The following is a 72,089-nucleotide window of genomic DNA, read 5'->3' as shown; positions in this document are numbered from 1 at the left end:
TAACCGATCCGACTTCATCTAATTTACTATGGACTTGCCTTAGGAATAATAATAGCTCCATTCAAAACATCATGAACCCAAATCCGCACTCACACTGAGTGACCTTATTCCATGAGACCACGTTGTCTCAAAACCCACGAATCATCTCATACCCTCTTTGTGCGCATATTCACATCTTCAACTAGTACACCATTCTGATAATTTCTCTATGATTCCTTTTCCATAATCCGCTGCCAAAACTCGATACTTAACCATACCACGGACTCGAAATCCTTAGGCACCGCACTTTGAATTTTTGAACCTACTAGAACCATTGTTGAGAGTCACCCACTCTGACTTGTCCCCGAATATAATCAAACTCTAAGGCTCTGCTAGCACATGAACACCCTCTCAAATAAGCAACCGGTTGAATTCATTTGCTTATACATCACATCCATACGAAGCATAGACTCTAAGTCTACCCAAAATTGAACATGAACCGATAAGGCCAAAAATAGCATATATTCCTCAAATCCTTTACTCAAGTTACCACTGATGTTTTCTTTCCTTAGTCGTAATAACCCATCAATACACCGATAACCAGAAACCTCACAAGTTGACAACTACGCAATCCAATCATAGACGTTAGGGCTCTCCCACTTAGCTTGAAGCTACAATTACATAACCCTGGGACCCGCCAAGGTTCCTCCTTCCCCCATTGACATCAACTAAAAGTCTAACAACGCATTCCAAACTCGAAGTCATGTTGCATCCAAATAAAATCCATGGTCCTAGTCACTGTCCATCACGGTTCCCAAATTGCTCTAAGCTTCCCTCAAGGCGTGTGGCTATCCTACCACAGAACCCATATGCCACTCTGCCACTCTCCCACTTTGGTCAAACCCTCTCCCTTAGGCAACTCCTCGACTTCTACTTTTCATACTTGACCTCCTAACAATTCAACCACTGCAAGACACCTCCCACATGTCCTTCCTCGTCCTTCGCTGCCCAATTGTTGCTCCACACCCGAATCCATTTCTGTAACATTTGATCACATAAGTCGCCACCAACTCTAAACCTCTTAGAAGATCATCTTTCTCGAGCCATCAATACTAGAAGTACCCGTTCGATTTCGAAATCGCTACACTCCATTATCTCTAACAACTGCATCTCCGGCACGATTTCACAACACCCTTCCCCGAAGGCAAATTGAAGAAGACCATAACATCGGCAAACCTAACACATTCAATCTAGGGCGACGACACCACATCACAGATGAAAACTCCACCATGCTCGAAATACCATGTTTCGTTACTCCGTCAACCCAAACTTGAACATTCTCATTCTGATTTTCTTTTCTCCGCTGGAAATAAAATACTGAATCTCTGAATCATGCACTGAGTAAAACCTCCTTTCAAGTTATTCACTGTCTCGACGCATAGGTAAGCGTCCTACCATTACACAAACATTGTGCGATAGCAACACACGAATTGTCACAACAATCAATGCCGAATCTCAAAACCTTAGATAATACTAATACTGAGCTGAAATGACAGAACGACCTTCCGCAAGGTGACGACTCTAGCCCAATCAAATACGCAGGGAGAAACATCCTGCACCACATCTGTAATACCATTACAATTCCTCGATTCCCAATTTATGACAAGCGCTTCACGTCGCATAAGATTGAATAGGAAGGAGATGTAGGCATAAGCCTCAAAGGAATCAAATCGCACGTTGAGGAATCAAGAAGGGAAGTGTTCATAACAGCCATGTAGCCTCTCGAAGATAAGTACATGCGTCTCTGTACCGATCCGCAAGACTCTACTAGACTTGCTCATGACTCGTGAGACCTAAGTGAACCTAGTGCTCTGATAACATGTTGTCACGACCCAAAATTCATTAAAGGTCATGATGGCACCGAACACCGCTGTCAGGCAAGCCAACACTAAATACTTAATTTAGTTCTCATTTAATATTTTGAAATGATAATTTCCTTCAATTAAATAATAAAAGATGAACTTTACCGAGTAAATAATAATGTTTTTAACAATTTCAATACTGAAAAATCCATAATCACCCCAAAACCCGATGTCATAAGTGCATGAGCATCAACCAGGAATGTAAAATAAAATATAGCCTCTATCCGGATTATAAATTTGGACAGGAGAAATATAAATATACTGAAGAAGACTCTGCCGGTTGCGGGTCGTAATGTGGAATACAACTCACGTAGGTCCCCGCATACATACACGCCTCTGCTCTCACAAGGTCACTAGTCACATATGTACCTGCACAAAAAATGTGCAGCAAGTGTAGCATGAGTACGTAATCAACGTGTACCCAGTAAGTATCTAGCCTAACCCCGGAGGAGTAGTGACAAGGGGTCGACATATACACTCACTAGTGGTCCAATAACATCAGGTACAGTAAAGTGATAAGTAAATATGAGGCAGAGTAAATAAATGAGGTAAACAAGTAATAAATCACGTGATACAAATCCCCCCTCTTTACGAGGAACTCAAGCTCTCCATTAGAAATTCCCTCCTTAACCGGAGCATATATAAACATATATAGTGGATCTCATCAGATTGATTGTCATAACTCAAATCGGGAAAACTCACAGATACACTGGCTTTTTGCCTAAAATTACGCACGAATCCATGAGGATATGATATAGGAAATGCCAAGGCGTACGACCCGATCCAACATAAAAATTTAAATTGTGCACCACCGAGGGTAGAACGGCCCGAACTATAGATATATCTATTAAACTGCCGAGATGAATGGCCCGCTCCCATGAGAGTATGGTACATAAATCCTGTCGAGGCGAATGACCCGATCCCATAAGAGCAAAATACAAATTCCTGCCAAGGAGAACGGCTCGATCCCATAAGAGTAAGAAGCTTTGACGGGTCCTTGACCCCACTCACGAATAAACGTGTGAGTTGTAATTTCTTTAACAAAAACTTTTCCATGAAACATATATACCACAGAAACATGCCGTAAGAGGAGTAAAATTATTCGGTGACTAATCATGAACTTGTATAGTCTCTACAATAGCAAGTCTAGTCTCAAGTAGTAATGTAAAACAGAGAAATTTAATAGGCGAGAGGTTGCTCAAATAGTACAGCTATAGCATGATGTGAACCTAAGTCTACCCGAACAATAACATGAATGTAGTTACGTACGGGCTCTCGTCACCTCGCGCGTATGTAGCCCCCCACAATGAGTAGCACACATTAATATACAACACCTAGGGGTAAGTTCCCCCTCACAGAGTTAGACATGAGACTTACCTCATTGTGACGTTCCAAAACCAGCTCCAACACCGCCCTAACACTGTCACGACCCCAAATTCCCACCTTCGGACCGTGATGGGACCTAACATTTCACTTGCTAGGCAAGCCAAACGTTAGAATGATATTAACCAATTTTTAAACAATCTTTAGATTTATTAATAACAAAGAAATAAACGCGGAAGTAAGGTCTGAAATATAGTGATTAATCCATAAAAACAACGGTGTCTAAATACCATCCCAGAATTGGTGTCATAAGTGCACGAGCTTCTAGAATAAATACAAATAAAGGTCTGAATAAAATAAAGTTGTCTGGAAACAAACACACAACTAAAGTAAAGTAGACGGGGACTTCAGAACTGCGAACGCCGTGCAGTTATACCTCAAGTCTCCTCTGTGTAGATGAAATCTGAGCAAGTCTATGGTACGCCGCTGGGACCAACTCCAAAATCTGCACAAGAAGTGCAGAGTGTAGTATCAGTACAACCGACCCCATGTACTGGTAAGTGCTGAGCCTAACCTCGACGAAGTAGTGACGAGGCTAAGGCGGGTCACTTACATTACTTGTACGCAATATTAGTAATAACAACAATAACATAAATAAATCAGGTAACTTGTTTATAATAATTGAATCCAACTCAGTAGTCATAACCAATTATTATTTCCATCAATTCTGTTGCAGCGTGCAAACCGCTCTCACAATATATTCACATTCAATTTTGTTACAGCGTGCAACCCGCTCTCACAATATATTCACATTTGGTTCTGTTGCAACGTGCAACCCGCTCTCACAATATATTCACATTCGATTCTGTTGCAGCGTACAATCCGCTCTCACAATATATTCCTTTTAATCAAGTCTGTTGCGGCGTGCAATCCGATTCCCCAATATATATATATATATATATATATGTGTGTGTGTGTGTGTGTGTGTGTGTGTGTGTGTGTGTGTGTATGTGTATGTCGACTTTTAAACAAGTCTGTTGCGGCGTGCAACCCGATCCTCCAATATGAACTTTAATATGTCTGTTGCGGCGTGCAACCCGATCCTCCAATATAGACTTTTTAATAAGTCTGTTGCGGCGTACAATCCGATCCTCCAATATGGACTTTTTAATAAGTCTGTTGCGACGTGCAACCCGATCCTCCAATATATTCATTATAATTAATTCTACTGCGGCGTGCAACCCGATCCTCCGATATATTCATTATAATCAATTCTTTTGCGGCATGCAACCCGATCCTCCAACATATTCATTATAATCAATTATGTTGCGGCGTGTAACCCGATCCTCCAACATATTTATTTACCAATTCTTATAGAAGCAATTTCCCCAATAAATACAATAATTAATATAAAATTATAAGACAACAAGCATACAATAATTATGATTTAATTATGAAACAAACAAGGCAAATAGCAAATTATTATGGAAATCAGAGAGAAAATATGCAGTTTAATATTTAATATGCTAAATATCAAATAACAATTAAGGCACATAATTTAAATAGCATGTAACAATTAATGCAGGAATTCAAGAATTAATATTTGACAAAGAATAGGAGAGAAATAATTATTATAACAATTAATTCATGATTTATAACAATTTATGATTTTTCAAGTAAATACGCAAACAATTAATTTGACGACGTATAGACACTCGTCACCTCGCCTATACATCGTTCACATGCATTTCACATAACAAATAATTTAAGGGTTCTATTCTCTCAAGTCAAGGTTAACCATGACACTTACCTCGCTTTGCAAATTCCAATCAACCACAACTTTTCCTTTTAAATTTGTCTCTGAAAGCTTTAAATCTATTCACAAACAATTCAATATACTCAATACGGATCATAGAAATTAATTCCATATGAATTTACTAATTTTTCGGATAAAATCCGAAATTTATTAAAATATTCGGCAGTGGGACCCACGTCTCAAATCTCGGAAAAACTTACGAAATCCGAACACCCATTCTGAGACGAATCCGAAAATGTAATTAGTTTTGGAATCCGACCTCAAATTGAGGTCTAAATCCTCAAATTTCAAAATTTCTAAGTTCTACCCAAAAATCCTAATTTCAGCATAAAAATTCTATATTCTAGGTTGAAATCTTGTTATAAGATGTAAAAGATTGAAAGAAAAGAGTTAGGAATCACTTGCCTCTTAAGGTTTAGGGTTTTGAAAATATGAAGAATGAATGAAAAATCCCGTCTAAGCCCCTTTTACTCAGCTGCAGGTGTCGCAATTGCGAAGGAACAATCGCAATTGCGATGCCCTTCACAATCTCGTTGCCTTCGTAAATGTGAGGAAAGTGTCGCATTTGCGACCACTGAACCTCGCAAATGTGAGGTAAATGTGAGGAAAATGTTCGCATTTACGAACCTGCCCTTCCCAGACTCCCTTCGCAATTGCGAAGGTAAACTCGCAAATGCGAGAACTGCTGGCCCAGGCTTCTGATTGCAATTGCGATGAAAGCCTCGTAATTGCAAACCCTGTTATGTTCGCATTTGCGATGCCTGATCTCGCAATTGCGAGATCAGAGGCCTGCAACATGTTCAGTTATACCAGCAAAATTTCTAAGTTCAAAACATCCCGTGGCCTATCCGAAACTCACTCGAACCTCGGGGCTCCAAACCAAACATGCACACAATTCTAAAAACATCATACAAACTTGCTCGCACGATCAAATCACCAAAATAACACTTAGAACTATGAATTTAGCACCAAATCAAATAAAATTCTCAAGAACACATTAAAATTCATATCTTCTCAATTGGACGTCCGAATCACGTCAAATCAACTTCGTTTCTCACCAAATTTCACAGACAAGTCTTAAATATCATAATGAACCTGTATCGGGCTCCGGAACCAAAATACGGATCCAATACTAACAATGCCAAATATCAATCAATTCTTAAAAACAAATAATTTTCAGACTTTTAATTTTCATAAAAAAAATTATAACTCAAGTTAGGGACCTCCGAATTCAATTCCGGGCATACGCCCAGGTCCCATAATTCGATATGGACCTACCGAGACCGTCAAAGCATGGATCCAGGCCCGTTTACCAAAAATATTGACCGAAGTCAACAAAAATCAATATTTAAGGCAAAAATTCTTATTTTTATTAGTTTTCAACGTAAACACTTTCCGAAAACCTCCCCGGACTGCGCATACAAATCGAAGTGGGTACAAATGAGATTTGTAAGGCTTAAGAGCTCAGATTCGAGTTCTAAAATATAAGATGACCTTTTGGGTCATCACAAACACCTCAAACCAGTGACCGCTGATCCAAAACTAATCAAATAAGATGCAACCCAATTAAAATATACTCTAATACTCATAATAAATAAATTTAAAATAATTTTCAACTCCGCTCGAAAAATCGATAAAGCAACCCTCAGGCCCACGTGCCCGGATTTCGAAAATTTTTGAAGACAAACACTACCCATAGCACTACGAACTCAAATTTATAATTTATTCTCAATTTCATGCCCAAATTCGTGATCAAAATCCAAGAATACCAATTTTTAAGTTTTTCTTCAAAGTCCCAAATTTCTACTAATTTCCATATTTAAATCCATATACAAACCATGTATTTAACCCAAAATGAGAAAAAGTCACTTACCCCATAATAGAGGATGAAGATTGTTGTCACGACCCAATTTCACCTATAGGTCATGATGGCGCCCAACACTACAGCTAGGCAAGCCAACTAATAAGTCAATCGTACATTGGTTAAACTTTTATTCCAAAAAAATAATAAAATATTAACTTCTACCAATGTGTGTGCCAAGACCCGGTGTCACAAGTGTATGAGCATCTAGTAGATTATACAAAACTCCAAATACTGTCTGAAATGAAATAGACAGAATATAAATATAAGAAGAGACACTGGTAACTGCAGAATGGCTCAAAAAGGCAGCTCACCACTATGCATCGGGATGACGTGGGTATGTGATGATAGGTTCTCCACTAGTACCTGTCTCAAATCCTGCACAAAAAGTGCAGCAAGTGTAGTATGAGTACGTAAACAACGTGTACCTAGTAAGTATCAAGTCTAATCTCGAAGTGGTAGAAACGAGATGACCGACTTTGACACTCACTATGGGTCAATAATAATTGAAATAAAACTAGGATATTTAAATCATCATGATTTACAGAATTTACAATAATTTATTTAATCAGCGAAAATAATCAAATTCCTTCAAATGTAACAATTCTCAATATATTAATTAAATTCCTTCAATTCAAATAATTTCTAATTTATCAATTAAATCTCTTTTACAGGAGTAACAATTAATTCCTTAACAAGAAAGAATAATAATTCATTAAATTCCAAAGATTTTTTAATTTACTAATTAGCTTCACAAGCTGAAATAAATTATTAAAGCATCGTGTAATTATTATTATTATTATTATTAAGCACGATTTCTGCCGAGGACGTATGACCCGATCCAGAGTGTTGTGTACACTGCCGAGGGACGTACGATGCGATCCATAGATGCATCTATCCTGCCGAGGCGTTCAGCCCGCTCCACAAGAAAGTAGGACATTTTCTTATGTGCCTCCGGAAGGAGCGTATATTTATTATAAGGTAAATTCGGGAGGAGAACAATTTCTTTTAACAATTAATTGATTTAAACATACAATCAAGCCTATGAGATTTCCATCCTTTAAACATCTTTATCTAACAATTCACAATAAATTCATATAGATATCAATTAATATAAATAAATCAAAGAAAATAATTTACACAAGTAAGGCATGCTTTGAGTCCTAAACTACCCGGACTTTAGTATTAATAGTAGCTACGCACGGACTCTCGTCACCTCGTGCGTACGTAGCCCCCGCAATTAGCAACAATTATTTAATTTTAATCACCTATGAGGTAATTTCCCCCTCACAAGATTAGACAAGAGACTTATCTCGTCTTGCTCCAATTTAATCCACTATAGGGCCTTTTCCACGATTATCCAACTTCGTCTGACTCGAATCTAGCCAAAATAATTCGATAAAATCACTAAATATTGTAGAAATCAATTCTATAAGAAAATACTACATTTTTAAGAAAAGATCCCGAAATTAATTAAAAATTTGCCTGCGGGGCCCACATCTCGGAATCTGGCGAAAGTTATGAAATCCTATAACCCATTCAATTACGAGTCCAACCATACCAGTTTCACTCAAATCCGACTCCGAATCGATACCGAAATCTCAAAATTTCGTTTCTATGAGATTTCTAAACTTTTCCAAATTTCAATCTCAAAACACTAATTAAATTGTGAAAACAATGATATACTTGTATATGTAGACCAAATCCGAGTTAGAATCACTTACCCTAATATTTTTCCCTTGAAAATCTGCCAAAAGTCGTCTCTGCTCAAGCTCAAGTTCGTCAAAAATGGCAAATGGAACGAATGCCCTCTTTTAATAAAACAGTCCAACAGCCTTCGGAACTGGTCCTCGAATTGGGCCTCGATCGCGGCTTCGATCACAGGCTCGAGCCTGGACCTCGGTCATGGCCTCGATCAGGTCATCGAAGTTGGGCCTTCGATCATAGCCTCAATCATGGCATCGAGCTTGAGCCTTCGATTGTGACCTTCGATCTTGGGTCTCGATCCTGGCCCTCGAGCCTTGCCTTCGATCATGGCCCTCGAGCTGAACCTTCGATCATGGCCCTCGAGTTGGACCTTCGATCATGGCTTCGATACACTAGCTCGAGCATGTACCTCGTCAACCCTGGGCTCGATACTTGGGCTCGATATCTGGCTCGATATCTGGGCTCGATCACAGCCCAGAATGTCCAACAGAAGAGGAAAAATTGCAGCAGCTTTTTAACAAACTCACCCGAGGCCCTTGGGACCTCAACCAAATATACCAACAAGTCCTAAAACATCATACGAACTTAATCGAATCTCTAAATCACATCAAATAACGCTAAAACCATGAATCATACCCCAATTCAAGCTTAATGAAACTAAGAGTTTTCAACTTTTACATTCAATGTCGGAACCTATCAAATCAACTCCGATTGACCTCAAATTTTACACACAAGTCATAAATTATATAACGGAGCTATGGAAATTTTCGTAACTGGATTCCGACTCCGGTATCAAAAAGTCAACTCATCGGTCAAACTTCCAAACTTAAATTCTTATTTTTAGCCATTTTATGCCTAATTTAACTACGGACTTCCAAATAAAATTTCAAACACGCTCCTAAGTCCAAAATCACCATACGGAGCTGTTGGAATCATCAAAATTCTATTCCGGGGTCGTTTTCTCAAAATGTTGACCGAAGTCAAACTTAGCACTTTAAGGCCAACTTAAGGAACCAAGTGTTCTGGTTTCACCCTCAAACACTTCAAAATCTCGAACCAACCATCCCCGCAAGTCATAAATCATTACAAGTACCTACAGAAAGTTTTATTTTAGAGAACGGGGATCTAAAAGTTAAAATGACCGGTTGGGTCATTACAATGGTACTCCAAACCTGCTCCAAAATTGGCTCCCATGGATAAAATAAAGTGAAATTGAACCCAACTCTCGTTTTAAAGAAAACACTGCCCAACAACGATCTTCGCACCTACAGTCTAATAGCCGCTTCTGCGACTCCGCACCTGCGGAAATTCCATCGTAGGTGCGGTTCAAGCTCAGCCCAACATTTCCCGCATCTGCGGCCCGGCAGCGCTTCTGCGCCTCCACTTTTGCGGCTCTTCGTGCGCAGGTGCGGTCCCACTTCTGCGGAACTTGACTGCATCTGCGGTCCCAGCCTTCCCAAGCCAAAACCGCTTCTGCAACCCTCTTGACCGCTTTTGCGGCTCCGTACCTGCAGCCAAAACCTCGCAGGTGCGGTTACACCAGATATCAGCTGGCTTAACATTTTCCTTAGACCAAAAATCGATCTGTTAAGCATCTGAAACTCACCTGAGGCTCCCGGGACGCCAACTAAACATTATAACAAGTCCTAAAATATCATGCGAACTTAGTCGAGCCTTTAGGTCACATCAAATAACGCTAAAAACACAAATCACCCTCCAATTCAAACTTAATGAGCTTTAGAACTTCAAACTTCTATATTCGATGCCGAAATCTATCAAATCACGTCCGATTGACCTCAAATTTTGCACACAAGTCACATTCGATATTACGGACCTACTCCAACTTTCAAAATCAGAATTCGACCCCGATATAAAAAATTCCACTCCCGGTCAAACTTCTCAAAAACCTTCAAATTTTTAGCTTTCGCCAAATGATCCCAAAATGACCTACGGACCTCCAAATCCACATCCGGATGCGCTTCCAATACCAGAATCGCCTTACGGAGCTATTCCCAGACTCGGAATCCCAAACAGATATCGATAACATTGAAATGTACTTCAACCCAAATTTATGAATTTATTCCAAAATGCCAACTTCCACAATAGGCGCCGAAATGCTCCCGGATCATCCAAAACCCGATCCGGACATACACTCAGGTCCAAAATTATCATACGAACCTGTTGAAATCGTCAAATCCCGATTCTGAGGTCGTTTACTCCAAAGTCGAATCCTCCAACTTAAGACTTCCGAAATTAGAATTTTCTTTCCAAATCAACTCCGAACTTCCCGAAATTCAATTCCGACCACACGTACAAGTCATAATACCCGAAGTGAAGCTACTCATGGTCTCAAATCACCGAACGACATGCTAGATCTCAAAACAACCGGTCGGATCGCTACACAATATATAATTTCCTACATATAAGGAAAATTTTGTGTGAGAAATTCTTGTGACATTTCCGGTGGTTAAGGACCAAAACATGTCCCTATGACATAAGTATGAGGTAGACATGATAAAAACATTTATTGTATTTATGTTTTCTGGATATCTTAATGATTTAATCTATATTTTATTAATAATGATTATTTTCTAGGCTCACAGTAAACAATATTGACCTCTGTAATTATTCCTTTTGATCCAATAAATTCAGTATGAAAATGAGCCAATATAGGGAAGAGAGAGTTCATCTCTTTGGGATCCACGATTTAAATACTATAGAGTTTAGTCGACACATATATTCTTTATGGTTCAACCTATAAGGTTTTTAATATTGAATCTATTTTTTTTTTTCAAAATTATTATTGAATTAGTATAAATTTATATATCACGTTGAAGAAGTTGAAATTAGATGAATCCGGTACTATAATGCTACATCCTCCACTTCAAAGGATGGCCATGTTTCGTAGACACTCGCGCATTCCTTTCTTTTATGAATGACTCTCACAAGTATCACTAAATCGAATGCTCGTTTGTTAAAATTTACTCCCTCCGTTTACTTTTACTTGTCCACTATACTATAAAATTATTTTCACTTTTACTTGTCCCCTATACTAAATCAAGAGAAAGACAATCTTTTTTTTTTCTTCTTGTTTTACCCTAATCATTAACTACTCATTCCCCAAATCATTTCCCAGGACTTATGAAAATGATATTACTATTATGGGTAAAATTATAAAATATATAATTCATTTATTTTTTCTTAAAGAAAGTAAAAAAGCCAAAAGCGGACAACTAAAAGTGAATGGCTGGAGTAGTTTATTGTATTTCAACCTTAGATTCTTTTAAGAAATATAATAAATTTCCCCAAAAATACAAATTAAATAACAACGAATTGTAACTGCAATTAAATAAAGTTGAATCAATATATCTCCTTTTAGGGAAAACGAATCTGCTTCTCCCGTCCTCCCCATTCAAGCCACAAAAGAATACAAAATATATATTAAAATAAAATGGCGCTAGAAAGTATAAAAAATCACAAAAATAGCCAAAAAGAAAAAACAATAAGCGAATAAATTGTATTGTACTCCTATATTTTCTCATTATATATAATCTAATTTTACTGTGGAGGGCCTTCAAGTCGAAGATAGTCATACATGACCCCATTAAAAGGACTACCACCTTTAGCTTGCTTCAAATAAATGATATTTTCTCCATTTTGTAGTTCATATCCTGGAATTTGAAAACTGAAAAGACTGTATAATCCATGAATTCCATGTCTTGCTATTGCATTACTCCTCCCAATTCCTGGGGTTTCAAAGTTTGGCCTTCGTCTATCAGGGTTGTTTATTCTTCCCTATAATAATTCAAAGATGAAAAACAATTATAATTTTATCCAAAATACTTTTAATTGAGGAGAAACAAAGAGATAAGTAATGCACTAAACCATTTTTTAATAGGATTTAACTTAAAAAGACGGATAATGTAAATGAATGTTACCACAGTCAGTGCAGCTTAACTTGCTATAGAAGGTATACTTGCATTATTTCAGGTTATTAATTTCATTTATTACGAACAATTAGCTCTAATTATCTTTTATATGCTTTGATAGCATTAGACAGTTCTGCATTGTCAGCGGACAAAAATTAAATTTACGTTGTAAGTGTAATAATTCCATTGGTTTGAAAAAAAAAAAGGACCTTTACATAAATAGCCGGTCGGATTCACTGTTTACTTTTTCTAATCGGTATAATATAGATTATATATTAATTATATACGATTATATACATATTATACATAAATTATATATATTGTACTTCAACCAGCTATTTTTAGTTTAAGTGAAATAGTGAACGGCTATTTTGATTAATTCTTTTAAAATAATGTTAGTGAGAGAGGGTTTGGCTACATACTTGCAAATGGGAATAAGTAGCAGAAGCCAATGCCACGTGGAGTGTGTAAGTTCCCATTGGATCCACAGTTGGAAGTTCAAATGAAATTTGCCATGTTGTTGGTATATATTCCTTGTCTTCAGTTCTCCTGCAATGGAAAAATTCCATAAAAAATATTTTTAAAATGCCAATAATTATATGGCTATTACTACAAAAATATTACTGTTGTAAACAATATACTACTTCTAATTACTTACCTGGTTACATGGGCGTAGAACCAATCGTTACGATAATCACTAACACCAACTTTGTATACTAAATCTTCCTTAGGATATAAATCTGTGTAACGATCCCATAAACCGTATTGTCTAAACCTTCAAATAATAAAAGATAACCAAATCGAGTTATCAGTGAGATGATAAAAGTTTTTTTGTACATACTAATTATACTATCAGTACATAGAACTTAAACTCGTAATTTTTATGTCTAATAGAAGCTTACTTTTGTGTACTATTACTGAGGACACGGTTAGTAAAGTCAGGGAATGGATCAGGGACAAAGAATTCAGCAGCAGTTCTATCAGGGATGCCTATTTCCCATAGAGTTGGACCATTTCTTGGAGGATTATAAATTAAATGACCAAGATTAATATCAATTCCTGCACACATAAAGGTTATTTTTGCAAAAAAATATTTTGAGTCTTAAGCAGGTAATTTTGTAGTTGGAAAAAGGGGAAAGGGGAGAACAAAAAAAGAACCTTGGGTAATGGACAAGGTTTGGTTGTATTTGTAATCTCCAATAACTCCAGGGACCCATGAGTACAAGTTATAAGTTCCGGGTATAATTCCAGTAATCTTAAAATATCCGGTCTCATTTGCTTGAGTCCAAAATTGATAACCCTGAGAGCAAATAAAAAAAAAGTTAAAAAAAGAGAATAAATCATTAAAAAAACTTTAATCTTAACATTTATATAAAGAGTTTAAGTTATATATACTGTCAGTATAAAAAAAAAATTACACATAAATATTACTTATTAAATAGGGGCTTACCTTGGTCTCTTTTTGCCATGATCCAATATCTCCGGGCAAAGCCAATCCAATATATGCAGATTTAGCAAAGATAGGATCATTGCTTATGTACCTAAAACGAAGTTACAGAAACCTTCATTTTTTTTTTCTAAAACACTTTATTATCACCAAATCTACATCTGAGCTTACTAATAAATTAATTAAACGATAAAATGATTTATTAATCAATAGATAATAGAAACTGAGGAAATTCAGTACCTGTCATCGACCAATAATCGCCCGCTAATTGTGCCTCGTTCATTGGCTTTGGGGTAGTCTTTTGATTCTGGGAAATCATATGGCCATTTTGCAGTTTCTTCAAACATCTGCAAATTAAAGAATAAAATTCCATGTTATATGTTAGTTTATTGTTATTATTTTGTAAGAAAATCCAACTAACTAGTAAAATTATCAGGACGGAGCTAGAGTTAAGGCTATGGGTTAGGCTTATCCTAGCAGTTTTAGGCCAAACAAATAGTATTGGTAGTCAGTTTTTGGATTGGTAATTGTAAAATAGCCAGCGTTTGCAAATTCATTGAAAAATAGCTACTATTTTAGCTAAAACACAGAAAGTTCCAGCATAATATGCTGGATTTTGGAGTTCCCGTATATAAACTTCCAGCATATTATGTTGAAACTCCAGCACATCAAAATTCGAACTCCAGTATAATATGCTGGAATTTTTCAGGATTTTTAAAGATGTTTTGTTCAGATTTTATCTTTATATAAAATAAATAGCTAAATTTCGATTACTTTTGAAATTATGACTATATTTTAATTATCACTTGTAAATTAGCTTATTTCTAGTTTTTTTTCCTTTTTATTTTTTAAAAATTCCCAGGATACCCGCAACCGCTACCCTTTAGCTGTGCACTGGTAACCTACTCATTGTGCAAAAGGGCACAAATCCTGTATTTGTCTTAAGTAATCCATTAACTATATATAAATTGTTGATTTAGATCTCATTAACTAAGATTCAAATACCTCTAAAATTTATTGTCTATTTACCTGTGTTTTCGCATCCTCCCAAAGTGTACGATGGTTGTTACCAGAATCTGAGTTGAGATAAAAGAAAACAGGACCAAATACTTTTTTCCATGGCTCTCCTTCTTTGAGATTGACTCCTAATTCTGGACCTGCATAATGTCCACTGAAAAATGTCTGCAAAAAACATAAAACAAAATGCATTAATATTATTATACAAGTTCTTCAAATTATTGTATTACTTATTGTTTGTGCCATCAAATACTTTCACGGTCCAAAAATTTCAGAGCAGAGGTGGATTCACGATTTGAAGTTTATAAGTTCCTACAATAACCTCAAGTAAATATACAATAAGTAACTGGTTTCACAATCAAATATTTATGGATTGTGACATGGGCCAATCTCTCAATTACAATATAATTTCTGTAATAAAGGCTATAGGTTCATCGATTGTGACGTTTACAAAGGGTTAACCCTCGAAATTTGTAGTTCTAGCGTCTCCTCTATTAGAACTTAAACATCATATCCTTTGCAACTTATATAATTAAAGCGAAACATATAAAGAAAAAACTGTTTGACTCCTCAAATAGTAATACAGACGGAATAAAATCGCGCTTACGGCCAAGGATGTTGCACCGGCATGAGAAGTAAGATCTTGCTTCATTGGTCCACCACTACGATATTCATTAGTTGGTGTAATCACCCAAAACCCTACGTGAGGACGATTGCAAATCCATCCATGTACCTTGATATCTTTATCATCGGACGAATATTGGTACTTGTCATCAACCTAAATCATAATAATATTCAATATTAATTATTAATTGCATTTTTTTTAATTAAGTTTAACAAATGCAGTTAATTATGGAGAAAATCACTTAATTGCAATTACCTCATTCTTGAGTTTAGGATTGGATGGATGTGTTATTTTAACAGCTTCTCTGAAGCCAAGGACTTTGCCAGTTGAACGATCTTGATCTGTTGGCATTACCCTTTGCCTATCGTCTGATACAGCCATATATAGGAACCTAAATATAGGACATTAATTCACCAAAATAACAGTTTAAAATACAACAACAACAACAACAACAACAACAATCCAGTATAATCTCACTAGTAGAGTCTGGGGAGGGTAGTGTGTACGCAGACCTTACCCCTACCCTGGAGTGGGATATAGACCCTCGACTCCTTCCCTCCAAGAACTCTCCACCTTGCTTTTGGGTGACTCGAACTCACAACCTCTTGGTTGGAAGTGGAGGGTGCTCACCACTAGAGCAACCCACTCTTGTCACCAGTTTAAAATACTAAATGTAATTTTTCTTCACATTGTTAACAAAGAATAATAGAAGGGGAGTCTTGGCGTAATTGGTAAAGTTAATGTCATGTGACCAGGAGGTCACGGGTTCAAGCCGTGAAAATAGTCTCTTTCAAAAATGATGGGTAAGCATACGTACAATAGACCCTTCCCCGAACCCCGCACAGGAGTATATTGCACCGCACTGCCCTTTTATAACCAAAGAATAATGGAATGCTTAAGTGGACAATGATGGTATTAATGAGGTCACTAACATCTAAACTCGTTTATTGCCGTTTGAATTGTGACTTCTTGACCATTAAAGTATGCCCTTTCAACTGAGTACAATTCGAGCTTAAAGAGCAAGCAGAAACTATACAATTGACGAATTGGTGGTTATTGGACACCTTTCGATAATAATTTATACTAGGTGTATAGGTCAAATAAATCTTAAAACACCTTTAACGACATATTCCTGATTTCCACTCGATTATAGAGAATGTTCTTTTTTGTGCAAAGTACACAAACTCAATTTCATATTGCATGGTTCATTAAAATGTTGAAAGCATGATTTTAAGTTAAAGAAAAATATAAACTATATAAAATAGTAAATTAGGTAAATAGGGCTAATTAGGATTGAATCTTACAAATTTTGTCTGAGCTTAATTGCAATCCTGGCTTCATCTAACCTAAGTGCAGGCATTCCTTCTGGACGTTCAAATATTCCATATGAATAGAATCCAGAACTTCCTCGCAGCATCACAAACCTGTAATTTTTCATGCAAAATTTACCTTTAAATTTTAAATTATGATTGTAAAATCAGGAACAATTTACTTATGGTATTTAGTTGGCATTTATAAACTCACATTATTGATAAGATAATATTAATCATGTAAAAAACTCACCTTTTGTCGATGTTTAGAGGAAGATCATGGTCAGCATTGGAATTCCATGTTTTTGTAAAAGAAACTTCGACTTTATTATCATCTTTTGCTATAACTTGGAAATTTGTCATGAAAAACCTGAGAGAAGTTTTGCATATATAGCATAAAACGTCATGCATATGTTTATGTATATAACATAATTATAAAGCTAAACTATATGGTCTTAATTATTATTAACGTAAAACTCAAGTAACTTACGTATCAAAAGTGCTATCCTTGTCTTCTGGAAGCTTCCACATGGTATCCCAGTATCTGCATTTAAAAAAGAATCATCCAAATATGATAACTAATTGAAGGTGGTAATACTGAACTTATTGTATTATTAAAAAATTGAAGACTTAACCTAAATATATAACCGCATATCCAACCGCTTAAACTAAAAATAGTCAGTAGATGTATAATATGTGTGTAACCCTGTATAATTAGCATATAATTTACGTATACCGGCTAAAAAAGTAAACAGTAAATCCGGCTAGCTTTTTGTGTAAAGATCTAATATGGGTTCAGAATAATATTAGTTAAATGTTTGGTATTATTTCATGTATATATTCATGATCCGTGTCAAAATACTGTATTTGATTGAATGTGCATTCGCCACTGGTAGCCAAAATTCTCCTACCCTAAATTCTACTGTAATTGTAATGGTGAAAAGCTAAGTATGAAAAGGAAAAACCAAATATAACTTACCCTCTCCTTGATTCTGGAAACCTTTTCTCCAAGAGATTATCAATGCCTTTGTAACTTACCCCAGCAATATGTCCAGTTGGATTTGATAGGGTAAGTTGGACGATTCCATTATCTATTATCACCTGATAAATACACAAATATAAGCCTTTCGATCACATAGGAGCACTAATAACCGTCTATCTAATAGTTTAAATTAAAAATAATCGTTGAATATGTAATTCACGTATTATATGTATATAACCATATATAATTAGTGTATAATCTCTATTCACCGACTAGAAAAATAAAAAGTAAATCTAATCAGCTATTTGTGTAAAGATCCCGACTAATTAGTCCATGAAAAAAGTCAATAAGTCATTATGAGATTTTACATGGTGATGTGAGATGTGCAATTTGACTGGAGGATCGTTCTCTGGAGTATACCTGTACGTAATTAGGAGATAGAAACAAAAGAAAAAAAGAAGAAAAAAAAAGTCATGAGATATATGAGTCATACATTAAACTCAACATAGCAACAATGTAAGTTTAATTAACGGATAATTTCACAGACCTCTCTTCAGGTTTTGCCCTATCACACTAACATTCTTTGTGGTTTACAATATTAGCGCATACCTCCCTTATTTTGATTTTCTTGTAACCATTCTTTAAACTCATTTAAAATAAATATAAATAAAATATAATTTGACAGATCTGCCCTTTTAAATATTAATTTCTTTCAATTAGAGAAATTACTTTAAATTTAATTACTCGAGTACTAGAGAAAGTTTGATTTTTCTTGTCATTAAAATGGTCCTTGAAAACAACATAAGAACTAATGAAACTGACCGCTATTTTGTTTGGATATTTTTGGAATATTTCTGAAAAATAAAATAAATAAAATGGGAAGAGACTAATGTCGAATATTAATAACCTAGCTTCGTAAATGTTGTCACCAACTTTGGCCTTTTGTCATGAGCATATTATATATTTGCAAGTTAAGCTACTGGGATACTGTGACTATCTCATTCCATATACATTTTACAAATTGGATAACCTTCTTCAGTAATAACAATAAAATATATTTTAGTAGTTTTGTTACATAGAATAAATTAAAAGCTTAACAATTATACTCTATTTGTAGTTTAAAATATCATCTCGTTACCAGAAGGAAATACACAGGTAGGGGTATATATATGTTGGGTTGATTCGTATTTTTTAACATTAAAAAGGGCAAATCTGTCAAATTGTATTTTATTTAAAGAATATTTATATTTATTTTAAATGATTTTAAAAAATGGTTACAAGAAAATTAAAATAAGGGAGGTGGGCGTAATATTGTAAACCACAAGCAAGGTCAGTGTGATAGGGTGAAACCTAGAGGGAGGTCTCTGAAATTATCCGTTTAATTAATGATCATGTTATAATTAACATCCATTCAACAATGTATAACAAATTGGAGAAATTACAATATCCAGTGTTTTTGTTTTTTGGTTTTCTTTATAAATACTTCTTCTTGTTGTTTTATGCGGATAAAAGAAGGAAAAAACTAAAAGAAACTCTCGATATAGCTAAGTGTTTGAGCTTAAAATTTCACACTGGAAAAAGAAAAAAGAAAAAACAGAAAGTTATTAGTATCTCAGTTTATTTATATATACCTAGCATGCAGCATCCTCGAACTTGTGAAAATCGAGAAAAGCTGGATAATAATTATAAACCATAATAATGTTTGTCGTTGTAGCCTCTTTCCAACCATCTCTCCTATCATAAAACACTGCAAAAGAACAACCATCAACGTTAAAAATATAATTAAGTGAATAAAAACGTATACAATCTTTAATATGCACACAATTACAACTCAATAAGGTATCAAAATATGCAGAGATCTTGACGGTTTAGTTCACACTTGCATCCATTATTAACACTAACAGCTTAAGCTTTTAATCTTAGATGAAGTGGTTGAACAATTTGACGAAGGAACATAGATGAATATTATCACAAACCATGCAAGAAGTATCAACGACAGTTGGCAGAGTCAGGAATTATATATATATATATATATATATAACATATGAAGAAAATAAGTGTAGTCAACATATATATAGTAATATACACCAAAATAAATTTTTAATCTTGCTAAACAGTATAATTTTCCGGCAAAATTTTTATCAACGACATAAAAGAAAGAAAAAAAAAGAGGAAGAGAACTTCATATGTACCATAGAGAAAGCCAAAATTGCTTTGAACTTTGAAGTTCTTGAGGATATTTGCGTATATAAAAGTTGAATGGAGCTTCTGAACCTTTTAGGTTTAAAAGATAATAGTTGAAACTTGAAACCAATAAGATAAACGTAGTTGAACTTCTTATTACAAGTGGTTAGTGTTTCTGTATATATAAAGGATTTAATTACATGCGTACGCACCCATATTTATAAATAAATAAAAATTGTCAAATAAGTAGTACTATTTCATTAAGATTAGAACCTTGACTTCCAGTTTGTATTAGGTATTTACCTTTGACGGTACAAGTACGTCTTTGGACAAAAACGCAGACAAATTAGGATTTCTTCCACTAATATATATATATATATATATATATATATATATATATAGAGCTAGATAAAAATTAATCTATGAATTTTCCGTCCGATCGAAAGAGTTTGGTTTTTAGAGAATTAGGCTTTGGAAATATCTTTAGAAAAATCTTTGTCGGATATGTAAAGTGTCACATTACGTATTCATAAAATGTTATTGAATTACGATGTATTATCGGATATATCTTAAAATATAGTAATATGATCTGTTAAAGCAAAAAACAATATTTACTTTGTATACGGCTATACGCCTAGGTTCTTGAAAAAGATTTTTCGTATTGTAAAGCGGAATTCTCCTTTGACTCAATCTTTAATTGAAGTATAGCATTATAAAAACTCATTTAGAAATTCAATAAGTTTCTCGAAAATTTTGAGAAAATCCGACATAAGACTCGACTTTGATTTTTTCTTTTTATATTTCTTTTCTCGTTTTTTTATTGGTTTACATGAGTAAACCATCCATATCTTTCTTATTCCACTAGCTAGAAGATAATTTGAAAACGTCCCCTTCGTTATTACTTATTTCTTTATGTCAAAGACCAGAAGTTTAGGTTTTATACAAGCCTTTATTTTTTCGATTCCGAAAGCATTAACAACAACAAACTCAGTATAATTTCACAAATGGGCATGGAGAAATTAAAAAATTCTGTTTTCAAAACAAATGGAGTAATACTCTCGAAACTTTTTCCAAAAACTTCTCTAATCATGGGACGTCGTTTCTTTCATGTGCAATATTAAAATTACTGTGGGCAAACATATTAAATTACACTAATTGTAATTTATATAAATTAAATTCTGATCGAAAACCAACAATTGGGTCATGTGTAGTCGCCACGGATTTTTTTCAAAGTCCGTTTTGGTGGTTGAGCCAAACTTTGGCAAAATTCCAATTATTATTGTAACGGAAAATGTCCAAATATGCCCTTATATTATATGAAATTGAGCACATTTGTCCTTCGTTAATATTTTAGTTCAAATATGCCCTTACCGTCACATAGTTGATCCATATATGCCCTTAGAGTTACACAGTAGACTCATATATACCCTTTTCGAAACGGAATTCACCCAAACTAATTAGCTCTTTCATTAATTGTATTAAAGTGTATTATAAATACTATTTTCTTTTTATTAGTACTTTTTTCTTTACCTTTCTCTTTTCTTTCATCTTTTTTCTTTTCTTCTCTTTATTTTTTCCTTTTTCTTTCTCCCTTATCCGATTTCCTCCATTACTGATGTCTTCTCTATTTTCATCACCAATTTCACTTGACAAAACTCATATATTCCAATTACTAAGAAAATTCTCCCATAAAAATATTTTTATAGATCATATGTTTTTAAATTTTTAAATTTTTAAATTTTTACTGAACATATATTTAGTTCTAAAAAATTTAACAAAGTAAGATTGAAATAATATTTATGTAACAAAAAACCCGAAAATCCAACAAAATCGAACAATCCAAACCGATATAATTGGTTTGGTTTGATTTTGATAAAAAAATATCGAACCAACTCGTTCCATGTACACCCCTAATTTACATAGTTAAAAAAAATAGAAAATGTCCAGCTGAAAAAAGACTAACAACTCAAATTTATAACACTACAACTTGAACTCTAGGCTTTTAATCATTAAATTATCTTTTTGGAAATAATTTAAATATTTTGGTCTTTTGAGTATTGTTAAAGGTTGAGATGTTTTTATTATTTTAAATTTTAAATCATAATTTTTGAAATAATTTAATTTTATTTATTTAAAGGGCCAGTGAAATTGGAACTTGATTACCTTATGGGAGAATTTTTTTAGTAATTGGACTTTATGAGTTTTGTCAAGTGAAATTGGTAATGAAAATGGAGAAGACATCAGTAACGAAGGAAATCGGATAAGGGAGAAAGAAAAAGGAAAAAAAAGAGAAGAAAAGAAAAAAGATGAAAGAAAAGAGAAAGGTAAAGAAAAAAAAAGTACTAATAAAAAGTAAATAGTGTTTGTAATACACTTTAATACAATTAAAGAAAGAGCTAATGAGTTTGGGTGAATTCCGTTTCGAAAAGGGCATATATGGGCCAACTGTGTAACTCTAAGGGCATATATGGACCAATTATGTGACGATAAGGGCATATTTGAATTAAAGTATTAACGAAGGACAAATGTGCTCAATTTCGTATAGTATAAGGGCATATTTGGACTTTTGCCCTTCTTGTAATCTAGGCTTAAGCTAAATTGAATTGGGACACCATCCCTATACTACAGACGTTAAGCTAGTAAAATAAGAAACTAAATAATAAAATTTCAATTTTAATACTTTAAGTTATAGTAATAGGGAAGTCAAACAAAATGTCTATGTTTGTTAAAATAAAAATAATATATTCCCTGGTTTGCCAACCCCAACATGCTTTGTAATTTGTACAAATTCAACGACCTTCATTTCTTGTGAAGGCATAAAAATAGAATGTTGGGTAAAAAACACTGCTATCATACCAAATAAGTTAGAAACTTTGAACAATATTTGGTCATATGATTTAGGCATATATAGTCCTGATCATCCTGAATACTTAACATTAAAAATTTATTTTGTGACCAGTGAATTAGATTTCGATTTATCTAGTTCACTTATAAGATTAAATTGTATGTAAATGTATTTATTTTCTCTGCATTGACACGATCAATACTACTATCGGAGTGAAACAAGGGATCTAAAGAAGAAGAGAGGCTAGACTATATTAGTAACAATCAAACCTTGTATGTGTATCTTCAAATATTTTGGAGATAAATACCAATTAGAAGGTCTGAGACGACCCAGAAAGCACTTGATCATATCATGATCTGATTTGTAAGCCTACTTGGGTCTTGAGTATTTACTTGTAAGAACGGAATTCTTTATTTTGTAATAGATAGTTGCAACTCCGTAAAAAAAGATCCAGTCAAATTTTTCTTACATTGAACAATTCCCATATCATATATGTCTATGTGTAAATACTGGTACCATATATATATATATATATATATATATATATATATATATATATATATATATATATATATATATATATAAAATATGGAGATATGGATTCATTTGGTTCTTTTTATTCTTGCTAGAACTGAATGATTAAAAATTATCATGTCCAGTTCCATCGAGGGATGGATCTATAAGAATTCACCTATCCCAATAACAAAAAAAGCCTGACTTGGATGATCGTGTATGGGTCATAATTATTATGGAGAGCCCACGTAGCCCAATGATCTTTTATATATTTTTCGAGTGAATTGTAATCTATAGTAACGAGTTAGCAACTTTTTTTGACTAGATTACCAATTAATGGTTATCCGGAGATTTATGTACGTAATTCCTAATAAGCAACCTATTTGTGTAGTATTTTTTATGCCGTCTACATTCTCAACAGAGTTAAAGTGAAATGAGAGTAGTGTGAAAAAAAGTCAAATATTAGTTAACTAGATAAATTTAAAAAAAATTCTCGTTGGTTAAATAAATAGAGAAAGAAAGAGAGTTTACTTTCAAGCAAACGTGCGACAAGGTGTTTGAATCATAGCATGACAAAAGTTCCACACTTAAGATTTCCAAAGTCATTTATAGAAATTTTGAGTTTTTGTTGCTTTTTGAACTTCTAATTGTATCAGCATCCCCCAATTTCCCCTTTATATTATATCCACCAAAGAAAAAGTTATGTAGTTATATCATCTGTTCTATCCGATCGAGTTTTGCTTTTTTAAAAAAGACGGGAGATTAAAAAAGAATCCACACCATTTAAGAAGAATAGTAGCAATTCCCCAATCCTAACAAAGTAATTCCTCCGGAATCCAATGAATAACAACGATTACTTAGAATCAGCTTGCGAATTTGTTCAATCATTTGCAGGAGGGCCTTCAAGTCGAATATAATCATACATGAGTCCACTCCAGGGGCTTGAACCTCTACTTTGCTTAAGAAATATAACATTTTTTCCAGTAGCAAAAAGAAATCCAGGGACATTTATACTATACAACCAATACAATCCATGAATTCCATGTCTTGCAATCACGTTATCTTTGCCTATCAACCCTGTCGTAAAGTGAGGTACATGATCTGCATCTTGATCGTTTACTCGAATCTAAACAATTAAAACACAGAGTGAGTCGAAAAAATACAATAGATACAAGAGAAATTTTGCAGATATACAAAGAATGTGAAAATATGTTAGTCCATACTTGTAATTCAGCTTCATTTATTGAAGCCAATGCTAGCTGAAGTGTATAATTTGAAGACTTCTCCACTTCTTGAAGATCAAACACAATTTGCCATGTTGTTGGTATATATGTTTTGTTCCCTTCATCGCTGTTTGGCAAAAATATTACAATCAAGATTAAAACAATAGAATAGGACAGACAACGAACGTGCAAATTACAACATACAACCTGCTATAACAGATTAAATTACACCGATATTTTAAGAATTATTTACTATATGTCGTCAATGTAAATAAGTTAATTTTATCCTTTTTTAGGTCTATAGGTTAGGAACTTGAAGACATTACTCTTATTCTCATTACCACTGCAATAATATTTGTGAATAATAAACAAGCTAAAGGGAAAAGGATGTTTTCGGACATACTTGAAAGTACATCTATTTACATGAGCAAAGAACCAATCTGTTTGATAGTTGCTTGATCCAACAGTGTAGATTAAATCATCATTAGGGTATAGTTGTGTGTAACTATCCCATAGTCCATATTGCCTAAACCTGAAAAAACGAACAGAACAAGTTCTGATTGAGTCAAGAAAAAACTTGAGAAAAAAATTAGACGCATAATTTAAACGAAGTTGACTCACTTTTCTGCGTAATGTTCGATGTATAACTGGTTTTGGAGTCTTGGTTGTGGATTAGGAATGAAAAATTCTGCAGCAGTTCTTTCAGGAATGCCTATTTCCCACAATGTTGGCCCATTCCTTGGAGGGTTATACACTAGAGTTTGCAGCCTAGTTCTTGATCCTGTTTTTACGTAGCTATGTTCAGTGGCGAAGCCGAGAATTTCATTTAGGGTGTTCAAACTTGAAATAAGTAAAAAAAAATTCCGGGTGTTCAATATATGTTATATACTATTAAAAATTTAATATTTTACTTATATATACAGTATAATTTTTCGACGAAGGGTGGTCAGTTGACCACCCTGAGAGCTATGTACCTTCGCCCCCGGATATGTTAGATATGTACTGAACATTATTAGTACTATCATGTTAACAAAAATGTGAAAATCAAGGAAATTCTACCCCGTAAGTGTAGTTTAACGTTTTATAGCAAGCTACTTGCGGTATATTCTAGTTAACTAGTTTCACTTACTATCAACAGTTACATATAGTTATCTTTGAGGTGATCGAACAGTATAAAAGTTGAGTATATAAAAACTAAATGCGTCAACTTTATCAAACATTGACTTGACTTTACGAGTTAACATGGTATTTCATTTTTAACCCTAGCCCCACTTCAAGAGGACTAAGAGTCGTATTATCTTATTTATTTCATGTGACTCGAACTCTTGACCTATCGGTTAAAAGTAAAAGTATTGTTTCACAATTCGAGCCTAAATTTCATCGGTCAGTATGGTACCGGATTTTAAGTGGATGGAGCAACTAAAAGTGTTTTATGCAAACCTGGGGTAATGTTGATGTAGTTCTTGAATTTGTAATCACCAATAAATCCAGGAACCCAAGCATACAGGCTATAATTGCCTGGGATGATATTTTTAATCAAAAAATATCCTTCATTATCTGTTTGAGTCCAAAATTGATAACCCTGAAGAACATTAAACAAAAATCATGTATTGGTGGAAAAAAATTCTAATGCAGCTAAAAAATAAAAGATAAAAATGGTGCTAAAAATACTTAAATATAAACCTTATTTTCAGTTTGCCATGACCCTACATCTCCAGGTGCAGCCAACCCAATGAAAGCAGAATTTGCAGTGATAAATCTTTTACTTACATAGCTGCAATAAGAAACTTGTAGTTTGATAATAATCAATAAAAAAATAATCGTTCGATTTCGTATAAACTAGCTAGTAGAGAAATAGTAAGTTAATATACCTGTCGCTAATGAGTAATCTGCCACTTACAGTACCCCGTTGATCAGCTGTAACGAAATCTTGCGAAAGAGGGAAATCGTATGGCCAATTTTCGGTTTCTATTAACATCTGTTTGTATTAAAGTCGAGTCAGATTGATAATTAAGAAAAGACCTTGTACTATACTTAAATTGGATTGTAACATAGATCAGTACCTGTTCTTTTGCATCTGTCCATAGTGTGAGAATATCTTCATCATCAGATGAGACAGAATTTAGGTAGATATAAACAGGGCCAAAAACCTTTTTCCAGGGCTCTCCATTTCGAAATCTTAGTGCTAGAATATCTCCAGCATAATGTGTACTAAACAACATCTGTTACATCAATTGTATGGACATATATGTTTATATTTGCTTTCACAATTCATAGTTTTTACCTAACACTTGTGATGGGAGCCTCGGAGCAATTGTCAAGTTGTCTTCGTATGACGTATAAGTCACGGGTTCGAGCCGTGGAATCAGTCATTGACGTTTGCATCAGGGTAGACTGCCCTTCCCCAGACCTTGCGTGGATGCAGAATACTTTGTGTATAGGACTACCCTTTACTTAAAACTTATGTTAGGTGGATCCTTCATTTTTCTTGACGTACCCCCGACTTATATTATACTTTTAAAATTATGAGTTCAAATATAATATTTATTTAAATTATAATATATATATATATATATATATATATATATATATATATATATATATATATATATAAACTATATATTGAAAATACTAGATTCGATTGAATTCACAACACAGAGGCTACATATGTCACTGACAGTGCGGATTCTAGGTGTTTTCCATGTAACATATGGTAAAACCAAAATTATGTTGTTCTTATTTTTTTCAAGAAATGGTATGATTTTTATTCATAGAAATTTCTGGCATCATTATAAAATATGGATTAAGAAATAAAGGATATGTAATCTTATAAGAAAAATAAGAACACTTATGCAGCTAACATATGATATACTCACAGATAAAGTTATTGGGCCGGTGTGAGAAGTGAGATCTTGTTTAACAGGCCCACCTGTTCTGAACTCATTACTAGGTGTAATCATCCAAAATCCAGTTCTTGGGTTTGGGCTGATCCACCCATGGACCCGATTATCCTTGTCTTCAACAGAGTACTGATACTTATCGTCCACCTAGATACAAAAAAATATATGGCATAATTAACCTAAATAGTCGCTTATCCAATCACTAAAATTAAAAATATCCAGATAATATACCAACAACAACAACAACCCAGTATAATCTCACTAGAGGGTCTGGGGAGGGTAGTGTGTACGCAGACCTTACCCCTACCCTGGGGTAGAGAGGCTGTTTCCGATAGACCTTCGGCTGGGCTCTCCAAGAACTCCCCACCTTGCTCTTGGGGTGACTCAAACTCACAACCTCTTGGTTGGAAGTGGAGGATGTTTATCACTAGAGCAACCCACTCTTGTTAGCCGGATAATATACCATATATGTATAATCATATACAATCAATATATATTTTATATATACTGGCTAGAAAAAGTAATATAGTAAATGATTATTTGTGTAAATATCTAAAAATATATTAGCAGCGATAAAATCAAATGTCAAAGGAAATAAAAGGATAAAAGATAGGGGGAAAAGCACGGTCTAGTCTGTTTTCGGACTGGTAATTAAAATATAGCTAGCGTTTGCAAAGTCATTGAAAAATAGCCTATGTTTTGTTGAAACACAAAAAGTTCCAGTATAATATGCTGGATTATGGAGCTCCTGCATATAAACTTCCAGCTTATTATGTTGGAATTCCAGCACACAGAAAGCTCCAGCATAATATGTTGGATTATGGAGCTCTTGTGTATTAACTTCCAGCTTATTATGTTGGAACTCCAGCACATTATGCTAGAATCTCATATGTAAAAAATTCGAACTCCAGCATATTATGCTGGAATTTTTTCAGATTTTTAAGGGTGTTTTTGTTCAAATTTTATGTTTGCATGAAAAATTGGCTAAATTTTCGGTTACTTTTGAAACTTTGGATATTTTTTTAGTTACCAATTGTAAATCTGGTTATTTCTGATTTTTTTTCCCTACACAGTAGTAGTAGTAGTAGTAGTAGTAGTAGTAGTAGTTAAGAAGTGTATGAAGAATTTAAATTCAGAATAATCAAGAAATCTACCTCTCCTTTGAGGAAAGAATTAGTTGGGCTTGTAAGAAGTACAGCTTCTGGGTAATCAAGTTCTCGGCCCATTTCTCGATCTTTAGCTGTGGGCATTATCCTCTGCCTTTCATCTGAAATAGCCATATATGGGAACCTGCCCAAAAAGTTAGCAAACTATTTGTTTTACAACCATGGCCAAAACTAAGGCAGTGATACTAAAATTAGTTTGAAAAACTTTCTTGTTACAAAAAAAAAAAAAATTAGTTAATTTTGGAGCAATAAAGTAAAAGTTAAGCAATAAACTCGAACCCGACTAATCCAAATTCTCTCTCTCTCTCTCTCTCTCTCTCTCTCTCTCTCTCTCTCTCTCTCTCTCTCTCTCTCACACACACACACACACACACACACACATATATATATATATATATATATATATATATATATATATATATATATATATATATTATTTATTATTATTATTTTTTATTTTTTTACTTGTTACATACAATTTTTCATTAAGCTTGAAAGCCATTCTTCCTTGGTAGACGTCTATGTCTGGCCATCCTTCCAAGCGTTCCAAAATTGCATAGGAGTAAAAGCCATTATTACCCCGGAGAATTATAAACCTAGAAGAATTAAACAAAATATTAGTGAAGGAAAAACATTAATTTCACATAATCTTTCTTGATTTTGGCATTTCAAAGGCAGGAAATTGCTTTCCGCGAAAATATGTTATCTGTTATTATTTTGAGAAATCATTTTCTAGCATATTGTTAGATTTAAAATCACGTATATATGATATTTAAAAGGTTGACAACAGTCGGGATATTATTCGAATCAAGTGATCTGTAATAAAAATTGCTCTACTAGTAGAGCAAAATGCCTATAGATGATATGATTTGGTTAATTTAACGTGACCAAACACAAAAATGTAAATTCATCAATTTTTTTAAATCTTTTTTGCATCATACCCGAATACACTTTCTGTGATCATCCAATATTTGGCATTTAAAATTTCTGAGTGAGTAAATAAGACTCAAAACGGTTAAATTAATGGTAATTAATATTTATGGCAAAGATTAAAAGACTTACACTGCACCTTTTGTCAACGTTCATTGAAAGACTTGAGGAATTTAAAGGCTTCCAAGTCCTTGTGAATGAAATCTCTACTTGATTTTCATCTTGCAGTATAACCTCAAAGTTTGTTCCTTCAAGTCTACAATCATAAAATTTAAAATTCTTTTCAGTTTCGAGTAAAGTTCAAAACTATTCATTTTTCGTATTTTTAATTAAAAAATAGTCACATATTCAAAAGTTATTGAAGTAATAACCAACTTTGGAAATTCATGACAATATAATGGATTTTGAACTTGAAAAAAGAGACTCCATGATAGTATGCTAGACGAAATTCAGGACATTGCCATGGAATTTTAATTTTTTTATGTTCGAAATCCATGACACTATCATGAATTTCAAAAATCGGAACAGTATTATGAATTTTTTCACTTGTTTGAATTTGAAATTCTTGACAATGTCATGGTATTTCATCATTAAAATGATTATTTTTCAACCAAACACTGGCTATTATAAAAAAAACTAGTATGAAAAGTGACTAGCCCGTAAAATTTTTACTTCAGTTTCTCATATTCAATAAATGAGTCTAATTTTTTTTTATAAAAAAATCCAAAAATTAAAACTTCAGAAAGGAAAAAAAACAAACTTACTTGTCATAGATGATTCCTGGTTTTTCTGCTTTATTCCAAACAATATCCCAATACCTATAATTTTTTGTATCATTATTTCAACATTATGTGAAAACCTAAAAAGGAGCAAATATATAGACGGCTTATAAGACTTAACATACCCTCTATTGTTTAGTTTATTTTCATTTTCCAATAAATTATCAATGCCATTGTATTGTATAGCAATAACCATTCCCCCAGGAACAGAAAATGTGATGTTGAACAGGCCATTATCCACCAACACCTGCAAATGGGAAAATAAATATTCGTATTAATTTACAAGTAAATGCATTTACTACTAATTAAAAGCTCTATGATCATTTAATTTATTTGAGTAATGTGAAGAAAAAAAACAGTAGAATAAGGTTGTAAGAATTATTGTAGAGGTTATTACATGATTATTCAGTTTATGTAATTGTACTGGAGGGTATAAGGATTGCAAGTCCAAATGGCTGTTCTTCTTGGTAATTCTCCTGAAAAACAAATACAGAAAACCCAAAAAAAAAATGATGTGATAAGAAGAGGCGGATCTAGAATTTCTTGAACATGAGTGTACTACTAAAAATATATTTTTAAAAAAAGTATTAAGTGAGAATTGATCTATATTCCTCTGGGTAAATAACTCAATATTCAATCAAGTGCATCGGGTGCCAATAGATAATATTAGACTAATTCTAGAAAATACATACATAAAATACCTAATTTGACAAAGAGACCATCAGTTCACGTACCCTTGATTTGGGCTATAAATCTGCCCATGGTGATAAGAGTTTTGATAACTTAATTTTAAATTACCCTAAAAGTTTAACCACAAATAGAGATGTTACCACATTAATACTGCAACTTTATAGCCCGTTTGACCAAGTTTGAAAAATCAGCTTATTTTGAGATATTTTTTTTTTCAAAAGTATTTTTTTCAAAAGTACTTTTGGAGAGAAACAGTTTGTGTTTGACTAATTAATTTAAAAAGTACTTCTAAGCAGCAATTAGTATTTGACCAAATTTTTAAAAAGTGTTTCTAAAAGTATTTTTCTCAAAACTGCTTATCAAAAAAGTGTTTTTGCGAAAAACTACATTTTTCTGCTTCTGCTTCTTCTCAGAAGCACTTTCACTTTTTTTTCTCCAAAAACCTTGGCCAAACACTTCAAATTTAAAAAAAAAAACTTTTTTTAAATAAAAAAAAATACTTTTGAGCTTTAAGAAATTTGGCCAAATATGCTATTAATCCCATCTATCCTAAGTTATTGAGCTTGAGTAACTTTTTTAAAACCACTAAACATTTTACGTTTAGACTCCTAATATCGAACCACTAAACATTTTTGTTTGTTTTTCTATATGTTCTTTTCTTGGAAAAAGGTAGGGGACCCATATATTAATAGGTTAATTATGGTAGAGCATAATCACTTTAAAGCTAAAAAGCATTATTCACTAAGCACTTAGTGAATAAAATAGCATATAGCACTAACATTATTTCGAAAAGAAAGACATACCTTTCCCTCAGCAGAAGAAAACTAAGTCATGCGCCCATCAATGACGGTACTAAAAGGGGGAAAAAGAAGAAAAACAAAACAAAAGACAACTTGTGTGCCTTGAACTTAGAATGTTCTAAAGTGAGAGGTGCACATGTAAATGGTAACTGGTTGGAGACCACTAACGGTTTGTTGTGAGAATGCCGTCATTTTTAATCGGAGGTTTTAGATTGATTTATGCTATATGAATTGAGTCGCCTTTAGTAAAAAGTATTTTTTCTTCAAAGTGAGATTTCGTGGCGGGATTATTGGAGCTCCAAAACGAATATGTGGGGAGAAATTGGTTGGAGAGGAAAAATATTTTGGATCAAACCCTCTTTTTTCTTTCTTTTTGTCACTTCTCATTTTTTATATAGCTAGTTTGCCATCTCACTCATTATGTGGTTAAATAGTTTATAAAAACTCCTTTTTTAAGTTTGTTAAAAAAAGGAAAGATAAAAAGAAACAAGAACAAGAAAACAGAAAGCCAAAAGCAAAGATATGTGAACATTGTCCTTCCCATGACCCTTCAACTATAAGTTCAATAGGTACCACAAAGTATATTTTGGAATTGTTGAGATATCTCCACCTTAATTGGATTTCTTGGGTTAAAGTACTGGAATTTCATAAGAATATTTTAATTTTTTTTAGTAGATGGTGCGAATCTGAATTAGTCGGGTGTATGGGTTTAGCATACACAATAGTTAAACCAAAAGGAAAAACAAGATGCACTACCTGAAAACAAACTAGCAGACAAAAAGCAACAAACCAAACGAAAAAATAAAAGTTCCAGTTCTCTATATTCTCATTCATCATCTCAAACAAAATTCAAGAATTCCATTTCCTATAATATGTTAAGCAACTAAGAAAGCATAAGTTGACAGAACAGAGAAGATAACAAGACAACCATAGTATTATATATTTTGCTGATAGTGGAGATAAAAATTTAAACTAAAAGCAAAAGAAAGATAAAGAACTGAATTATACCTTGTTGCTGCACATTCAATTAGCAAGAATAGCTGAAGTAAAATGCCCAACAATCCAAGAACAGACCTCCATTCTCTATTCCTCCCAACTTTCTTCATTTTTCCAACTCTTTTGCAGTTTTCACTCTCCCTGCAAAGACACCTTAGTATGTCATATATGTATATAGCTTACTTTGAAGTATAATCTTTTGAATGTTTCTTAGAGTTTAATATTCTTTGCATTTACGTAATCAGATTACTTATTATGTAATTACAGATAAATCTCTTGATAAGTATTAATAATATATACAAATGGTAACTAACTTGGTATCACAAGTTAAAATACTCTAATAGTGCGAAAAATAATTATACTGTCAGTATATATAACTTAAATTCATTTTTTTTTTACCATTGCCATTTATTCTTGAAGGCATATAGAAGAATATAAACGCCAAGATAAAACAAGAAGAACTTAAAGAAGAAAATATGCATACCTCTGCAGAGACAAGAAGCAAATGTTGTATGTATGTTTTTTTAAGGTGTGAATTCAAAGGAGGAAAAAGCGTTACAAGGTTATTATAAGAAGTAAAGTTTCAATTCATTTTTCTTTCAAACAGTACTAGACATATGCTTTCAACAATGCCCTCTCTCTTGTATTTATAGAGCTAAGCATTTGCTAGGGATTTGAACTTTGAATAAGAATCATTAATTATATTACTTAAAGTTAAGATGATAATTACCAAATTCTTCGCATCTTTAAAAATTTCTGTAATCTGAGAAGGGAAGACCCCAACCTTGCCAAATTAATACTAACATGAAATGTGTCTTTTGCATATTCTTTTATCACCTAACTGTAGTTAATTAATATATATTTTTACCTCATTATTATTTAACCATGATAATATATATTTTTACCTCATTATTATTTAACTATGATAAAATTATTTTGGTTTGGTATAAACACTGGATGCGCGTGAATTTTTACTCAGAGGCGACATTCTCCTTTCCTAGTTAAATATGGTTTGAAAGTTTTGCACCATGTGCTTCAATGTTTGTACCTTGCTGTGGTAATCTAACCATTATTAGTTCCCAAATAGAGGTATTCGGACTTCGGTAATTGTAGCTGATTTCTTGCTATCAGTTCTGCTTATAAATAATGCAGTTGGTACTTTAATTTTGTCATTTGTCAAAAATGTAGTAAGTTGTTTCGGGTGGTTAGTCTAAAGTTTGAAAACAGTTAGTTAACACCTATATGTTTAGGATATTGAGCATATTGGACTAAATTGTAAAAAGATTTAACTTGTACATACTTATCGCTATCAAAAAATTTATATTATCGTGTGTTCAAACTTGTTGAAGCATATAGTTTTTCTTTTTTAGGTTACAAACTTATTCCTCTTTTAATAGACGATAACATATAATTCGTAGTTATTATTTAGGTGACTCGACAGTAAAAAATATTTACACTTTAAATCAAGAGAAGTTATTTTTATTTACACCTTAAATCATTATACTGAAAAAGGATAATGCTTCTCCTAGCTAGCTAGCATTGTGAGAACTTAGCTTAGGTCTAAAAATAACTAAAGACTTTTAGCACTTTCATAAATGCCAACTCATAAAAATCATGCTCATACTTTGAATTTCCTACACCTGCACCATTTGATTTTCACAGTCTTGTTATTAATAGAGATTAATCCACTAAATGAGGAGTAGTAAATTTTGGGAAAGCTAATAACTTTGGTCTTTGATGTTATAACTAAGATGTTTTGCTTATATTAAAGACAAATAATGCTTCGATATTCAAGAGCAAGGTCGTCATGACATAAATATGTTCTCTTTTTACTGTTTTTACGCATATCAAATGTGAACTTTTTAACTCTATAGTCTATATCAGGGGTTAACTAATTAACTTTAAGGCCTCTGAACAAGGTTTGGTTTTTACGGCACCAATTTTATTGAGACGCCCATGTCAGGTAGATATAGCGAATCATCATCAGGTGTTATTCGGACCTGGTATTTTTAACGTAAGACATAAATTTAAAAATCGATTAAATTTGTATTAAATAGTATATCAGAGTTCTTAACTTTAAAAGTACAATTGGTTCATTGCTAAATATCTTAGAGATCGAACTCATTAAATCTCTGAATCAGTGTCTGGGTAGAATGAGAGTTAACTTTCAATCTTGCTTGTTGAATTTGCTTTGAAGAATAAAAATTAAAAGAAAGAAGAAGAAGAAGAAGAAGATTGTTTGTTGAGGCTTGCTTGGTGTATAGGTAAAGGTTCGTCCCTATCTAAATTTAAAGCAAAAGGAGAAGAGAACCAAAAGCAAAGGCTGAATTATAATTTACTCATTATGGTGCATGGAAGAATCACAACTTAATCAAAATAAATGTAAAGTTGTCAATTAACAAAAGCTGTTAAATACAAAATTACTTTACTCTTCAAAATAATAACATAAACGAAGACCAACATGCACTTACACTTTTTTTTGGGGGGGGGGGGGGGGGGTAAAAGCACTTAATTTTATATATAAATATAAATAGGCAACTGATAAGCTAGACAGTAAATAGGCATGTAATCTATTTACACTTCAAATTTTATATATATATATATATATATATTGCTAATTTTTAACCCTTTTTCACCAAAACTTTTCCCCATACAGCTCGTCCCTCTATGCCAAAGTTCTAACTCTACCTCTAAGTTTTTTTGAAATAATTTGATATATAGTGTCAGAATTATACAGTAGACTAGCTAGACTAGAATTATACTCTACCTATATTAGACGAATGGTCCTTCCTTCAAGATGTAAAAACGCAGTCAAAGACAATATTATTGAAATTTAGGTGTTAATTATTGAAGATATTATGAGATAGTTGAGATTCTTTTACCCTAATATAAAGTTTCAAAATCAAAAAATAGATTCTCGGTAGAGTCCTTTCAATGGATTACTTGATACGAATTTGTTACCTTACACGAATTTGAATTAGAATCAGTCTAATGAATAACGAATATCGAATTGTTAAACAAAGAAAGAAATTTAAGTTCATAATAGGAAACGGGAAGGATTCATAATAAAAAGTGAGACTTATTTTTTTATAAATTTGTATAGTAAGATTTCTTTATAACAATCATATTTTATAATATCATTTCACTATAACGGTTAAATATTCTTTGGAATTAATTTTTGATGTTATACTTATTTTCTATAATAGTAATAATACTTAATTATAATACATAAAAATTGTTATAGAGATATATATTTGATTGTATTCTATAACTTTTTAATTCCCCATTTAATATAATTTCTTTTAAAAGAAAAAGGTTGTTTCATGGATTATATGATTCATTTCCAGAAACAGACAAAAAGCAACTGACCACCCACTTCGGAGGTACGAAAAAGTGCAAAATTGAAGCTATAATAAAGATGAGGTATACAAATTTTTTCAAGATCATATGATGCCCAACAACTATATGGTCGGTCATTTGTGACAAAATTCTACATAGTGGACTCCTTCACTTTTTTCATTTGTATAGCTAAATGTATTATAGTTATTCTTTTTCTTGTAAAAGTTTTCCAAAGTGAAGAAAAAGGTTGTTTGGATAACATAAAGAAATGATTAAAAATTATGAGGTTTTCCAAAATTATTGATCAGTTTCAAGAGGCCTGTTGTGCCGAACATTTGATAAGTTAGATGTGCTTGTTTATCAACAAAAAAAAAAGTTAAAAGTGGTTGTGGGTGTTGTTATTGATTTATTGAGAGTGACGATCGATTAATTCAGATTTGCATGGGTAGGCTCATTAAAAGGTTAAATATTCTCTATTATGAAGTTTTTTTATTGTCGAAACTCGAATTCGAAATCTCTGATTAAAGGTAAAGAAATCCCACTAGGGGTGGCCGTAGAAGTCCAAATACGGATTCGACCGAACTTTTATTAAGAAATTCATTGAAATGTACATATATTACCTAGAAATGGATGTAATCCAGACGGTCGGAAAAAACTGAGGCCCAAAACAAACCGCATTTTGGGGGCGAAGTGCATTAACTTTTAAGCATGCTATTTAAAATATATTCACAATTTACAATATATTTAAAGATTAGCTAATTTGCCTAGACTTCAGGACTAAGTATCCTGAATTATTGTATCCTAAATTTTTGAGCTGATAATTTAGAATTCAGGACTTAGTATCCTAAGTTTTTGATTGTACTAATTTAAAATTGAGGACTAAGTGTCCTGATTTTCTAAAGTGCTAATATGAAATTCAAGGACTAAGTATCTTGAAATTTTAAACTGTTAATTTAAGTTTCAGGACATAAATTCTAATTTTTGGACACAATATTCGAACTTTAGGATACGATGTCCCGAAGTTTGAACTTTGAGCTTTAAACTTCAAGACGTCGTGTCTTGAAGTTTGAACGAATTGACTAATTTTTAAATGCATTGCAAACTGTAAATATATTTTAAACATGGGGAATCTACGTGATATGCCCATTGAAAATATCAGTTAACACCATATACAATTAAAATATTTATTTTACTTTATATACCTACTTTATAAAATTATTTTACCATGTATACCTACTTTATTCTAAAATACAATAGTGTATATTCCAAATTAGAATATTGTGATATATTTAATTTGGAATTGCATTCCAAATTAGAATACTATAGCATGTTTAGAAGAAATATGGCATATTTGCTTTGGATACTATATTCCAAATTAAAATGTTATAGTATGTTTGGTTCAGATACTGTATTCCAAATTAAAATATTATAATATATTTGGTTTGAATATTGTATTCCAAATTAGAATAATGTAGTATGTTTTATTAGAATATTATGGTATGTTTAGTTTGGATATTGTATTCTTCATTAGAATAATGTAGCATGTTTAGAAAAATTATGGAATATTTGCTTTGGATATTATATTCCAAATTAAAATATTGTAGTATGTTTGGTTCAAATACTGTATTCCAAATTAAAATATTATAATATATTTGGTTTGAATATTGTATTCCAAATTAGAATATTATAGAATGTTTTATTAGAATATTATGGTATGTTTAGTTTGGATATTGTATTCTTCATTAGAATATTATGATAAGCTATATTGTAATATTGTATTCCAAATTAAAATATTATAATATATTTGGTTTGAATATTGTATTCCAAATTAGAATAGTGTAGTATGTTTTATTAGAATATTATGGTATGTTTAGTTTGGATATTGTATTCTTCATTAGAATATTATAGTAAGCTATGTCTGGATTTTCAATTGGAATATTGTGGTATCATTAGTTTGAATATTATATTCCAAATTAAAACATTATAGTTTGTTTAGTTAGAATATTGTATTCTAAATTAGAATATTATAGTAAGTTAGGTTTGGATTGTATTCCAAAGTAGAATATCGTGATATGTTTTAGAATATAGGGAGGTATAGCGTGTAATATTTTTGGGATATATGATGTAATTTTAAAACTTAGGTATACTATGAAAGTGAGTTCTACAAATGGGTATATAATGTAACTTCCCCTTAAAACATCATGCTTAAAAGTGGCTACCTGATGTCATTTCCACGTTTCGGGGATAGAAACCATGGGATGAATAACAAGGCCCAAACTCGTAGAGTTACTCACATATTTCGGGTAGAAATGAGACTAGGTAGCCATTCTAGAGGGCTGCTATTTATAAATTAGCTAGTGTGTCATGAATTTTAGTTTTTCAGTTCAATTTTTCAGGACACAAGGTCCTGAAGTTAAGATTTTTAATTTAAATTTTCAGGACAAAATAAGTACTGGCTAAACCTAAATAGCAGTCCTAAAAATGGATATTTGTGTACTTCCCCAGATTTCGGCCCCTAACCTAGCAACTAAGGTATGAGTGCTTATCGAGCGGATAATTACGCTTAATTATTTGGTTTAACGGTTATCGGAGTATAAATATAGTAATATGTTGGCCATCCAATAAGATAACGGGCGGATTGGTATCAGATTGACGATTATCGGACGATTTATCGGCTAAATCAAATAAAAAAATTGAACAATCAAGTATATACAAGAGCTACTGATAAGGAAGACATAACAGATACGAGCTAATCTATGCAAAGAACATAGTTCCAGTTCATTGCACTGTACAAAATCGAGATGAGCATCCTAAACATGAAGAAAACTAGCTTCATCCATCTTACTATAGATCCGCCTAAGCTATAATATGAGCTAACCCTAGAAGTTAGGGATTTAGCTATTTAGGATTTCAATAGTACTTTATATATATAGGGGTAAAAGTGTAAATATAAAAATTCTTAACGGGTTAACGGTTTACCCGATAAGAAAATTGAGTAATTCGCCCCAAACCGTTAAGCCATTAATTATAAAATCTCAATCCGTTTACCATTCATTACCCCGATAATCCGATACCAGCAAGTCAATAAGCCATCAGTTTGATTAGGTTAACGATTTCGGTTCGGTTTTGAACAACCCTAAATTAAGGCCCAATATAATTTAACTAAGAAAAAGAAATATATATGTAAAAAAAATCTAAAATCTAAACGAAAATTAAATGTAAACATGAACATAACTTGAATAAAAAAGAAATTAAGAGATCGTTTGTTTAACGTATTAGTTTTATGAATTATATTATGTGGTTTGTTATGTGTAGTTGGCTAATAATAATATATAAATTACTATGTGATGAATAATTATACTAGTACTATCAACTATGTAAAGATTGCTTTACTAAAATCAAGAACTAATTTTAACTTATTTGTAAAATCTTTCTCTGTCCCGTGAAATTTTTACCTGTTTCTTGACTCCCAACTAACCCAACCTGAGGTTTGATGAGTCAGAAGACTCAGAACTGATGAGTAATTGAGTTCATAGATTTCCAAATATTTTTTGAAAATATTAATTTTGGTGAAGTTTTATTTGAAAAATTAAAAATATATTTGAACGTGAATTTTTGGGCAAATTTTAACAGGTTAAAAAGTCTTAAATAATCATGATTTGGTCCAAAAAAGATGTTAAGCTATGTTTGAAATTTGAAGGTTTGGTTTCAAAATCTCACAAAAGCTAGATTAAATTTATAAATAAACACATTTTTTTTTTTTTTAAAAAAACTTCAAAAACTTATGGATTAAGCATGCTTAGCGTTTTTGTTACTAGGGATGTACATAGTTTGGGCAAACCCGAAATCCAAACCGAAGTTCGAATATTTTAGATTTTTGGTTTGAATTTTCGGATTACATATTAGATTTTGGATTTAATTTTAAATTTTTTGGATTTCCAATTGAATATTGGATTTGGTACTTCTGATTTTTGGATATCCAAAAATTCAATTTTTTTATACTTTATATCTAGTCCATTATCCATATGCAAATAGTAATAAGTTCAATACCCTATCCATTAGATATTATCTCATATATTCAATATAAATGAGTATTAAGTTAGTATTACAATACTTTCTATTTGGACATTATTTTACTATTAGAACTTCTTATTGGCCATATTTATGTCTTTTTTACATTTTTTGGATAATAATTTCATACTTGAATACTTTGTTTGGATAATTGTGGTGAGAATGGTGAACTTTTCAAATAATTTAATACGAGTACTTCATTTGAATATTTATTTTGATAAAAATAAAAAATATCTCAATTTATAGCTCAAAATCGAAAATTCAAAAAATTCAACCGATTATTTCAAAATTGAACTTAAAAAATTCAATTCAATCCGACTCATTTGGATTTGATTTGGACTATCATTACTTCAAAAAACCAAACCGAAATTTTCCGAGGCTGACTCTGCCCTCTCTCTTGTGTGTTCTTCTCAGAACCTTCTCTTCTCTTCTTCACACACACACACACAGTGTATCTGCAAGTTTCAATGGAGACTGAAATGTTCAACAAGACACCATCACACCCTGAATATCCTGAGGTAAAACCATTACTTCTAATTCCCTTTCTGCCCTTCTCATCCGCTTCAACTCTCCTTTTTTCAATTTGTTTTTTGCTTCTTTTACCTTTTTGAGCTCAAAATCACCCTCTACTGCTCTATTTTTTCTCAAAATTGATCTTTTTTTTCCATTTATTTCAGATGGGTTTTCTTAGGTTAGTAGAAGGATTCAAGCTTTGGAAGTACTTGGTATTTTATTTTATTTTTTGAAAAAAAGAGAGTTTTTTAACTTTCATTTCCCTTTTTTGCACCATTTTGAGTTCAAATTATCGTCCACATTTCTATCTTTTCTCAAATTTTGATTTTTTCCCCACATGTTCCAGGTGGGTTTTCTTAGTTATTAATGAAAAATTCAACCTTTGGAAGTACTTGGAGTTTTTTTCGAAAAAAAGAGTGTTCTTTAACTTTCATTTCCATTTTTTGCACCATTTTTTGTTCAAATTATCCTCCAAATTTCTTTCTGTTCTCAAACTTTGGTTCTTTTTCACTTATTTCAGACGGGTTGTCTTTATAGTAGAAATTTTCAAGCTTCGGAAGTACTTGTTTTTTTTATTTTTTTAAAGAGTTCTTTTTAACCCTCATTTTACTTTTTTGCACCAGTTTTAGTTCAAATCATCCTCTATTTTTCTATCTTTTCTCAAGTTTTTGTCCCTTTGCACATATTTCAGATGGGTTTTTCTTAGTTACAAGAAAGATTCAAGCTTTGAAACTTGAAAGCACTTGCGAAAATAATTCTTTTTCTGTCACCCTCAATGTGATGGAAAATAGGAAAAATTCTAGCTTTTAAAGCCACTAATTATGGGAAATTTCATTTTTTTTTCTAATTTTCTTCAAAATTTCAGATTTCAAATTGTTAATTTTCTGCTTGTTAGTATTGAAATTGTTATTCTGCAAATTAATCACCAGACCAAAATAAGAAATAAAAAAGTAGTAGTAGTAGCTTCAAGAGTAGACATTAGTTACTTTGGTCTAGCACCTTTTTCCTTTTTTGTGCTTCAATAGTTCCTACTTTAGCACATGATGGCCAACCATACTTTTTTTTTTTACATATATATTTTTTCTTTGTTCTTTTTTCTGACGTGGTTGTTGATATTTACTTGTTTTTATTTTTCGTCCCGACCCTAGTTTCATGCGGAAATAACATCTTTACCTCTCCATGCTGTTGTTGTTGTTTATTTTTTCTTTGATTTTGAAAGAAAAAATCTTTGAAACTCAATTATTTAATTATGATTATTAGATGATTTATGAAGCCCTTGAAGCACTAAATCAAGAAGGAGGCTCAAACAAGTCATCAATATCAAAGTACATTGAATCCAAATATGGAAACTTAGATCAAGGTCACTCAAAGTTGCTCACTTTCTATTTAGACAAAATGAAGCAAACTGGTGAGTTAATTTTCCTCAAAAATAATTACATTAAACCTGGTCCAGATGTTCCACCTAAACGTGGCAGAGGAAGACCAAGAAAAGATCCTAATGCACCACCTATTCCTAAAAAGCCAAAGCCAACAGCAGCTTCTAATGCACCACCCACACCTCTTGTTTCAAAAACAGGAGGGCCAAGGGGTAGGCCTAGGAAAATTAAACCACAACTATAAGCACAAAATGGTGTTGAGGGAAGCTGAAAAATTGTAGGGGTTATTTGAGTTTTTAGGACTTTGTTGTTGTGCTTTTTATAATCTTAGGTAAATTAGTGTTGTTAATTCTCCTTTTTGATTGGTACATGAGTTGTGTGTAGTAGTTGTAGTTGTGCATGTAGTTTGGAAGAGGGTGGGGGTGGGGTGGAGTGGTGTGTGTGGGGGTGTGTGTACTTGTTTAATGGCTCTTTCAAGATTCACAGTAGGGAAATCTCTAATCCTTGTTAAGTTGTTATTTTTATGTGAGATTAGTGCAGTTTCCACTGTGTTGTCTATATGTTTAAAGTTGCATGCATTTTCTTTGCAAACTGTTCCTCTGTGATTGTTATTAATCAAATATGTCATTCTTGAATCTTGATTTCAAAATCCACACAAAACAGAGATAATGTCTGCCTATACACTACTCTGTCTAGTCCCATACGTGGGATTTGTTGTTATGTTGTGGTTGAGGTCAAAATGTTGATTTTTTTTTTACTCACAAAATTTAATTTTTTTTCTAAGTAAAATGAATGTTCAACTACAATTTCAACTTTCAAAAAATATTTTTAAAACCAATCTAACTTTTTTTTTTTCAAGTTTCAATCAAATTTATGTCCAAATGACTACTTAGTAGTGAGACTACTTGCGTCACTTGATGGTTACTGCTGAAGTGAGTCTGTGCTGGAGCTCAAGGTGAAAGGCACAAAATTTGGATAAGGTGATAATGAGGTGAAAGTAGAGTGGATTATGACAAGTTTTCTTGGACAAAAACATCATGTGTACAAACTAGATAGTCTTTGTCCGGGGACATAATAATTCCTCTTATCTTTACAATTCACTAGATTTAATGTACGTGTTGTGTTATGCACAAAAGAGCGTAATTTAATAGGTAGAATAAGAAAGAATTAAGTATAAAGGTAAAATTGATTATGCAATAGATATTTAAATGGTAAACTCCCAAAACAGTGTATATGAAATTGAATAAAAATGAATTAAGTGTAATAGCAATTGACTATGCAAAACAAGTTTTTACATTAAAGAAATAGTTGTATTCAACGTGTAGGCAGTAAATTGAGTGTTACAACGAAGCTTGGATGTGGTGATGTTGTTGGACCCATTAGCCATGTCATTTGTAGAAGAATGCCGATGTGCGCTAGGAAGATTGTTGCTTCAATTGTTACTGGTAAGAGGAAGGCACCTCTAAAATATAACAGTATTGTCGATACATTCAGCGAAACAGTTCAGAATCTGTAAAATAAATATAATTATATAGTTGTAATATATGTAAAATTCATATATAATATGTATACTTAATTTGTGTATAGTTGAGGAGATTTCATAAAAAAGAAAATATTACTTGAAAAATAACAAAAGAACATCATACAATTACTATGCCAGAAGAACAAATCAAAGCAGACTCAATTGGGGGTTTTCTTAGAGAATATACACACATACAGATAAAAAATACATATACATGTGAGTGCATGAGTGTGCTAAAGGAGAACATATAGACACATTTTGCTCAATACAATTCTTGTTTCATATAACTAATTGACATTCAATAATGAATTTACCGTTAACACTATTTAATTACTATCCAAATATCATAAATCATATAAGAATGCAACAACACTAATCCTTTTCAATTTTGACTTTTTTGTAAGTTATTAGGTTGTTGATATCTTCTTCAACTTTTTTGGTCTTCTTGATTCCTGTTTCCGTTTTTATCTCTTCATCTACTATTTCAATTGCAGCAATTTTTTCAACTTCCTGGATCTCCTCCGCAATAAATCGTCTTCCATCTCGATCGCCTCCATTTTTTTAATCAATTTTGACAAGAAAGATGAATTTTTTTTCCTGGCTCAACACCAGTTTGCGATAAAATTCGGATTCTTCTTTCTGTACAAAAAAGAGTGAGTAAGTTAAGATTGGATAAAGTATTCAAACCACATAAATGTCATTAATTTGGGTATTTTGTAATGGTGAAATGAAGAGATAATCTGACCTTTTGAGATATTGATTGTATATACGTTGTAACATCACAACCAAGCAAGTATCTTGTAGATTCAAACAATATAACATAACAACGTTCTTTCTTATCAAACACCTCAAGTTTTAGAATATATCTACAAAATCATACATAAATAAACAATTAACTCATTTATTGATATGTAAAAATATAGAGAAACAATTGAAATTTTTTATGTGTTTAACCTCAACATTCTCGATGCCACAACGATGACATTTTGCAATATTATTTATAACGTCCACTTTCTTGCAACATATCTTGCAAGAAGTACCATGGCTCGGTCTTTATTCATTATATCTTTTATTCTTGTATTAAATTTCAAATATGTATCCTACGAAATTATATATATATATATATATATATATATATATATATATATATAATAGGTTAGATAGGACACAATTAAAAAAGTATAAATATTTCTGAAGTAGTTGGAAGAATTTACTATATTGTCAAACGAATCATTCTTTGATGTCCTTAATCTTCACTTCTCGAGCGTTTTTAAGTTGTATACTTGGCAATAGACTTATATCTATGTTTTTTGCCTTCTTGTAGTCATGTCTGCATATTGTGTAATTATTAAATAATAATAATTATATTTTACTAAAATTGCTTAAACTTGAGAAAACCTAAGGAAATATTACCATTTTTGGAGAGCTATTGCCTTTTCAAACTTTGGATTTATCAATATACTACTAACATATATAGTAGATATTGAAAAACTCCCTTCACAGATTAAAAAGAGGTTAAATATAATAAAAAACTCAACAATTTACAAAAATACCAAAGTTCTTGATATATTACCTCTATATGTTGTTTTCCTTACATCACATGCCGCAACAACATGTTTTTAATTTCATCAATCAATTTTTGTATCACTTGGCCGTCTATATGTGAGAAATCATTCCATAAGGTTACAGTCTTTCTATTAACCCTAAAATTTATAATTAAACATATTAAATCATTAACATATTAATTACGAAGAAACATTTAACATATTGAACTAAAACTTCCAACTTACATCTCGTTGATAAGCACTATCTCCCTTCGTTTCTTTGCACCTTCTCCCACAGATGGTTTAACATCCACTAAAATTCCAACTATATCTAGAAAGAATATTAAAATAAATATATATATATATATATATATTACTAAAAAATTAATAAGGCGAATATAAGTAAAATATTGTTTATATATTTAGTGAAAGATTACTGGATGAAATCTAAAGAACTTACCAAAAATTATTCCATTGGTGCACTTTGATGCCTCATCGAATGAAATAAAATTATTTGAAAAACCAATGGTCGAAAAGTGATTGTTGCTTTCTTCAACAAAAGTATTCTCCTTAAATCTAATTTTAAGCTCTTTGTGCACTGATTGAAAATTAGGATTAGCACTATTGATGCGTTCGTTTATGATATAATAGATCTTGTTTTGTTGTAAATATTCTTTTCACTTCTCAATATAACCATTGAAAAGTGTAGCGCGAATTTTTGTTCCCCGTAAAAAGTTTCACCTTAAGTTGATCTGATCGTTAAAACTAATATGAAAAGATATGAAATAAAATATTGATATAAAATAATATTTACCTCTTCATCAACTAATGTCACAATTTTTTGGGTGCCTTGATTTGTTTTATTGTTGAACTCTTTTACTATTCCACTCTCAAACACTAAGACTCGAATTACCCAACATGAATCAGATACTCGTAGACTATTAATTGGGATATATTGGTCTGACAATTCCTTTTCACTGGCCATTGCAGGTGTACCTAAAATAAAGCATGCGTAAGATTTTATAAGTTATCAAAGCGACTAATTCAATAGTTGAATTTTTTTTATGATATAAGGAAGATTGTTTACCTGAACGGATGTAATTGGTGAAATCTGAGTGATTCAAGCATGGCAATTGCAAATAACACAATTGTAAATCATGTAGTATTAATATTACACATAATTAAAGGAGATAGTCTAATTTTTAATCTTTTTTTTGTTAAAACAAGCAACTTCAGCTGGAATAGCAATATGTATTATTAATTATACAACAAAGAAAAATATACGAATATTTAAGTAATAAGACTTAGATCGAATGTCTAACCAATTTTTCTATGATGAATTGCAATTGTTCAATAACCTGTATTAAATTTGTAAATTACGTGAGATGTGAAATTAGCCACGTCTAAAATATGAAACAAAAAATTATATAATAAAAATTCCTTGATGCAACACTAAAAATTGGTGCATGTAAGCGTGCTTGCAAAATACGAAGTAGCAAAAGATGTTGATATTAGTAAAAGAAACAAAACCTGGAATCGCGGTATTGGAATAGGGCGAAGTTTGACGATTAAATTGTGACATTATAGCTTCTTTTATAGAAGTATTTTGGTACACAATTTGACACAGAATTATATGCTCGTGGAGAATCTAATACTACAAAATTTCCTAGTTTAGATAATTTAACAAATAATGTCATTTATTGAGAGTTGAACGAAGCAGTAATAGTTTAGGAAAAAAAAGTTATTAACATTTCTAGCGTACAAGAAAATTACCAAATATTTACTACTCCAAAGAGTAAAGGGAATTTAACCAAATCCAATATACATACGGTCATTTAATGCAAATGAACCAAGTGTATCTTTCCGTTTCAAAAAAAAGAACCAAGTAATGAAAGTGTAGGAATTTTTTTTTATTAACTTTCCTTTTGTAAGAAACGGGAAGAAAAATTATACCAAATAATTGAGGCAAAATTTAATAACAAATAATTCTGGCAAAATATACCAAATAATCTTGTGAATGTATAACCGGGGAAAAACAAAATTAAGTAAATGAAATTTTTAAATATTGATGAAATACTTAAATTAGTATATTGTCCAATGTTAAAAAGGTGAACGACATTTCGCTAAGGGAATTCATAGATATACACATTTCTTTGTCGAATTAACTTATAAAGGGTCCTACTTGTAACTGGAATCTTGACAATGTCTGAGGTGTAGTTGCAGGGAAGCAGTGGTTGCATTCTATGAAGAACATTAATGGGTTTTGTTGAAAAATTTCAAAATATGAATTTTCCAGATTCAGTTTTCGAATTTTGCAAAAAATGTCTTCTATAAGCATATGGTGTTAAAAACGTATTGACCGGATAAGATTCATTTAAGGGAAAAACATTCAGTACTAAGAATTTCTGTATTCGCATAACTCGAATTCAATACATTTGATTAAAAAGAAAGAATCGCATTCATCTCACTACATTCTCTGATCGGAAAATAAAATATTTGTTTGACCTCTGTCTTTGAAACCTTTCAACTTTGCAAACAAATGAGAGTTGTGATATGTATAAAAATTACAATAATTTTGAAGATTGATGCATAACTTACCACTTACCTTCAATTGAGCGGCTATTAAGTGGAATATAAATCTATCAAGAACGAAGTTAACTGAGAGTTGCAATTATGAGTAGCCGCTCCCATCCTTTTTTCCTTTCATTTCTTTATTCTACCAAAAAGGTGAAAAAGTAAAAAATATAGAGGATTTCTAGTATTATTTATTTTCATTTTATTTTATACGTACAATGTTAGTTTGAGGTGAAGAAAAATAGTCGGCAAGGATTGATATAATTAGACTCAACTTATTTAAAATTGTAGCATAATATTTGTGATGACCCGATAGGTCATCTTATATTTTAAAACCTAATTCTATGATCCGAAGCCTTAAAAATCTCATTTTTACCCTCTTCGATTTGCGTGCACAGCCCGGGCGTATTTTCGGAAAGCTTTTATGTTAAAAACTATGAAAATATAAAATTTTGCTTTGAAAACCATTTGAGTTGACTTTGGTCAATGTTTTGGGCAAACGGACAAGGATTCGTATTTTGACAGTCCCGGTGGGTCCGTATCGTAATTTGGGACATGGGTGTATGCCCGAAATCGAATTCGAAGGTCCCTAGCTCGAATTATTAATTTTTGTTGAAAATTAAAAGTTTGAAAGTTTTATGATTTTTTAGGATCAACTGATGTCTGAATTTATTGATACTGGGTCCGTATTTTAGTTCCGAAATTCGATACATGTCCACTATAATATTTATGACTTGTCTGTCGAATTTGGTGAGAAACGGAGTTGATTTGACGTGATTCGGGCGATCGGTTGTGAAAATAGAAGTTTTAAAGTTTTCTTAAAAATTTTATTTGATTTGGTATCCGATTCGTAGTTCTAGGCATTATTTTGATATTTTGATCGCGCGGGCGAGTTCGTATGATGTTTTAGGAGTTGTGTGCATGTTTGGTTTGGAACCCCGAGGGCTCGGGTGAGTTTCGGATAGGCTACGGGGTGAATTGGATTTAGAAAAATCTGATATTTTTGCTGCAGCTGGTTTTCTGGTGTATTGTGCTTTGCGATCGCAAAGCCATTCTCACGATTGCGAAGGGGATCTGGGTTGGGGGAGGATTTTACACTACGCGAACACGAGACTATGGTCGCGAACGCGGAGCAATGGGGGGTTGCTCTATGCGAACGCGACCCATCACACGCGAACGCGTAGCGTTAGCTAGGCTGGGCAGGAGACTTGAGGTTACACTACGCGAACGCAGGTCTTGTCTCGCGAGTGCGGAGGTCAGGGGGGCTAAACCTTCGCGAACGCGTAAGCCTAACAGGCACTGCTCTTCACGAACGCGATGAACACTGACGCCTAGTATTAAAATAGTCCCAATTACGGGATTTTTGCGATTCCTTCAATATTTCAAAACTAGAAGACCTAGAGGCGATTTTCCTAAAAGATTTCCTTCCCCAATTTGTTGGTAAGTGATTCTAACCTACTTTCTTTCAATTACTCATTACATTTCATGAGTTTTCAACCTAAAATCTAGGATTTTCATGGTGGAAATTGGGGGTTTGGGTAGAATTAGGAATTTTTGCATAATTGGAAATTTAGACCTTGAGTTGAGGTCAGATTTCGAAATAAATTATATAATCGGACTCGGGGGTGAATGGGTGAATGGATTTTAGTCCGAACCTCGAGTTTTGACCAAGCGGACCCGGGGTCAATTTTTGACTTTTGGAAAAAAAGTTTGGGGAATCTAAATTTATGCATTGTAATTGATTTCTTTAGCAATATTTGATATTATTGAGTCGATTGTGGATAGATACGAGTAGTTTGGAGGTGGATTCTAGAGGAAAAGCAGTAATTGAGCATTGAGTGGCCTTTGGAGCGAGGTAAGTGTCGTGGTTAACCTTGACTTGAGGGAATAAGACTTGTTTGTCTATTTGCTATATGTTTAATTGTTGGGGAACAACGTATATGTGAGGTAACGAGTACTTATGCATTGTAGTCGGGTTAAAGCATGCGTGTGGGGCTTAGTTTCTTGCAATTATAGCGTCCTTTGTTCATGTTATCCATGTTTAGACTAGTATTGTTAAATTGATCGTTCTTATTATGTTTACGGATCTTCTGGTGATAATTGAGTATTGATTCTGAAGTTGAGGTTGATATTGTGGAACCAATTATTGAAGTAAGACTTGTACTTGTTATTCTATCTCCCTATTGTTATTTGTTTATTACATTATGGTAAGGGAGAGTGTTAATGCACGAAGAGTGATGTCGTGACATATTGCGAGTGTTAATGCATGAAGGATGATGTTGTGCCATATTGTGAGTGTTAATGCACGAAGGGTGATGTCGTGCCATGTTATGAGAGTTAATGCACGAAGGGTGATGTCGTGCCATGTTATGAGAGTTAATGCACGAAGGGTGATGTCGTGCATTTTTCCTTTACTGTTTACTTATTCTTATTGGTTCATAGTATATTGGTTGTTCAAGTTACGATTCTGTTGTAGTTCTCTATCTCGTATTCCTTCAGCATGTTCCCCCTCCCGATATTACTTGTCAAATTTTTCCTTGCTGTTATTTGTGCATACACTGTTAAATTGCACAGGTTTGTTATGTAGGTATTTTGTCATAGCCTCATCACTACTTCGTCGAGGTTAGGCTCGACACTTACCAGTACATGGAGTCGGTTGTACTGATACTGCACTCTGCACTTCCTATGTACATTTTGGTATTGGTCTCAGCTAATCGAGAGGCATAGCAGTTCGGACTGGTTCATCGGAGACTCAAGGTAGATCTGTTGGCGTTCGCAGACCTTGAAGTCCCCGTCTATCTTTTCAGTTTTTTTACTGTTTCTTTCGTTCAAAACAGTTGTATTTCTTTCAGACTTTTACTTGTAGTAAATCCTAGAAGTTCGTAAATTGTGACTCCAGATTCGGGTGGTAGTAATTAATTAAGTTTTTATGTTATTCCGCACTCCCTGTATTTCATTTTAGCTTATTTGCTGTTATTTACTGAATTGTATAAGGATCTGTTTAATAATTCTCTAGCGTCGTCTTGCCTAGCAAGTGGAATGTTAGGCGCCATCACGGTCCCGACGGTGGGAATTTCGGGTCGTGACAAGTTGGTATTAGAGCACTAGGTTGCCTAGGTCTCACAATTCACGAGCATGCTTAGTAGAGTCTGGAGGATCAGTACGGAGACGTCTGTGCTTATCTTCCAGAGGCTATGAAGTTTAGGAACCATTTCACTTCTATTCTTCTCTTTCGTGCGATCTTATTCTATTATTGCTGATTGAACTCTTCTATTCTTATCCTTTCGCAGATGGCGAGAACACATACCGCATCTTCAGCTGAGCAGCAGCCAGAGCCTCCAGTGGTAGCTCCTACGAGGGGCAGAGGTCGTGCCAGAGGCCAAGGCAGGAGCAGAGCTCAGCCCAGAGCTCGAGCAGCAGCACCAGCAGTGGAGCCTCAGGTAGAGTTTGACGAGGAGGTTCTAGCCCAGACTGTTCCTGCCGGGCCAGCTCAGGTCCCGGAGGGGTTCATTGCCACCCTAGTGCTTCAGGATGCTTTGGTCCGTTTGGTGGGCCTTATGGAGAGTGTGGCCCAGACCGGCGCATTCCCCATGGCACCAGCCGTCTCTCAGGCTGGAGGAGGAGCACAAGCTCCTGCTACCCACACTCCGGAGCAGATGGCTCCCTAGTATTAGATTCCAGCAGTTCATCCAGTCAGAGTAGTTCAGCCGGTTGTTGCGGCACAGGCCGGCGATGGGTTAGCTATGTATTTTGAGGTTTTATGGAGATTGGACAAGTTTACCAAGCTCTTCCCAGTTCACTTCAGTGGTGCTCCTTTAGAGGATCCTAGGAGTATCTTGACAGCTGTCATGAGGTGCTACTGAACATGGGTATAGTGGAGACTAATGGGGTCAATTTTGCTGCATTTCAGATGGCTGGTTCCGCCAAGAAATGGTGGAGAGATTATTTATTGACCAGACCAGCTGAATCGCCTGCTCTTACTTGGGACCAGTTCTCTCAGCTCTTTCTAGAAAAGTTTCTCCCTATCACATTGAGAGAGGAACATCGTTGTCAGTTCGAGCGTCTCCAGTATGGCAGTATGACTGTTACTCAGTATGAAACCCGTTTTGTGGATTTGGTCCGTCATACTCTTCTTCTGCTTCCTACCGAGACAGTGAGGGTGATTGCTCAGCCTATCATATTGCATATGGCTAAGGAGACTGGGAGTGATATTTCTTTTTAGGCGGCTGCCAATGTCTCTAGGAGAGTCGAGATGGTTCTTGCTCAGGGAGGTCAGGGGTCTGACAAGAGACCACGTCATTCTAGGGTGTTCAGCGGTGCCTCATCTGGAGGCAGGGGTACTTTTGGTAGAGGCCATCCTCCTAGGTTGTTCCATTCAGCACTCCAGGCATCCCACGGTGCCTCAGGTGGTCGTGGCCCTCATATGGCTTATTCCGACAGCAAGCTTACAGTGCACCAGTAGCTCCTATTAGTGCACCTCTGCTCCAGAGTTTTCAGGGTGGTTACCCAGGTCGACAAGGTCAGTTTCAGGGTCAGTAGTCACCGTAGCCGAGGTCCTGTTATACTTGTGGTGATCCGAGGCACATTGCTAGATTTTGCCCTCGGGCATTGGGCAGCTCACAGCATCAGGGTTCTCATGCCATGGTCCCGGCACCGGGTGCTTCACCGCCCGCTCAGCTAGCTAGAGGTAGGGGTCAGGTATCTAGAGGTGGAGGTCAGGCCATTAGAGGTGGAGGTCAGGCCGCTAGAGGTAGAGGCCAGCTAGCTAGGGCCCGTCCTAGAGATGTAGTTCAGAGTGGTGGGGCCCAACCCCGATGTTATGCTTTTCTAGCCAGGCATGAGGCTAAGTCATCTGACGCTGTTATCATAGGTACTGTTTCAGTTTGCAGTAGAGATCCTTCAGTTCTATTTGATCCGGGTTCTACTTATTCCTACGTGTCATCCTATTTTGCTTCATATTTGGTTATGCCTCGTGATTCTTTGAGTGCTCCTGTGTATGTGTCCACACCTGTGAGAGATGCTATTATTGTAGATCGTGTTTATCGTTCGTGTGTGGTCACCATTGAGAGTCTTGAGACTAGTGTAGATCTTCTACTTCTCGTTATGGTCGATTTTGATGTTATCTTGGGTATGGATTGGCTGTCACCTTATCACGCTATATTGGACTGTCACGCTAAGACGGTGACCTTAGCCTTGCCGGGGTTGCCTCGATTAGACTGGAAGGGGACTCCTGGCCATTCTACCAGCAGGGTTATCTCTTATATGAAGGCTCGGCGTATGGTCGAGAAGTGGTGTCTAGCTTATTTGGCTTATGTCCGCAATTTTAGTGCGGAGGTTCCTTCTATAGATTCGGTGCCGGTTGTTCGTGAGTTTCTAGAGGTGTTTCCTGCAGACCTGCCGGGGATGCCATCCAATAGGGATATTGATTTCTGTATTTGGCTTCGAGCGCTCAACCCATCTCTATTCCGCCATACCATATGGCCCCGCTAGAGTTGAAAGAATTGAAGAAACAGTTGTAAAATTTGCTTGATAAGGGCTTCATTAGACCTAGTGTCTCGCCCTGGGGGTACACCTGTGTTGTTCGTGAAGAAGAAGGATGGATCGATGAGGATGTGCATAGATTATCGGCAGTTGAACAAAGTCACCTTCAAGAACAAGTATCCATTACCGAGTATTGATAATTTATTTGATCAGCTTCAGGGTGCCAAGGTGTTTTCGAAGATTGATTTGAGATCTGACTACCATCAGTTGAGGATTAGGGCATCTGATGTCCCTAAGACAGCTTTTCGGACTCGGTACGGGCATTATGAGTTTCTATTGATGTCCTTTGGGTTGACAAATGCCCCAGCAACATTTATGGATTTGATGAACCGAGCGTTCAAGCCCTACTTAGACTCCTTTATGATCGTGTTTATTGATGGTATCTTGATCTACTCCCGTAGTCGAGAGGAGCATGAGCAGCATCTCCGGATTATACTTCAGACTCTAAGAGCCAGCCAGTTGTATGCTAAATTTTCAAAGTGCGAGTTTTGGCTGGATTCCGTCGCTTTCTTGGGGCACGTTCTATCAGCAGAGGGCATATAGGTATATCCTAAGAAGATTAAGGCAGTTCAGAACTGGCCTAGACCCACTTCAGCTACGGAGATCAGGAGTTTCTTGGGTTTGGCGGGCTATTACTGTCGATTTGTGGAGGGGTTTCATCTATAGCAGCCCCGTTGACCAGGTTAACCCTAAAGGGTGCCCCGTTTATATGGTCAGACGAGTGTGAGGCAAGCTTTCAGACACTCAAGACTGCTTTGACTACAACGTCGGTGTTGGTGTTGCCCACAGGTTCAAGATCTTATACGGTATATTGTGATGCGTCCCGTGTTAGGCTCGGTGCGGTATTGATGCATGAGGGTAGGGTGATTGCATATGTGTCACGGCAGTTAAAGGTTCATGAGAAGAATTACCCTGTCTATGACTTAGAGTTGGCAGCCATTGTTCATGCGCTGAAGATTTGGAGGCACTATCTTTACGGTGTGTCGTGTGAGGTTTTCACGGATCATCAGAGCCTTCAGTATTTGTTCAAGCAAAAGGATCTCAATTTGAGGCAGAGGAGGTGGTTGGAGCTATTGAAAGACTATGATATCACCATCTTGAATCATCCTGGGAAGGCCAATGTGGTGGCTGACGCATTGAGTAGAAAGGCAGCGAGTATGGGTAGCCTTGAGTTCATTCTAGTCGGTGAGAGGCAGCTTGCATCAGATGTTCAGACTTTAGCCAACCAGTTTGTGAGGTTGGATATTTCAGAGCCTAGCCGTGTTCTAGCCTGTACAGCCGCTCGGTATTCTTTGTTTGAGCGCATCAGAGATCGGCAGTATGACGACCCTCATTTGTTAGTCCTTAGGGACACAGTGCGGCACGGTAGTGCCAAGCAGGTTACTATTGGAGATGACGGAGTTTTGAGGATGCAGGGTCATGTTTGTGTGCCTAATGTGGATGGACTTCGTGAGTTGATTCTTGATGAGGCCCACAATTTCCGATATTCTATTTATTCGGGCGCCGCCAAGATGTATCAGGACTTGCGGAAGCATTATTAGTGGAGGAGGATGAAGAAGGATATAGTTGCTTATGTAGCTCGGTGTCTAAATTGTCAGCAAGTAAAGTATGAGCATGAGAGACCTGGTGGTTTGCTTCATAAGATAGAGATTCCTGAGTGGAAGTGGGAGCGTATCACTATAGATTTCGTTGTTGGACTCCCACGGACTTAGAGGAAGTTCGATGTTGTTTGGGTCATTGTGGACAGGCTGAATAAGTCAGCGCATTTCATTCTTGTGGCAGTTACCTATTCTTCGGAGCGGTTGGCAGAGATTTACATCCGCGAGATCGTCCGTCTTCACGGTGTGCCCGTGTCTATCATTTCTGATCGAGGTACGCAGTTCACCTCGCAATAATTTTGAAGATTGATGCATAATTTACCACTTACCTTCAATTGAACGGCTATTAAGTGGAATATAAATTTATCAATAACAAAATTAACTAAGAGTTGCAATTATGAGTAGCCGCTCCCATCCTTTTTTCCTTTCATTTCTTTATTCTACCAAAAAGGTGAAAAAGTAAAAAATATAGAGGATTTCTAGTATTATTTATTTTCATTTTATTTTATACGTACAATGTTAGTTTGAGGTGAAGAAAAATAGTTGGCAAGGATTGATATAATTAGACTCAACTTATTTGAAATTGTAGCATAATAGTTGTGATGACCTGATAGGTCATCTTATGTTTTAAAACCTAATTCTGTGATTCGAAGCCTTAAAAATCTCATTTTTACTCTCCTCGATTTGCGTGCACAATCCAGCATGTTTCCGGAAAGTTTTTATGTTAAAAACTGTGAAAAATATGAAATTTTTCTTTGAAAACCATTTGAGTTGACTTTGATTAACGTTTTGGACAAACGGACCCGAATTCATGTTTTGACGGTCTCGGTGGGTCCGTATCGTAATTTGGGACCTGGGCGTATACCCGGAATCGAATTCGAGCTCCCTAGCTCGAGTTATTGATTTTTGTTAAAAAATTAAAAGTTTGAAAGTTTTATGGTTTTTAAGGATCAACTGATGTTTGGATTTATTGATACCGGGTCAGTATTTTAGTTCCGGAGTCAGGTACCGGTCCACTATAATATGTATGGCTTGTTTGTCAAATTTGGTGAGAAACGGAGTTGATTTGACGTAATTCGGACGTTCCGCTGTGAAAATAGAAGTTTTAAAGTTTCCTTGAAAATTTCATTTAATTTGGTGTCCGATTCGTAGTTCTAGGCGTTGTTTTGGTATTTTGATCGTGAGCAAATTTATATGATATTTTAGGACTTGTGTGTATATTTGGTTTGGAGCCCCGACGGCTCGGGTGAGTTTCGGATAGGCTAGGGGTGAATTGGACTTAGAAAAATCTGATGTTTTTGGTGCAGATGGTTTTCTGGTGTGTTGTGCTTCGCGATCGCGAAGGGGATCTGGGTTGGGGGAGGATTTTACTCTACGCGAACGCGAGACTATGGTCGCGAAGGCGAAGCAATGGGGGTTGCTCTATGCGAACGCGACCCGTCACACGCGAACGCGTAGCGTTAGCTAGGCTGGGCAGGAGACTTGAGGTTACACTACGCAAACACGAGTCTTGTCTCGCGAATGCAGAGGTTAGGGGGGCTAAACCTTCGCGAACGCGTGTAGCCTCTCGTGATCGCGTAAGCCTAATAGGCACTGCTCTTCGCGAACGCGATGAACACTGACGCCCAGTGTTAAAACAATCCCAATTACGGGATTTTTGCCATTCCTTCAAAATTTCAAAACTAGAAGACCTAGAGGTGATTTTCCTAAAATATTTGCTTCCCCAATTTGTTGGTAAGTGATTCTAACCTACTTTCTTTCAATTACCTATTACATTTCTTGAGTTTTCAACCTAAAATCTAGGATTTCAAAATAAATTATATAATCGGGCTCGAGGGTGAATGTGTGAATAGATTTTGGTCCGAACCTCGGATTTTGACCAAGCGGGCTCGGGGTCGATTTTTGACTTTTTGGGGAAAATTTTGGGGAATCTAAATTTATGCATTGTAATTGATTTCTTTAGCAATATTTGATATTATTGAGTCGTTTGTAGATAGATACGAGTGGTTTGGAGGTGGATTCTAGAGGAAAAGCGGTAATTGAGCATTGAGTGGCCTTTGGAGCGAGGTAAGTGTCATGGTTAACTTCTACTTGAGGGAATAAGACTTGTTTGTCTATTTGCTTTATGTTTAATTGTTGGGGAACAACGTATATGTGAGGTGACAAGTACTTATACGTTATAGTCGGGTTAAAACATGCGGGTGGGACTTGGTTTCTTGTAATTATAGCGTCCTTTGTTCATGTTATCCATGTTTAGACTAGTATTGTTAAATTGATCGTTCTTATCATGTTTACGAATCTTCTGGTGATAATTGAGTATTGATTCCGAAGTTGAGGTTGATATTGTGGAACCAAATGTTGAAGTAAGGCTTGTACTTGTTATTCTATCTCCCTGTTGTTATTTGCTTATTGCATTATGGTAAGGGAGAGTGTTAATGCACGAAGGGTAATGTTGTGCCATATTGTGAGTGTTAATGCACGAAGGATGATGCCGTGCCATATTGTGAGTGTTAATACATGAAGGGTTATGTCGTGCCATGTTATGAGAGTTAATGCACTAACGGTGATGTCGTGTCGTTTCTATTGATTTTATGGTGAGGTTGAGAATAAAAGCACGAAGGGAGATGTCTTGCATTTTTCCTTTACTGTGTTTACTTGTTCTTATTGGTTCATAGTATATTGGTTGTTCAAGTTACCATTCTGTTGTAGTTCTCTATCTCATTTTCCCCTCAGCATGTTCCCCCTTCTGATATTACCTGTCAAGTCTTTCCTTGTTGTTATTTGTACATATACTGTTAAATTGTACATGTTTGTTATGTAGGTATCTTGTCATAGCCTCGTCACTACTTCGTCGAGGTTAGGCTCGACACTTACCAGTACATGGGATCGGTTGTACTGATACTGCACTCTGCACTTCCTGTGCAGATTTTGGTATTGGTCCCAGCTGATCGAGAGGCATAGCAGTTCGGACTGGTTCATCGGAGACTCGAGGTAGATCTGTTGGCGTTCGCAGACCTTGAAGTCCCCATCTATCTTTTCTATTTTTTTTCTACTGTTTCTTTCATTCAAACAATTATATTTCTTTCAGACTTCTACTTGTAGTAAATCCTAGAAGTTCGTAAATTGTGACTCCATATCCGGGTGGTAGTAATTAATGAAGTTTTTATATTATTTCGCACTCGATGTATTTCATTTTAGCTTATTTGCTGTTATTTACTGAATTGAATAAGGATTGGCTTAATAATTCTCTAATGTCGGCTTGCCTAGCAAGTGGAATGTTAGGCGCCATCATGGTCCCGACGGTGGGAGTTCCAGGTCGTGACAATAGTAATTGCTGGAAATAACCTCATTAACTTCGTGAGAGTAAGATCTGCATACATATTGTCCTATTCAGACTTCATTTGTAAAATTATGCTGAATATTTTGTTGTTGTTGTTGACGTAATAGTAATTATTTTACCGAAAAGGTAAAGAAAAATTCACAATAACCTCTCATGCTTGGGTGGTTTTTCAATAATGCTACTCCCTAATTTTAATAGTGTGGAACCATTTGACATTAACCATTAGATATGTTAGCCTCTCTATCTCATATGATATATACTATGGAACATTAAACTTCTCATTAAATATGCTTAGAGACAATTTAGAATTTAAAGAAAATGAGTAATTATTGTCTTTAACGTAAATAATTTGTCAATCCTTTGGGGTGGCCGAATTGGTTGAACAGGGACTTCTCAAATGAAAGATTTACAATTCAAAATTTATTTGTATACTCCCTCGGTCGTGCCCATCGTAAGGACTACTAAAAAATAGCAGATTTTCGACCGTCAAAATGGTTGCAAATCGAGATTTTCCGCCAGATTACCGACCGAAAAAGGTTAGTTGAAAAATACGTGGTCGTAAATATTTTGCGACTGAATCAGTCAAAAAATTCCGACAAATTTGGTCGCAAAATGAAAAATCAAAGAGGCGTATGAAATTAAGGGACTTGCAACCAAATCCGTCAAAAATTTACCGACTATTTCCATCGTAATTTTAAATTATAAAAGAAATACATAATTAATTTTTCCGACTGAATCGGTCAAAAATTTAAATAATAAAATTAATATTTAATTTAATTTTCTGACTTAAACAATCATACATTTTGCAAATGAATTAATTATAAAATTCAGAAATTCATAATTTGCGATCGATTCGGTCGCAATTCTGGAAATCTTCTGGCCACATTTGCGACTGAATCGGTGGCAAATCAGCCCCAAATCTGAAAATTGTTTTGCAGAATTCTGCTGTATTTTCAAATACACTACCTGCCAATTAAACAACCAATAAACACCTAATTTCTCAATACACCATTTAACATAACACACCAAACTTAATATTTACTATAAATCGAATACTAATATTTATAATTATCAATCCAAAAATCAACTAATCAAACAACAATTATCATCAACCAATTATCAAAATGCTATCTAACTCACATTCATAATTTAAACAAGTCTATATTCAAGTCTAAAACATAACATTCACATCCAAAAGTTATTCCTAGTCAGACTCAGTTTCTTCCTCGGACTCAGACTCGTCTATTGCAGCTTGACTGCCTTTCTTGCTTTTCTTTTTTAATAATTTTTTTATCAAAGCCTAAGCTGCGTCTCATTCTTGTGACATTTGATCCATTCTTTGACGCATAGCTTCCATGTTTTATTGGGAAACTGATGCACTAGCGAATAATGTTGTTGGACGACTAGAAGATGGTTGTACTCTAATTCCGTAGACTCGACCTTTATTTATTTATATGAGAAATAAAGAAAAAAAGTAAAAGGAGTAAGAAAACAAACACACAACTTTCAAACTAATACAAAGGGAGATAATTACATAATATCTATACCTTTATTCACGCCATCTGCCGTCTGTATCCAAATTGCAGTCATATCCTCCGGGGCCGACTGAGTTCCTTCAGACTAAGTTTGTTTCCATGCATCAAGATCATTATGATTTTGTCTTGAAATAAAAATAATACACGTTATATAAATAATATAATCCTTAAAAAATAATATAGTGTTGGAGTTAAGATCATACAAATGTCTCTGAAGTACGCAGTTCGACTCATCCTTCTCTTGTACCGTCCTTCTTCTTCTTCTTCTTCTTCTTCTTCTTCTTCTTCTTCTTCTTCTTCTTGTGGGTCTCCGCAAAGACCTCAGTATAAGTTACATCTCCTCCACGTTCCTTTTCCTAAAAATTAAAAAGTAATTTTATATATATATATATATATATATATATATATATATATATATATATATATATATATATATATATATATATATATGTATATGTGTGTGTGTGTGTGTGTGTGTGTAGAGAGAGAGAGAGAGAGAGAGAGAGAGAGAGAGAGAGAGAGAGAGAGAGAGAGAGTGTGTGTGTGTTCAATTTGCATACTTATAAAATTACCTCCAGCATGCGATCTCAAACGATGGGCTGCAAAACTAATAGAACCTTCAGTATGCAATGCTTCACCCTTAGTAGAAGTTGTGTTTAACTTTGCATGTTTACTCTTCTTTTTTACACTCAACGATGTTCCACTTCTCCAAGAGCTGATTCTAGACATCTACATGTTTCTGCTCAGTCTTGGTGTCACCTCTCCTAGAATATGATGTGAATCTGTTATCCGCTTATGTGCGTTCTTCTCGAAGTTAACATTCACTTGATTTTCAAGTGCAGGTTGTCATACGCACCTAACCTGCAAAAAGGAATAAATAATAGTAGACAAATGAGGATAAGTATTAATAAAATTTAATTTATTCTTACCTTAAATTGTTGCCACATATTCATTCTGATTTAGTACGGTATCTGTCTCCAGGAATTCTACGGCTCATGAAAAAATGGCTTCATAGCTTCCATCACCATATGTGTGGCCTAATAGGATAGCAAAAACCTGCATTAAATTTAACATATAAAATAAATATTCATTAAATTCATTATATGCAAAATTTTATTGAAAGATTTTAAAAGAAAATTGAAGGAAAACTCACCCGTCGCCATGGGGACGATAATCAGCCGATGAAGAGAATCGAATTATACAGTCCCTCCAGTACACTGTCTCACGGTATCAACAACTGTAGAAATATGGGTAGATGGGGATGCAACTACGTGAGAGCCTCCAATATCCAAGTTAGATATACTTGGAGTGGAAGATGATGGAGATGATAATTGAGTGAGCGATGTATGAGGCACAAAAGATGAACCACCATGCTGGCTGCTATGATGGCTCGGGGATGCAATCATTGGTGAGCCACCAAACTCACTAGCGGGATCACGCGGGGAAGAAGCTGGAAAATGAGGCGTGGGTATAAAATTAATGGTGGTCGAAGTTGAGCCACCATAAGAAGGCATGTAGTAATACTGAAGCGAGCTAGACAGAGGAGAGACTTTGAAAAGTCAGATGGTTGTGAAGCTGGCATGGAAGGATGGGGAGGCATAGGAGGAGGGCTCATATTTGGTATAGGTGGAGGAAGCTGACTTGTAGTATGTAAAGTGTATTTTTTCTTCTTAGATTTTTTTATTTCTTTACCGTGAGAAGCCATCTGTGTAATGACTATAAAATATTTATATATAGAATAATTTAACATAATAAATATAAACATAAAGTATACATAATAAATATAACAATATGAACATAAAAACCAAGATGTCACTATTAATATAAAATAAATTTATTACATATTACAATGATTTAGGGAATAACATATAAGTATTGAATAATTCATAAAACACACAAATAGCTTAATCCTCATCACTTGTTTCATTTTCATTTTCTTCATCGTTTGTTTCATTTTCATCATATAATTCTTCATCTTCGCTTGTTTCATATTCATTAATTGAATCTTCGTTCTTATTTTCCATTGATGTTCCCTCACCATGCTCAGTTAAAATTGATCTTAGGACAGATGAATCGAATTCTTCGTATAGGCCGTTGCTATCCTGCAATTCATCTGCTAATTCATCATCCCTATTGTTTCAACACTTGAAATGTCATTTTGGTACGCTACATCCAATGCATCCTCGACTTCAACTCTACCCACTGGCTTAGATTTTATCACTACCCGCCATGCAAACTTATTCTTGCACCAAGGTAAGATGCATAATACACTTGTTTCACATTTTGTGCAATAATAAATGGGTCATAGAGTCTATACCTCCCTGTGTGCTTTCTTTCAATAATTTAGTACTGAGGATGCACCTTCGTACCTTTATTTGGTGTTAGATCTTACTACTTATTCTTCGGCCAACTCACTTTATACTCAAATTTTATGATCTCTTGAAGTATACCATAATAATTAATATCCCCATCGCCTTTCACACATACACCACTATTATTTATTTTCTTACCATTAGACCATTCTTCTGTATGAAACTTGTACCCGTTGATATAATACTTAGACATTTTTCTGACTTTAGGATCAGGTCCCAAGCTATATCTTGCAAAAATTGGTCATTTACGCCATTAACTGGATTATGAACCTATAAAGGGTAAAATAATTTAGAATTATTTAAATACATATAACTTATTAAAATTTATCGTTAATAAGACCATGTTAAATATTAAGTAGCACTTACAAATTTTTTAAACCATTCTTAAAACTTAGGATAAACAAGCTCTTGCCCATATGTACCCACAAACCAATTGTCCGACAAAATAAAAAATGACATTAGTTAAAACGATGATGAATCTTTAATATATGTTGGTAATATAAATGTTTGCTTACTTATAGTAAGGTTGGACCTCTGGGAAATTCAAAAACACATGTGTTGTAGCTGCTTTAGGTCCATCTCACTCAAAAGTCATTTTGTACTATATTTTGGACTGCCTTTACCTGGTTGATTGAATATGAAAAATGGTGGATACGAAGATCGATGCCTCCATCATCATGCCGCTCAGGTCTATTTCTCAAATATGGCACATCATATTTAAAATAACATGAACAAAAATAAGAAGTTTCTCTTTCCACATATGCCTCACAAATCGATTCCTCAATCCTGGATTTATTTTTGACAGTTCGCTTATATTTGCCAATAATCCTTCATATTAGCATTATTTTTAGATGGAATTATGTTAAAATGAAACATATAAGGATTAATGATTAAAAGTCATTAATTATCTGTCAAATGGATACATCCATCTGCATTGAACTGACCCTCCAAGCCATGCCTCTTGTGCAAGGTGAATTGGAAGATGTTCCATCACGTCAAAAAAACAAAGAGGAAAAATTTTCGCCAACTTATTTAAAGTTACGTGAATGTTACTCTCCATGTAAGTTAGGCTATCCACCCTCAAGGTGCTAGAACACAACTCCTTGAAAAATAAGCTTACCTCTGTGATAGGCTTCCATATTCTATCAAGTAATGCATTCAACACAACAGGCATCAAAGATTCCATGAAAATGTGACAATCGTGGCTTTCATAGACGTCAATTTTCCTTCTTTCATGTCAACACACCTAGACAGGTTTGATGCATTCCCATCAAGCATACTCAAATTATTAACCCAATCACAAATCTCCCTTATTTCCTCAAAGGTGAATGTAAAACTAACCTTGGATTTCTGAATCGTGTTGTTTAAATATGTCAGGTATAATTCACTTCGCCTATAATATTCCTTTAAGTCCATCCTAGCCTTCAAGTTATCCTTTGTCTTGTTGTTGACATCCATCGCAACATTAAAGAAGTTGTCAAAAACGTTTCTCGATATGCATGACATCAAGATTATGCCGAAGAAGATTATGCTTCCTATAAGCTAACTCCAAGAATATGCTCTATTTGGTCCAATTATGTGTAACACCATAACCATGTATCTTATTAGACAAGGGATACTCTGTTACCTTAAGTAGATCCCTAACTCTGTTCCAAATCTCTTCTGAAGACAAGACGGATGGTGGCTCCTCATAATCAGTTTTGTTCTTCATAAATGTACTAGTATTTCTCCTGAACTCATGATCCATTGGCAAGAAGTGGCGATGGTAGTCAAACCATGTGTTCTTACCTCCATGTTTCAAAGTGAATGCCTTTATGTCTTCCATACAAGTCGAACAAGCTAACTTTCTGGCAGTCGACCACCCAAAGATCATTCCATAAGCAGGAAAATTATTTATAGTCCATATCAAAGCAGCACACAATCTGAAATTTTGCTTAGTTGATTGACTAGCGCAAAACACAACACGAAATTGATGCTCGCTAGTCAAAGATAGTATAGTTTAATTATCGTCTCCACAGGGATTGAATTTAAACAATGCTCAGGAAATTTCTAGCTTAACGCTATTCAGGATGATCGAAACCTGATTTGTAATGATTATGAACTACGTTTAACTACTAAATAAAGCAATTGACAATAGACAACAAGGAATGAGATATTCGCATAATGGTTTCTTATAAATGTGAGGAATAAGGGTTGGACAGGATAGGTGCAAGATAGCTATTTAGGATTTAACTCTAGTTTAATTCACTCTAATGTTCTAATGATTCTCACGAATTCACTCGATGATTAGTTCAAACGTGTAGTCAAAACTCCTCTCTCAATTAAATCTTAACTCTACGAGGTGAACTAATATAAGCACTGTGAAGTATTCAAGCATGCGTTAATGGATTGGTCCTTAGGAAAACGTCTCTCGAATATTCTCCTAACTTGATTTAATCAACAATTCAACAAGCTCTTTCGATTACTTAAAAGAATCAATGAATTAAATCAAACAAAATAATGCAAAGATAATCACCAAGATATTCCTCTTTCGATTAAATAAACTGATGAATAAAGTTGGAACAATTCAAAACTCCATAAACGAATTCAAGCAAGAACTAGAGTTAAAATCCACAAATATCTATCAAAATACCATATCCGTCAAACCCTAAGGTAAACTACTCCATAATCATGGAGGTAGTCATCACAATTATAATTGAAGAATAAGAAAGCATCAATCTAAATTTACAATCCAAACTCCCGTATTGAATTGATGGAAAGATGATGAAATCTTGTGTCTTGTAGCCTCCAATGCTCTCCTAAAGCTTCCAAGGTCAAAAGTCCACTCAAAAACATCTTTTGGTATATTTATACCATATAGGAGTGGGCCCAGGCAAAATTACCTTTTTTTAACCGAAACAGGACAAATACTCTAAGAAGATTACACAGGCACGTCGCGCCGCCCCATGCGGGGCGCTTGTGGGGAAGTTCAAAGAGCAAGTTCTGACAGCCAGCAGCAAAATGTACCATCGCGCCGCCCCATGCAGTGTGGCAGAGCAAGTTTTCCAGAGTATTTCCATATTGTCAATTCTTGATATCCAGACTCGGCTCTCGACCCCCAAACGCAATCCTGGTTTAATCCCATGGGCTTTTACTCAGACTTCAAAGCTCCAACTTGTTCAATTTAGCTCCCGAATATCTTTTTAACTCGAAAACACTTCCTACAAGGCATAAAATACATAATAAGTGTAATACACTAATATTCAAGCTCAAACACAAGTAAAATGCAGTAATTAGAGTGCAAACTACAACTAAAACACGTGATTCTCGCCTACCATCAATACCCCAGACTTAAACCATTACTCATCCTCGAGCAATCAAACTGCACTTCACATAGAGACAGACTTTTTATCAGACAACATCCCTAACACATCATGCCAAGAATATTTAAAATAGACTAAGCACCCTATCATAACATACTAACCTCAAGACTCGACTCAAAAGCACCACGCATTTTTTCACAACATGCTCACTTATTCTAACACAAAGGTCAAAGGATTCACCTTACCTTCGCAAATCATGTGCCCTCACACAGATATTAGAGAGTAGTTCCACACACAATAAAATTTCAAGAACAATTAGGAACTCAAGATAGAAAGAATTCACTCACTCTCAGAATTAAGATTTATATGCCACAGAAGACGTACCATAGGCTTGCCCGTAGTGTAATACTCTACTAATTGAGCTCATTCAATTGATGACTAGCTATTATATAAGTGTTGGGATCAAGTAGGACTTAATTTGGTTGTAATGTAGGCTGTAGAATGGGTAGGATAGATTTAGATATAGTGACTACACCTACTTGCACACTTAAATACATATATATTAACAATTCAGACCCCACACTTATGTTGAACCAAACCCCAACCTTCATACATAATAGCATCAAGATCCAAATATTGTAACGATCCGGTCGGTCGTTTTGAGAGTTGTAGCCTCGTTCCCCCCATTTATTGCTCATTTTGCAATTTATAGTTGTTATGTGACTTGTCGGGGTAGTCGGTTCGACTCCGGTATGATTTCATGATGAAATGAGACACTTAGTCTCAAGGTTGAAAGCTTAAGTTAAAATGATTGATCAGATGTTGATCTTTGAGTAAACAACTCTGGAATGGAGTTTTGATGGTTCTGTTAGCTCTGTTATGGATTTAGGAGCGTATCCGGATTGTGATTTAGAGGTATGTAGTGGAATTTGGCTTGAAATGGCGAAAGTTAATTATTTTAGAAAGTTTGACTGGGAGTGAACTTTTTGATATTGGGGTCAGATTCTAATTCCGGAAGTTAGAGTAGGTCTGTGGTGTCATTTGTGACTTGTATGAAAAATATGGGGTCAATCGGATGTGATTTTGATAGGTTTCGGCATCGTTTGTAGAAATTGAAAGTTCAAAGTTCATTAGGCTTGAATCTATGTGCGATTCGTATTTTTGATGTTGTTCGAGGTGGTTTGAAGGCTTGACTAAGTTCGTATGAGGTGTTAAGACTTGTTGGTATATTTGGTTGAGGTCTCGGGGGCCTCGGTTGATTTCGGATGGTTAATAGATCGATTTGAGGTTTGAAGGAAGTGCTGAAGCCCACCAGCTTCTGGTGTAATCGCACCTGTGGAGTGGGGATCGCAGGTGCGATCTCGCAGAAGCGGAGCTGGCTTGGGCAGGGCATATGTGCGAGGAATTTACTGCATCTGCGAGCTCGTAGGTGCGAGCGAGGCTCTGCATATTCAGAATTGAAAGATGGGCATGTTTCTGTAGAAGCGGCTCCGCAGGTGCGGAATATGAAGCGCAGATGCGGGTCTGGGGAATTTAAGTGGCTTCCGCAGAAGTGGAGAATTGACTGCAGAAACGGTTCCGCAGGTGCGAATATATGGTCGTAGGTGCGAAAATCCTGGGCAGATTATTAAAAATAAGGGTTCGCGATTTTGACTTCATTTCAAACATTTCAAGCACGGTTTAGGCGATTTTTGAGAGGTTTTTCGAGGGGATTCTTGAGGTAAGTCCCTTGTGCTTATTTTTTATCAATGACATTACTTCCCCATTGATTTTCCCACTTAGTTGGTGTGTATTTAAGGTGTAAATTGGGAGTTTGAGGCTAGGGATTTGGAGAGTTTTATTTGGGGATTTGGGGGACGATTTGGTGTCGGATTTTGATATATTTGGTATGGTTAGACTCAGGGTTGAGAGGGCTTTCAGGTTTTGTGACTTTTATCGAATTTCGAGACGTGGGCATGTGGGTAGGCTTTTGAGTCGATTTTTAATTTTGATTAATAACTTAACATTTTCTTATGGAGTTGATTCCTTTAGACCGTATTGATTATATTGCATTGTTTATGCCTAGATTTGAGGCATTCGAAGGCCGTTTCGCGAGGCAAGAGTGTGTTGGAGTAGAGATTTGCTCGGACTGAGGTAAGTAACAGTTCTAAATTTAGTTATGAGGGTATGAAACCCAGTATTACGTGTCATGTGATTGGTTGTGAGGTGACACACATGCTAGATGTCGGGCGTGTGGGCGTGCACCGTAGGAATTGCGACTTGATCAAATTCCATAAGAACCGTGTAGTGGTAAAATCTGTTGTTATCTGTACATTCTCCATGCATTAGAGAAATTGAATCACAAATCATGTTTAGACTACGTGTTGTCATTGTAGGGACCCATAGAGGTCGTATACATGTTGAATTATATGCTAAATTATTGTTTGTACTCAATCACAGTTTATTTGTATATTACATCTCAGTATCTATTAATCATTTTTTATGCTTCATATTATTTCTGTCTGGGCTACTTATTATGATTTCTGAGAGCCCGAGAGACTGGAGAGGTTGATGACTGAGTAAAGCCGAGGGCCTGATTGTGAGGTATTATACTATAGCACTGAGTTGTCTGTGCATCACGTGAGTTATCCGTGAGGATCCAGATATTATACTATAGCATGTGAGTTGTCAGTGCGGATTATAGTGCTTGGGCTGAAGGAGCCCCTCCGGAGTCTGCATACACCCCCAGTGAGCGCAGGTACCTACTGAGTGCGAGTGCCGAGTGCTGAATGAATGGGAAGGCTAAGTGACTGTGGCCTTGAGAGGATGCATTTGATTTCATTATTGTTGCACTTAGCTGCCAGGTATCATTGTCTTGAAATTTCTGAAAGATATTACACTCTGTTTCATTTGAACTTGTCATGGAATAACTATTTGACCTAATTTATCGAACTTGAGAGCAAGCCTACTCTCTTATGTTGAAATCATTGTAATTGAACTATAACTGTGAAGCTCATCACTACTTTCAGTTCTTTATTTATTATTGTTACTTGCTGAGTTGGTTGTACTCATACTATACCTTGCACTTCGTGTGCAGATCCAGGTGTTCCCGGACGCAATGGGTGTTGATTTTCGCGCACAATTGATCTTCTGGAGATTTCGAGGTAGCTGCCGGCGTTTCGCAGACCTTGTCTCTCCTTCCCTATCTTACCACTGATTGTATTTAGTTTCAAGATTATCATAGACTGTATTTTTCGGACTTGTGATGTATAGGTGCTCATGTACTTAGTAACACCCCGATGTTGGAAATTTCCGCGTAGTATTTTGGACTTTATATCCTGTTTATGAGAAGTTGTTATCATTTAAACTGCTTTAAATTCGTTTTCTGTTTAAGTGTTGGAGTTATTTCATATATGTCGGTTTGCCTAGTACCACAATAGGCACCAGCACGACAGGTTATGATTTTGGATCGTGACAAATATCTTTAAGTATAAACAAGATGAGAACTACCGGTATAATGGAATACAGTTTTTCTTTTCTAAGTTCTGATTTTTTTTGTTTTCCTTTCTTTTTCAATCAAACTCTTTTTTCAATTCCCTACAAGTGGCTCTCACAATTTTTCAAACAGTGCACCTTTCTCCTTTTTCTATAGTTCCACTCAAAACCCGACCATACCTCACTTAGATTTTACAAACTCATAACAAAATCAAGTGCTCACGAGAGGTAAAAGATACAAATACATAGACAATTCAAACAAAGGGTCAAGCTTGTAGTGTGGTTGCCACATAAATACGATTACAGGCTCAAAGAGGCTAACTAAGATGCACATTAATCTAGTGGATAAAAGCATATATCTGGCTCAAAAAAGAAATGTCTATATCACTTCCTAGACTGAAAAACACTACTATTTCGCTTTGCAAACGCACGGGGCAAGTTCTATAAATCAACCGACATGCAAATAATATCACAAAACCTCGCACACATATGGCACATAACTCACTCAGGATCGGATCTATCCCGACTCTCTAGTCAAAGCAGTTAAGCAGAGTCATAATCACACAATTTAAGGTACCTATCCATGAGTCAAGAACTGAGCCTAGGCGTCACAACTAAGGCACTCTCTACTCTCAAGGCACAACAACGTCAAGAAAAGTCATCCTCATTCAATACACAGCACAAGACTCATTTTTTTAAACAAAAGAAAAACTACACCCGGTCCAACAAATACCCTTTGGAAAAGAACCTCGACATAAAGAAAAACCAAGGGGGAATCGTTACACTATCCAAAAATAAAACAAAAAACAAAAAAAATGGCTCAAGATTTTTTCTTCGACTTTAATCCCTCAAGAAGATAGCGGAGGAAATCCATCATCGGGAAAAGTCAATTTTTTTCTTTCTTCAATCAAAAGAAACAATTACAAACACACATATATATTTACATTCCCCACCCCACCCTTTAAATTGTGGCATGTCCCCATGACACACAAATAAAAAGCAAGTGGTAAAGGAAACTTCCCTAATTCATCTAGTCAAGGTTTGAATCGAAGTCGGGATCTCCTTTGCATGCCCGACCTAGTGCACACATCCATGTTAAGAGCTTTTTTGGGTACACACCACACTTTTCAGCTTCACTCTTCCCAATTTGCTCTTTCAGCGGCCCCCTTTCTCCTTCCATTTTGAAGATAAGCCTTTCATCCCCTACTCTGAGCATGAGCTCCCTTTCCTAAATATCTATGTCACGACCCAAAATCCATTATATGTCGTGATGGTGCCTAACGTCGTCGTCATGCAAGCCAACGATGAATTATCAACTTAATTACTCACTTTAATATTTTTGAAATCATAAATCCCATTAAATAAATAAAGTAAAAATCTGGTACTAGTAGAAACCTGTGATTCTCTTTACCAATTTCCGTATAAAGTATAAATTACAAGATAAAATAATAATAATTACGTGAACTACAATAATGAACATCTACTAGGAACCCCCAAAATCCTGTATCACAAGTGCCTGAGCATCTACTAGAAGGTACAATAATAATGCAACATCTGTCTAGAATACAAGTTAAACAGAAAAATGTAAATAGTTCTGATGGAAACTCTATTTGCTACGGATGGTAACATGGGATGCAGCTCACCGTAAAGTCCCTACAATAGCTGCGCCTCTGCGCCCAAAAGACCACCAGAAATATATACATGCACAATAAGTACATAAGTGTAGCATGAGTACGTAAATCAACGCGTACCCAGTAAGTATCTAGCCTAACCCCTGAGAAGTAGTGACAAGGGTTCGATATCGACACTTCATAGTGGTTCAATAAATCAAGTACAACAGAAGGTAAACACGTATGAGGCATGGTAAATAAACAGTGTAAACAAATCTAGGTACGTGGTACGATACTCCTCTGGACAGTAAACATAAGCTTTCAATTATCAGTTACCTCCTCAACCAGAGTATATATAAAATGGTCCCCAGCAGATATGTCATCACATCTCAAATCAAGAAAAATACACAAATACACTGGTTTCTTGTAAAATATTACGCACGATGCTGCGGAGGCGAACGGCCCGATCCCATAAGAATATGATATTGTCGAGACGAACGGCCCAATCCCATAAGAGTATTTATAGCAATGCCGAGGCGAACGACCCTATCCCATAAGAATATGATACTGTCAAGGAGAATGGCCCGATCCCATAAGAATATGATGTTGCCGAGGCGAACGGCCCGATCCCATATGAATATAGTACCGCCGAGGCGAACGACCCGATCCCATAAGAATATGATATTGCCAAGGCAAAAGGCCCGGTCCCATAAGAATATAATACTACCGAGGCGAACGACCCGATCCAATAAGAATATGATACTGCCCAGGCGAACGGCCCGATCCCATAAGAATATGATACTGCCGAGGCGAACGGCTCAATACCATAAAAATATAATACTTTAATGGGTCCTTGACTCCACTCACGAATAAACGTGTGAGTTATGAACTTTGAGGAAAGTTTTTCGATGGAAACGCACAACGCGGGGGAAATTCGTAAGGGAAGCACAATTATTCTATGGCTAATCAAGTAGCTCATCAAATCTCTACAATAGCGAGTCTATCACTCTGTAAGCTTAGTCTCAAGTTGTAATGCGAAATAAAGGAATTAAACAAGCAAGGATAACTCAAATAGTACAATTAAAGCATGGCGTGAACCTAGTCTACCCGGACATAATCAGGAATTCTAGCATACGCACACACACTTTTCACCTCATACGAGCGTAGCCCCCACAAGATGTAACACATAAGAATATAACACCTACGGGGTAAATTCCCCCTCACAAGGTTAGATATGAGACTTACTTCGCTCCAAAGTTCCATAACCGGCTCCAACACCTCAAACCAAATGCACATCGATCCGAACTAGTCAAATAATCATGAAAACTAATAAAAATATATTCCAACATCATACTTAATTAATTTATAACAATTCCTAACTCTGCTCGATAAGTTAACAAAGTCAACCCCCGGGCCCACATACCCGGATTCCAA

The 72,089-nt window shown here is 34.7% G+C and overlaps 3 protein-coding genes across 4 annotated transcripts; 1 reads left to right on the top strand and 2 right to left on the bottom strand.

Moving 5' to 3' along the window:
• Positions 1–11,952: 11,952 nt before the first annotated feature.
• LOC104105339 (uncharacterized) lies at positions 11,953–20,234 on the bottom strand. Its single transcript, XM_018773861.3, has 17 exons — positions 20,111–20,234; positions 19,550–19,665; positions 18,287–18,338; positions 17,916–18,037; positions 17,427–17,480; positions 17,190–17,306; positions 16,931–17,050; positions 15,882–16,017; positions 15,609–15,779; positions 15,014–15,166; positions 14,225–14,331; positions 13,988–14,078; positions 13,696–13,837; positions 13,440–13,596; positions 13,196–13,312; positions 12,960–13,086; positions 11,953–12,403 (listed from the first exon to the last, which is right to left on the bottom strand). The coding sequence occupies exons 1-17, from the start codon at positions 20,111–20,113 to the stop codon at positions 12,167–12,169; spliced, it is 2,022 nt and encodes a 673-aa protein (XP_018629377.3). The 5' UTR covers positions 20,114–20,234; the 3' UTR covers positions 11,953–12,166.
• A 3,988-nt stretch (positions 20,235–24,222) lies between these two features.
• LOC104087224 (uncharacterized) lies at positions 24,223–33,565 on the bottom strand. The gene is made up of 17 exons (XM_070199531.1): positions 33,429–33,565; positions 32,957–33,085; positions 30,856–30,934; positions 30,584–30,705; positions 30,444–30,497; positions 29,819–29,935; positions 29,226–29,345; positions 28,738–28,873; positions 27,560–27,730; positions 26,747–26,905; positions 26,555–26,661; positions 26,367–26,457; positions 26,124–26,265; positions 25,305–25,464; positions 25,087–25,215; positions 24,684–24,810; positions 24,223–24,586 (listed from the first exon to the last, which is right to left on the bottom strand). The coding sequence occupies exons 2-17, from the start codon at positions 33,052–33,054 to the stop codon at positions 24,341–24,343; spliced, it is 2,058 nt and encodes a 685-aa protein (XP_070055632.1). The 5' UTR covers positions 33,055–33,085; positions 33,429–33,565; the 3' UTR covers positions 24,223–24,340.
• Positions 33,566–40,684: 7,119 nt separating this feature from the next.
• On the top strand, positions 40,685–42,834 carry LOC104087222 (HMG-Y-related protein A-like). 2 transcript variants are annotated; one of them, XR_011415252.1, is made up of 3 exons: positions 40,685–40,872; positions 42,128–42,552; positions 42,584–42,834. XR_011415252.1 is itself a non-coding variant. In XM_009591636.4 (2 exons), exons 1-2 carry the CDS (start codon positions 40,822–40,824, stop codon positions 42,485–42,487), a joined length of 411 nt encoding a protein of 136 aa, XP_009589931.1. In that variant the 5' UTR covers positions 40,685–40,821; the 3' UTR covers positions 42,488–42,834. The 2 variants fall into 2 exon arrangements, 1 of the variants encoding a protein (XP_009589931.1); XM_009591636.4 differs by having other exon boundaries at positions 42,128–42,834.
• Positions 42,835–72,089: the final 29,255 nt, after the last annotated feature.

Source organism: Nicotiana tomentosiformis, chromosome 4 (assembly GCF_000390325.3).
Source record: "Nicotiana tomentosiformis chromosome 4, ASM39032v3, whole genome shotgun sequence".
NCBI classification, from domain to species: Eukaryota; Viridiplantae; Streptophyta; class Magnoliopsida; order Solanales; family Solanaceae; genus Nicotiana; species Nicotiana tomentosiformis.
This window is presented reverse-complemented; position numbering and strand designations above follow the sequence as displayed.

Bases quoted from the DNA above. Each gene is read 5' to 3' on its own strand.
- LOC104087224 (XM_070199531.1), bottom strand. From the start codon at position 33,054: ATGAAGAAAGTTGGGAGGAATAGAGAATGGAGGTCTGTTCTTGGATTG. The intron at 29,346-29,818 runs GTGCAGTGTAAG...TAATTCTTCTAG, and splicing joins TCAATGAACGTTGACAAAAG to GTTTATAATTCTCCGGGGTA. The intron at 25,465-26,123 runs GTTTGCATAAAA...ACGTAAAAACAG, and splicing joins CTACATCAACATTACCCCAG to GATCAAGAACTAGGCTGCAA.
- LOC104087222 (XM_009591636.4), top strand. From the start codon at position 40,822: ATGGAGACTGAAATGTTCAACAAGACACCATCACACCCTGAATATCCT. The intron at 40,873-42,127 runs GTAAAACCATTA...TATGATTATTAG, and splicing joins CACACCCTGAATATCCTGAG to ATGATTTATGAAGCCCTTGA.
- LOC104105339 (XM_018773861.3), bottom strand. The intron at 18,339-19,549 runs GTATATATAAAT...AATTACGTACAG, and splicing joins TCGAGGATGCTGCATGCTAG to GTATACTCCAGAGAACGATC. The intron at 16,018-16,930 runs GTAAGATTCAAT...TCCTATATTTAG, and splicing joins ATTAAGCTCAGACAAAATTT to GTTCCTATATATGGCTGTAT.